This window comes from Mustela nivalis (genome assembly GCF_964662115.1).
Source record: "Mustela nivalis genome assembly, chromosome: 4".
Classification (NCBI taxonomy): Eukaryota; Metazoa; Chordata; class Mammalia; order Carnivora; family Mustelidae; genus Mustela; species Mustela nivalis.
Window position 1 is genome coordinate 103,224,837 of NC_139023.1, and position 72,089 is coordinate 103,296,925.

At 35.9% G+C, this 72,089-nt stretch overlaps 1 pseudogene across 1 annotated transcript; it reads left to right on the forward strand.

The window, feature by feature from the left end:
- Positions 1 to 40,558: 40,558 nt before the first annotated feature.
- LOC309862676 (nascent polypeptide-associated complex subunit alpha pseudogene) lies at positions 40,559 to 41,205 on the forward strand (annotated as a pseudogene). The gene has a single exon. The product of its transcript is annotated as a nascent polypeptide-associated complex subunit alpha pseudogene (transcript).
- Positions 41,206 to 72,089: the final 30,884 nt, after the last annotated feature.

Genomic DNA, 72,089 nt, shown 5'->3' on the forward strand with positions numbered 1-72,089 from the left:
TGAGCTCTATACACTGGAGAAGAGTATCTTGTGGAGAACAACATGTTTTCATCAGTTTTCCCCTCTTATAAGGTAGAGGAGCAATGATGTTAATTAAACATGATTTCCTATGGGTTCAGTATGGCTGAGTTTTTGACTCGAACCCAGTTGACCCAGATTCTGCACGACTAGAGTCAGATTCCCAGCATGATGCTGAATAAAAAATATTATATCCAAGATAATAACTGAACAATAGCCATTTCTGTTTTTACCAGAGTCTGCACTTCTATCTTTTGAAGAGTTCCATTTAGTGCAGATCATCACCTCTTCCATTACCAGAAGCATCCTTACCTATCTCTCCTATGCTCTTATTCCCTGCAACCCTGGAGACATGAGTCTCTGTGGCAATATGGTTCAGGTGGGAGATTGGTCATATCTGTAAGGTAATAGCATTTGATTTGTACAAGGAGAAACCTAATTGCTTATCTAGGCTCTAGGGAGACCTCCTTACTCCAGTTTCCTGGAATCTGAGTTGTAAAGTATTTCAGCTTAAGTATTTGAATTATATTTACCGTTATTTTTACTTTTCAAATTTCACCTTAAGTTCCCAATTCCAACCCTTCTATATCTTGCTGTCCATCTTAATTCCTAAAAAATAATGTTAGCTCATCCTCTTATTCTCACAAGTTTATATATTAACAGGAAGAATTTGGTAAAATATTCAATTTCTGTCAGCAGATTAAGTTTCTTCAGCTGAATTTCAATGTTAAGATCCAAGTAATCACTAAATCCAGGATAATTTCATTAATAATATCTTTCCATATTCTTCTTTGCAAAAAGCATCAAAAAAAGAACAAGTTCTTTTCTACCTTCTCATGTGTCAGAATTTTTATACGCTTCTCATCTTATCTTCACACTATAAAATACCCTTTCAAAAACTAGCAAGCCTAGCCCATAGACACTGAAGCATTTGTGGCTTTTGAAAATAGGTATAACTCCTTTTACTCATATAATTTCTAAAACCCTCACTTGTTTTTCTTTCTTGGAGTCTTATTCCTATAAACTTCATGGACATATTCCCATTTGTAACTCATAAATTCCCGCTCCTGTCTTAGGCACTGGACATTCTGATATATTCAGAGAATACTTAAAGTAGGGTATATTCTACTTAGAGACCCTAATCCTATCTCTAACAGTGTTTGTCACAAATGAAATAAGGCAGGACCTATGGACTATTATAAACATAGACCATTCATTGCCATCTCCCCCACCCCCCATAAAGTATTCCAACTCTTTCATACCCACAATTTCCAGGGTTGCCCCTTTCCTAATACTTCAATAGGGAACTCTAGTAAGTTTACAATAGTACACGCATCTGAATTACCAGTTGTTAATGCTCTGTCTCAAATGCTGAGGCTTTCAAAGGTCATAGAACCAGCTTGAGTTGTTTCTAAAATTTCTTTCTCAATCTAAGGAAGAGTTCCCAGAGCCATTATAGATGGGTCCTAGGTCAATTGACACTGTCAGTTTTCCTGCTATATGAGTCAATTCTTAGGCAGTCAGACTGAGAAGGGTTCCTGGCTAATGTGTAGCACCTTGATTTAAACCAAGCTACAGTTGGATATTGCTACAGAATTCAGATGATCCTGGACAATGCTTGAAATAACTGAGTCTCTCTATTCCTGGAAATATAAAGGCTCAGATTTCAACTAATTGCACCTGAATTCTAGCTTCTTCTAAGTTCTTCTGGATTCCACTGAGTTACTTCATTTGGCATATATAATAATCACTGACCTATAAATCTGGCACTGATTAAATTATACTCACAGTTTTCAGCAACTTTCCTTGATTATATAGAACACAAATGAATACCTTTAAGCAATAAGTTCACTAAAATATTGAGTTAATGGATCTTTCCACAGTATAATCTGTAAATCAATTAAAATCCAAGATATTTTAATGTAAAAAGAAAGAAAAAGAAAAAGAGAACAGGAAAAAGGCCCTAGGTTTTCTCTGCGATTTGGAGTTAGTCTTCTACTAAGTCCACTCTTCCCATTTCATTGATTCACACGGAACATTTCAGTTTTGTCTACTCGCTTTCATATAGTCTTTTGTAGGTCTTGTCCTTACATTGACATTTAATTAGTTGACTCCACTAATCTATGGGCCACCTATTCCAATTTCTAGAAATCCTACCCTCAAATGTTCCTCAGATAATTGCAGAGGAAAGAATGAGGCATTTTATAGACATAAAGTGCATAAGTTTATAGGCAGTTTTGATCTTAAAAGATAATTGCTTTCGTTCTGCCTCCTGATAATTTCCAACAATATAACATTATATTTATATGTTGGATTGGGAATTACTTTGTCTGCTTGTCTTTTGCCTTCATTGGCTCATTCTTCTTTCTTTTTTATTTGGCTTAAGGGGAGGTTCTTCGTGTCTTTTCTTCTTTCTCCCATTCCGTTCTCTCCTCCATGTTTACTATCTCTGACTTTATCACCTTCTTCTCTCTTTTTCTCTTCCTTTTTCTTTCTGCTTTCTTTCCTACCTCTTTCTTCCCCCTCTTCATTAAGTTTACCCAAAAAAAGAGAAAAAATTTATTTATTTCTGGCAGATTAATTACCAATACCTTTCTGAAGAGAAAATATTCGTCACCTAAATCCCTAAGTTGACATTTTGGTTAGTAGTCATACAAATTTATACTATTATCTTCATGTTTCTCACAGATTATAAATTAGATTGGTTCTTTCCTTGGATGCAATTTGACTGTAAAACCTCATACATTCCAGCAGGGGTTTGGAGATGAGAGTGGGAATAGCTTTTTGCCAAAGTGTCATCCCCTTGTGAATTCCAGGATAAAGCTGCCACATGAAGGTTCTTCCATTCCTTGAGTGATCTGCTAGGTCAGATTCCCTCATCAAATTTGTCAGAGTGAGTAGGTCTTTACTACTTTTATCAGCTTAAATTCCAGCCCTCTCATCACCATTTAACATTTCTCTGGCATGATTTAGATGAATTTTGACGGTATTCCAATATCAGAGAGCATATTCTGCCAGTATAAAACATGTTCAGTAGCTACAATCACAAAACATCTAAATTTATCCAATTTCATTTCTTGGAAGCTTTTTTCCCCTCACCCCACCTGCCAAACTAAGTCATTTTTCCTGCATAGTGGTACAAACAGGCCCCAAAGTATCCAATCTAAAAAAGGTTGAGATTTATTTAATGCTTTCAACTAGTTTTTCATTATCCTTGTAATTCTGCATCCTCAAATATTTGAGGAAATATTTCACTAGAATTTGTATGCTGGTTATACTATAAAAGATTTTTTAAATATTAGGACTTATGTATATAAGTCAGTCATGTCAACAATGAAGAGATGCGATCTAGAGAAAACAAGAAATATCCCCCAAATCATACTTCTCAAGAGTGGTCAAACTGGTTATAGTCATAGGTTTCAGGATCCATGAGTCAACATTACATTTTGGGGAATTTCAGACGTTGTTCTAATACATATTGACTATGTATTAGACAATATTCATGCTTGTTGTTTACTTACTAGCTCAAAAAGGAATCTTTTATAAATACATATTCTTGATACTGTAAAATCTCTTTGACTGCTATTAACTGTAGAAAATTATTGTCCATATTACATTCAGTTATTAGATATACTCCATTTGTTGGAATATTCTAATATTAAGTTGAACTTTACGAAATAGTGAATGATTTTCTTACCTAAAAATTGTGTTAATATTGTTTAATACTTTGATTACATAGTAAACAGCCGTTGGAAAAACAACAACAACAACAAAAAGTCAAAATCTGTGTCTTTATTTCCTGTTAATGTGGAAATGGCTGGGAGTTGGTGGAAGGAAATATGAATTTTGATCAACTGGAAAGGGGAAAATAATCCAAAGGAAAATATTTCCTTTGTACATCTTTCAAAAGGGCATTGCAACCAATGAAGAATAGACAAGAATTAAAAGCGGACTATGGTAAAGACTTGACCACGTCCCTTTAACAACTTCAGATCAGTTTGTTAGCCTGGGTATCCTGGTGTATTCACTCCTACATCAAGTATCTGTAGCTTGACTGACTCCCAATTCTTGATGCCACGTGTGGGAACTGGCTCTATTATCTTTAGTTTCCAGGACTATAAAGTATCTAATAAACTTAGCAACTGGAATGCCAAGTACATGCAATGTAACCAGCTGGTGAAGTTTTCTTGCGTATTAAAGTGAAACTTTGCTTTCATTTTGAAAGAAGGCTTTGGAATCCTTTCTTTCATATGTAATGTCTCAGTGTTTTGGAGCCATTAATATAAAACTCCTCATCTTAACTATGGCTTTCTGTCAGCAAGAGGAAACAGAAGTCAATGTAAAGACAAGTCTTTCACTATTAACTACAAAAAACCCCACGAAATTTATCATGAGATATGACCATTTCAAGTTCATAAATACTGAAGAATTAACTACACATTTAGGACACAAGTATCAGAGGATGTAAAGGATGTTAGAGATGCAGAACCAAAGGGAGACTAGGTTCTCAGATCCATCCCAGTACCTCCAGTGCTCCATGGTTGGTACTGGTTCATACACGTTCAAAGTCATCATTTGTGAATGTGTAGTTTACATTGCTGATGATTAACACATTATTTTTTTTATTTACCAAATGGTATCCTGATCAATTTCAGAAATGTTTTGAGATGATTCTACTTAAGTAGGTGCTTGGGTAGGAAGCTAAAATAGAAATAAAACAATTTAACAGGGCTCTGACAATCGTAAGACTGAGACATATGAGGAGATATTTAAAATCTGTGACCCTGTGAATTAAATATAGAATATTCAGAATCATATCTTTGTGAGAAAGAAAATGAGGAATAGATTCACAGGCAATAAAGGTGCATAGTCTGACTTCTCCCTTCAATTTTTGGAAATAATAGTGGGTGAAGGACTTTTTTCAAATCCTTAAGTTAGTTTGTGACTGTCAAGGTTGAAATATATGTTCCCTGATTTCCGGTCCAGTATTCTTCTGCAATAGGGATGTAAACTGATAAAAGTAAAATTCCTTCTGAATCACTGAAAGCGCAGGAGAAATAAGGGCTCTGCTTCTTCATTGAAAAAGATTAAGGTTGGGGAAAACTGATTTTTGCAAATGGCAAATTAGAACACTTTCTTGGTGTCCCAGTATTCCCCCCATTGAAGGTACCCAAGGGAATGCAACTATAAAAATTGCAGTAAGTGACAGTATGTAAATAATAGTCCTGATGCTGGGACATATGGTCTAAAGAAATGAGGGCAATATACCTTTCTGTAGTGTGTTTGACAGATTGGGGAAAGAAATAGCAAAAAATTATAATAGTTCTCTGCGGCAGCTGGAGGTTACAGGGACACCAAAACACCTTGCCCACTGGTATCACAAAATAAATCTTTTTTCTAAAGATTTTATTTATTTATTTGAGAAAGGATGAAAGAGAGAGCATGAGGGCATGTGCAAGGGAAAAGGAGAAGCAGACTCCCCGCTGAGAAGGGAGTCAGACATAAGCTTGATTCCAGGACCCTGGGGTGAGCAAAGGCAGACTTTTAAGGAACGGAGCCACTCAGGTGTCCCAAAATGATACAATTTTTAAGAAAGTAAATATTTAGGATATCTGTGTTTATATCATGACTGTGGGACATCACAGGCATAATTTTTACTGGGTGAAATGACTCAAAGAATTTTTTTTAATTAAAAAAATTAAAACAGATCATTGCAGTTCTAGAAACAATGTTTGATTTAGTTTGGAAAGAAAGAGACTGATGGCAAGAAGTAATCCAGATGTGCAACTCTCAAGAAAGAAAAAATATGATGAGGTGAAACACGATTATTTTTGAAAAGGAAGAAAAGATCAGCTTGAAATTTAGAAAATTAGACATATGTACTATGTAGAAGTGACACTGAGAAATCAGTTGAGTTAAAACCATCCAAATGAAAACCCTGAAGTAAGAAAATACAGATTTGAAAAAAGGTGGGAAATGGTTATTTTAAGACTAAGTTATTATTTATTCACAGTCACATGATGACTAAAGGGATTTGAAATGCAACAAATGACATAGATCTGAGAACTGATTTCCAAAAGATATTTAAATAATTTTAAGGTCCATTGAGTGTATGATCTAGGTCTAGTAACCATGAAACCTAATTAGAACCCCTCTAAAGGACCTGCCCAATTGCCTTTTTATATAATTATGCCACAGAGAACTGATAGTATCTGGCAGTTTCAGTAAGTACACATGCACACAGTCCCAGTGGGTATTTGTCTCGAAGGATAAAGGTATTTGGGGCTTACTCCTTTCCCAAAAGGCAAATTAATGAATTTTCCTAAAATACATCTTAAAATATGCAACAGAATTGATAAAACAAAAGTGGTAAAATCAACTTCTCCAAAATTCACTTTTTTTTCACATATGTTAATTTTGGCTTACTTATTTCTTGACCTTTATTAAATACAAAAGAATGATTTTATATTAAGAAATATTTTTAAAAATAGATTTTAGCAGTTAGTATTAGATGTTTGCCAATAGGAACGTTGTTTTTCCCCTCAATCCTAAAGCCTCCAGGAAAGAATTTTTTTTTTTTTCATTTTAAGGTTATATATAAATCAGTGGAAATAGGTAGGAAAGACATGTACTATTTAGAGTTCCAAGAAGGGACCTACTTTCCAATTCTTTTTATATCTTGCTTTTACATCTTTAAACAGACCTCCCAGGTCCTAAAGAAACACTAGCCACACACTAGTCCTGCTGTCAATGATCTTTGGGTGAAGCACTCCATCCAAGAAATACAATCATTTCCTCCCAAGCAATTACAAACTATAATTTCTATGTTTCACATACAATCTTAACATCTCCACAGATGTGAAGTTCACATCTCCAGCCCTATCCTCAACCTTGGCATGTTATGATTTGTACTTTTCCCCACCTGTGTTTCTCAAAGAATGGATTAAGCAATGCTCTAGTCTCTCTAGTTCTGAAATCACATGATTCTGAAATTAACTTCACATTTCCCCTATCTAACAACTTTACAATATGGTCAGAATACTCGCTGAAATTCTTACTGTCACATATGAGGTAGAGGGAAAACACAAAGATTTTGACCATTAAGGGAAGAATGAAGCAGGTGGTATTTATAGCAAGACAAGGAGGTATGTGTAACATTAACAGAATAAGTTATGGAATCTGTTTAGTTGGATATGGTTCTTCCAATTTGTGCCCTTGTGTAAATTTTTTTCTTGTTTTGTTGGGATTATTTTAGATTTTTTTTTAGGTATTATAACTTAGAGCCCTTTCCAACAGAAACCTTATAATCATGAACTAGATGTCTTTTTGCAATTATTCTAGATGATTTTTTTCTATCTCCTTACCGTTGCTATGCACCACAATTGTTGGTTTGCTTTTTCCCATTTCTTTGACAATTCACTGACAGAATTGCTATACAATTTTGTATGGCCTTATGATTCTAGCCACATATTTTGGAAAAGAAAGCTCTTCATTATAGGTGGTAGCATTTCTAGAAATTTTATTTTTGTTTATCTTTCATTTTAATAATGTTTTTGGCCATTCTTGAGAGAAAAGCCTCCTTTTAAACATATATTTCATTGACAGGCATTATAGGAGTATTTTCAAGGATTTTAGGATGAATATGTTCAGAGTAATTTTCACCTAGTAGCATATGGATAATTTTTACATCTAATGCAGCTCATTAATTCCAAATTAATTCTTTGATACTGGCCACATTGTGTTTGACAGCCAAGTTCAGTCTTGCTACCTAAATATTAATATCTAGAGTTTATCTTTAAATAATTAAACCACAAGGCTTGCTTTGTTAGTTTTTTTTTTATTATTATATAGAAACTAGATTATAGAAGAGCTCTGATGGATAATCATGCTCATATTCTCAGACTAGCATTACCCCAAGTGTGCTCCTTATTCTGGATAAGTTACCTTAGTGGGAAAAAAAAAAAAGCTGGAAGTGGCAGCAGAAGAGGCCGTCAGTGGATCAAGAAGGCTGAGCAACACAACGCAGAGTCCTGAAAATGGTAAAATTCATCTGATAATCTCAAAGGGTTTATATATGACATGTATTCCCAAATAAAAATACAGTATCATGCCCTTTAATTTAACAGAAAATGTCGTTATATTCATACTCATTGGAATATATTTTGAAAAACACAGTTTTAGGCAATTTCCTTAAGTTAGGATAGAAATCCACTCTTAGAGCACCTGGGTGAAGCAGTCAGTTAAGTGTCCAACTCTTGGTTTCAGCTCAGGTCAGGTTCTCAAGGTCTTGAGATCGAGCCCTCTGTCAGGCTCCCTGCTCAGTGAGGAGTCTGCTTAAGACTCTTTCTCCCTCTCCTACAACCCACCACCCAACAATAGCCTAATGCACTCTCTCTCTCTCAAATAAATAAATAAATAAATAAAATCCACTCTGGCCCAGGGGGTTTGCTTGTAATATTTTTTGATAAGGGGTACTTCTACAGCTACAGCTATATATAAGCAAAACTGTGAATATACCAATTCTTTCCTTAGATTCTTTTAATTTCTGCCCATTTTATATTTGCCTCTCCAGGCCCCTTCACAAGGAGGCTAAGCCTGTAATATCACGTTGTCCTCTGAGCCGATTCTTGCCACTGTCTTTTGCCTCTGTCTAAATCTGCAAAACTACATCAGGATTCTTTGCCTCAGAGCACGATGCCATGCTAAATACTCTCATAGATTCTGAAGAAGTTGTGGAGACTTACAGAGCTCGTTCTCTTCTATATCACTGATGGCCATCAGAAGATAAGAGATCTCAGCGTTGTGGGATTGAACCCCACGGGGATCCACACTGATCACAAAGTCTGCTAGAGATTCTTTCTCCCACCTCCTCCTCCCCTCTGCTCCTTCCTCCATCTCACACTTGTTCTCTCAAATTAATAAATAAACAAAATCTAAAAAAAAAAATGATTTTTGGGGGGAAGAAGTTAAGCTAGATCTTCTGGGAAATTGCTTACAATATAGGATTATAGTTTACCTAATAAACTACAGAAAAATCAAGGAAAATTACTAAAGAAATGACACTGAAAAAAGTATTTGGAAGATATTTGAAGCCTCTGAAGAAGTATTTTAATATTCCTGATGAGAAAATCACAATTTCATTGAATTTTCACTACTTATTTTATTGTTCATTACTTTTTTTCATTTAAAAATGCATAACTGTATTTGTTTATGCTGCAGCTATAACAAAATATCACAAATTAGCTGGCTTAAAACTACAGAAATTTATTCTCTCACAGCTCTGGGGTCTGGAAATCTGAGATCACGGGCTTGGCAGGACTGTACCACCTCTGAGGTTATAGGGAAGAATCCATTCCATGCCTTTCTCTCCCAGCTTCTGGTGACTTCTGACAATATTTAGTGTCCCTTGGCTTTAGCTTCATCACCCCAATTTCCGCCTTCACCTTTATATGACCTCCTGTCTCTGCACTATTCAACCCACTTTAAGTGTGGCATGTTTAAATAAAAGGTAAAAAATAAAAAAGTGCCAGTGAATAGGGTTAGTAGAAAGTTGGTAGGAATATTTTGGGTCAATATAATGTTTCTTAAAATCATTTCATCTATTCATAGTTCTGCTTCTGATCCTAATATGAGAATATTCTTTTTTAATGAAGTTATACATATAGCATTTATATTTAACCCTCCACTCTGATTCTAGAATTAAAGCTCCAAGACACTAAGGTTTATTTTTTTTTCAAAACCAAAAAATCCAGCAAGTATTTACTCATTATGTTTGAATAAGCATTACTTAAATTAATTACCAAAAATAACAAATGATGCTGTATTATTTCTGTTCTTATTTTATTCTTTTTACTCTCATATTTCTTTAATGTGACCTTTGTTTTATATTCTGTCACATGAGATATACTTTATTTGCTTTATCTTCTGTTGTATTTTGGAAAGTAACTTTAAGCCTTCTTTAAAAAGCTAAACTAGGGGGGCGCCTGGGTGGCTCAGTGGGTTAAAGCCTCTGCCTTTGGCTCAGGTCATGATCCCAGGGTTCTGGGATTGAGCCCTGCATCGGGCTCTCTGCTCTGTGGAGAGCCTGTTTCCTCCTCTCTCTCTGCCTACCTCTCTGCCTACTTGTGATCTCTGTCTGTCAAATAAATAAATAAAATCTCAAAAAAAAAAAAAAAAAAGCTAAACTAGGGATGCCTAGATGGCTCAGTTGTTAAGTGTCTGCCTTTGGCTCAGGTCATGATCCCAAGGTACTGGGATCAAGTCCTGTATCAGACATTGGGCTCCCTGCTTGGTGGAAAGTCTGCTTCTCACTCTCCCTGCTTGTGTTCCCTCTCTTATTGTGTCTCTCTCTGTCAAATACATAAATAAAATCTTTAAAATAAAATAAAAAGCTGAACTAAATCTTTCCAAATAATCAAAGTCCAGAATTAAATAATAAAATTTTACTTTCCACTATGAAAGTAGAAGAATTAATGTTCCTATTCCCTTCAAATTCTCAGGTTTTCTTAATTTACTCTAGGAAAATAATCTAAATTATTGCTATAATTATATTACTATAATTGTATTTAAATAATTACTATAGTCTTCTGCATTTAATTTTATAGCTAGAGTTGCAGCAATTATTTGGATTTACATCTGAATAGTTAACTAGTATTAGCACTCACCAACATTTCCTGTTCTACAGAATTCCTACTCTCCTAAGTCCTTAATTTTTATTGATCATTTGATAGGTTAGAGTGTATTCTCTAATAATTTATTTAGAAAGAATAACATAGGAATTTACCATATTCGTAAACAACTTTCTATAAATTTTACATAACTATGCATGACAGCTTGGGTAGGTATGGAATTTTATTTTCAAAGTCTGTCCTTGAGCCTTCTCAAATGATTTTATATGAAATTTACTCTTATATGTGAAGTTTAATAGAAGGGTTTTTTTTTTTGTTTTTTTTTTTTAAGTAGCTCTTTTTTTTGCTTTAGATATTTTGGCATTTTCTTTCTTTCTTTATCAAACTGAAAAGTTATGGCTAGCATATGTGTAATTTTACATTTTTTATTAGTCTTTTTCTCTTTCTTCAGGAATGTGATAGCATTTTTATAACATCCTTTTCCAGGAGATATTTCAGTCTAATTTTTAAATTACCTTTTTTATATAATCATTCTTATATAATTTCCTATCAGTTCTAATGTAATTATTTATTGTTAATATTTATATCTATGGCATCCTTTTAAAATGTTTGGCTTTGATTTTTTTTTTTTTTTTTACATTCTAAAATGGCTTCTCTCTTTATTTAAAACTCAGTTTTCATTTCTAGAAATATCCTTCCCTGATTGTCCTTGGAAACAACAATAAAATAACATCACCACCATAATGGTAAAGCAATATTGTTTGGGTTTTTTTTCCTCACTATTAAATTTATATGGAGAGAACCAAGTATTTTAATCACTGTATCCAGTGGTTCTCTATTCACATTGGTAGGCAATCTCTGCCTAGCAACATTTCATCTTATTCCCTCTCCTTTTGTTATACAGATTATATTTGTTAAGGTCAAATTTTATCCTACCATGTTAAGCTCCTAAAGCAGATTTATTTTTTCTTTTCACTAAAATCAGTTTTTAAAGTATACATTTCTTATGTATCATCATGTAAAAGTAACTTCTCTGGAATTGTATTTGGTTTTATAATATTATCTGTGTGTGTGTGTGTGTGTGTGTGTGTGTTTCCGAGAATTAATACAAGAACAAGATGAGACTGTGCTAGATCCCGACTGATAGAGTGTTAGAAATACCATTAGTAAACAGAAAGAAAGAAATGTCCTTTCAACCAAGAACAAGATGGAAAAGAAAGGAAGGAAGAGGAGAGAGAGGGAGGGAAGGAAGAAGGAAAGGATGAAATTCATTATAGGAAGGAAATACTGAATTCATTATACTGATTTCTATGGCCATGTCATTCTCAATATGCCATGCAGTCTGATATGATGTCTTTAAAAACTAAAACTGTATTTTTTTTTTTTTTTTGCACTGGAAGAAATTCCAGATGGCAGTAGACTCAGTATGAATATTTTCACAATATAGATTCTTACACCTCTCCTTATCATTAGCTTCATCTCTTCTTTCTAAATTAGAATCAGAGAAAACTAAACCTGGGATGAAGTAGTGTTCTCTTGCTCCTCATCTTTGTTACCTATAACCCTGAATATTTAGAGAAACTGTATAACCTGCCTTTTGTTCTCTCTACTGTTTGCAGCTTGAAATTTCAAAGTGATGACTTTTCCTGGGGTACAGTACTTACCCTCTGTCTGCTTCTCTTGGGTTGAGTGATTGTATTAGATCAGCAGCAAAGAAATGCATAGTCAACCTACTACTCTCTAGAGAGCATTATCCAGACCAAGCAACCTTACCTTTCCATGCAGATGAGAACACAATTTAAGAAAAAAAAAGTCTTCGAACGGAGGGTGGACTCTTAAAGAAAAAGCATCTCACTATGTATTAATCTTCAAGTAACTAGGAAGTTTAGCTTTTAGAGGTTCTGACATCAGTGTATTCTCCATATATTTTTAGCTACTGGAAGAAAAAATTAACAGGGAATCTATGTTAAAAAATAATGAATAAGGACATTTCTTTCAGATCAGTGCATATAAAAGTCTAAAATAACAGTTATTTTTAAGGAATCCAAACTCTTTTATAATGACATTCCAACTGTAAGAAGATAGATTTGTATGAAAAACTGCTATGTTTCTGGGGAAATTGCACAAATAATCTAAATTTAGATATTTAAAATGAAAATGCCTGAAGAATACAGGATTGATTAGAAAAGTACTTTTGTTTAACTGCATGCCTCTTTTTTTTTTTTTTCTGTCTCTAGGGAGGGTTTTCTTTAACATTGGAGGAAATATATTCTGATTTAAAAATACTGCAATAAGAATATAAACTCAAAACATATTGCATATATTTATTCACATACTTTCCAGAGCTGAAACTGTTGAGCAATAAGAGAAAAGCCAAATATTTCTCTCTTCTCTTCAGTGCTAGAACTCTACTTCACTGGCACTTAGCCACGTTCAAAGGAAGAAAAAGAAGGGGATTAATAACTATAATAACTTTGCTGCTGTAGAACTCCATTTCCCCCTTCACACCATGAGAATCACACATTAGGTCTATATATTTGATAACACAATGTATTATTATAATTGCTTATACAATCTGATGTCTTTTTAAAAACCTCTAAGAACAGGGGCACCTGGGTGGCTCAGATGGTTAAGCTTCTGCTACGGGCTGTGGTCAGGGACAGAGACTGCATAGGGCTTCCCGCTCAGCAGGGAGCCTGCTTCTTCCTCTCTCTGCCTACTTGTGATCTCTGTCTGTCAAATAAATAAATAAAATCTTTTAAAAAATAAATTAAATAAAAAAAAAATAAAAACGTCTAGGAAGAAATGATAAGAATTCATTTTTTAAATCTTTTATGTTAGCCCATAGTTACCATTTGTGATATTCTTCATTTTTTTCAAAGGATCCCAGTGATCCTCAGGTGTCACTTCCTTTCTGCCTAGAGGACTTTCTCCAGGATTTACATGGGGCAAGCCTATTTAACAACAAATATCCCCAGTCTTTGCTTTCTTGGAATGCCTTTCTTTTGCCTTATATTGAAAAGAATAGATTTGCTGGATATAAGATCCTTGGCTAACAGTTTTTTTTTTTTTTAATTTTTTTAAATTTTATTTTGTTTTCTCTTTTTGTACTTTTACTCTGGATTCCACTGCCTTCTAGACTCCATTTAATTCTGATGGTAAATAAACTATTTGACTGATTTCATTGATGCTCTCCTATATAAAATGAGGGTTTTTTTGTCTTGCTGTTTTCAAGATTTTCTTGCTGCATTTAGATTTTTAAAATAATAGATTATAGTGCACCTTAATATGACTGTTGTATTTGTCCTATTGATATCTGATGATTAATATTTTTCATCAAATTTGGGATGACTTTGTCCATTATTTTTTCACTAATTTTTTTCCCCTGCCATCTGGATTATGCTGTTGAACCTCTTTGTTCTGTTTTTCAGTTCAGTTTTGGGTTTTTTTTGTAAAGATTTTATTTATTTATTTGACAGAGAGAGATCACAAGTAGGCAGAGAGGCAGGCAGAGAGAGAGAGAGAGGGAAGTAGGCTCCCTGCTGAGCAGAGACCCTGATGCGGGACTTGATCCCAGGACCCTGAGATCATGACCCAAGCTGAAGGCAGCGGCTTAACCCACTGAGCCACGCAGGCACCTTCAGTTCAGTTTTTGAATTCTTTAACTCCAGAATTGTTATTTGGTCATTTTTCCATAACTTTTGTATCCTTGTTGAAATTTTTATTTGTTGATTTATTGTTGTCATATTTTTTCTTTATTTTTTAACATGGATTCCTTAATTTCCTTGAATGGATTTAAATTAGCACATTTGAAGTCTTTTGGACAGTTTCTATCACTGTTTTTTTAATTCTTTGTCAACATGTCACAGTTTCCTGTTTCTTTGCTTCTCTCATAATAAAACTAGTAATATCATTTTTTACAAATAATATCTATATAAAATAACAGTAATATTTATTACTATCTAATTGTCAGTTTATCCAGCTATTTGTCATCTATGTATTAGATTATATATTGTAGCAACTCCAGATTTTTATATTTTGCCTCAAGCAGTAGTGGTTAGTTTTTTACTGTATATTTCTTTATTCTTGTTTTTGGAACTTGCCTTGACACAATCTGTGGTATCTGTCTTTATTATAGTGTGTGGCTATTCATCTTTCATTGATTTGTTTTGTGTGTTAGTTAATTAGTTAGTTTGTTTGTTTGTTTTAAAATGGCTTCCTAAAAGATGCTCCTATGTCTCTTAGTGGTTTTCCAATGATTGTCTAGAAATTGAAAGTAAGGTTTCTGACCTCTGCAGATGGATCTGTGTGTAGGTAGGAAAACACATTCAATGGTCAGGCCATTTTCAAGTGGCGTGTATTTTACTTTCCCTATGATCATTTTTAAGTCTCCTAGATACATGCATGTTGTCACAAGGTTAACCAAGAGTGTTTCAGTAGTGTTGAATAGCCTACTCTGGTGTCAGCTGAACACATGCATAGCTTCAGCTGAAACATGTTTGGCTCAATCTCATCCATGCTCTAAGTCTGGTAGAGCCAAGCAACTGGCTCTCACCTGTTTGCGTGCCTTCAATAAATCAGATCTGCTAATAATGTTGATGGAAATGGGTATCACCCAACATTCCAGATAGAAAATTATCGATCAATCCTCACAGCTTTGCAGTCCTAATATAAACACCACACTAAGGAGAGGAAATAGCCCGGACTATCTCTTCTCTTTTCCAAAGTTCAGCAGTTTTCCAAGCATAAATACTTCTCCATTTCTATGCCTTTGGCTAATTTCCAGAGCAATGAAATAATGTCAATTTTGTGACAACATACAAGTTGCTCTTCAGAGAGAGAACTTGTTTAATTTCTTGGTCATAGCAAATAAGCTATGTTTTGCAGCAAAATGAAGAAAAAAAGTACTCCAAATATCTCTTATGAGGGAAGGTGAGTAGTTATAAAGAGACAGAATATTTTTATAAAGTAATACATTTTTGTTGTTGGCCCAACCTGTCAACTATGAAAATAAATTTTAAATTCTAGATGCCCACCTTACAAAAATAGTGTGAATATAAACTTTGTTGAAAACTCATGACAAAATGGAAAAGGAAAAATTGTTATATGTAAGTAATACTGTAAAAATATGGAGAATTTGAAGTTCAACATTAAATTAAAATATTGAATCTAGGTAACTTAGGTGCAAGAAAATGTTGACAATTGTCAATACTCATAAAAATAGAAATTTATGCATTGAAACACGAAGGTATTATAAAGCTCACTGAGAGAAAACAGGAAATAGGAGTTAAAGGGCAAGAAAAGATGAAATGTGGAAATTATACTCAAGAAGCCACAACTAATAGTAAGTGTGCACATTCTGAAAAGCGGTGACAGCATCTTTCTCAGAAAAAATACTGTTAAAAGTGTAAGGCCATATTTGATTCTGATTGTGCCATAGTGAATGACTTTTAGAGAGAGTTGGCAATGACTGGAAAAAGATATAAAGAAAGGATTTAGGAATCACTGTTAAATCTAATGTTATCTAGGAAGAATAAATGGCATTGCCCGCTGAAGACTAAGATACCAGTGATATTGAAACAAATCAACATATAAAGTGTTCAGAAGAGGAATGGAATTAATGAAATAAAGGAGAAACTGGCTGAGGTAAACTTAATGCATGACTTTTTCTTGTTTAATTTCTCAATGAGAATATATGTAAATATGCATAAAAACTAAAGAAATGTTACAACAAAGTATTTGAAATCTTACCCAGAAGTCTTACAAATGACACATACTAAAGTGAGGAGAAAGTTCATGCTTAGTTATACAAAATATGCATGCAGAGAAGTAAAATAGTATGGTTTTGGGGGGTTCTCCCATGATTATGGTTCTATAATATACATGCAGTTGATTAGGAAACTGAAGTGTTACATTGCCAGGTAAATCATCATCACAAACAGGTTTAGCATACACTTCTATTCTTTTGAAACTTACTAATTATTCACTGAAGAAAGCAGATGTGAGGGATTGGGAGCCTTGCAAAGGATTATTGAGAAATCTGAAAACAAAACCAGAAATGGTTAAGCCTATAATTATATTAGGATTGATGTGTAGGTAATATCAACTGAAGAATAATTTTCTAATGTAACGTGGGTAGAACATAAATATCTTTGAAAGTCTTATATTAGCCAAACAAATAGCAAAGGTGGAAAGTGGGCTTCCTAAACTCTGCATATAGTCATTATGGCCTCTTATTACCTCTTGAAAATGGCCATAGGCCATTATGAAATTCTTTCTCTCCAGGCCCAACTAAAACACTATTCACTGGATATGGAATTCCAGAAGAGCCGCTAAGTGATAATGGAGTCCAATTTATGTCACTGAAGCTCCAAACCTTTCTTAGCTCAAATGGAGTGAACTATATTCATTTTGCACTATACAAGCTAGCCACTAATGGCCTCATCCAGCACTTTGGACAGTTGTTCTGTAAGCACTTTTTGCTGGAAAGTGAGGAGGCTGAACGGTGCGACAGCCAGCTGCCAGAGGCTCTGTTGTCCTTCTGCTGTGTGGAGGGCGCTCACTTATCATTAGGTGAACTTCCCATGCTGTTACTTGTGGTCAAAGACACGACTGCCTTTTTTGATCTCAGAGAACCAGAAAGCCCAACAAGATCTTTCAGAGCAAGGTGATTTGGAGGAAAAAGCTTTAGGAAATGGGCCATGAGAACACGTTTTCAAGCTGCTCCTTTAGTGTTTGTTGTTCTTTCTGCCTCAAGAAAAATATGACTGTTTCATGACGATAAAAAAGTGAAGGGATAAATGAAGAGATGCAAAAGAGAAGCAAACAAAGGGGAGAACATATTTTCATAATAATGGATACCCATTTTCTTATCTGGTACTTGCAGATATCAGTAAACTGTATGCGTAGTTTAGACTTGAAATGCCTTAACTCAGCATGAGATGGTGGCTAGGACTCCAAATGAGGTTAATAGAATTTACCTAGAGGGAGTAGTTTATGATGCATTAGGATATGTAAAAATTTTTGAAAGTTTTATTTTCTTCCATTTTTATCCATTCTTTTGCATTTCTCTTGTTTTTAAATAAAATGTATAAACTGAATTAATGTTTATTATGCACCTGCATATATCTTGTAAATAAATAAATATGCATATATTAGGGGTAAACACTGAATTAGATTTTTACTTATAAAGACATGGAGGAAAAAATGGAGATTATCAATCCCGCGGAATGATCTACAAGATCATAATCAGAAGACCTAAGTCCTAATACAAGCAATGCCTTGATTCATTCAGTAATCTTAATCTCATTATTAAATTTGTTGTACTTCAACAAATGCTTTCTCTCCAAAGCAAGGGAAATAAGTATTTCCTTACATTTTCTTATGTTGCTATTGTTTTTGTAAAAGCATAATGATATAAGTCACAAAGAGTGTTTTAAAAATCTACAAGAAATGTAAAACACTTATACATTAATTTTTTTTGTTACTTTTTTTATAAATTTTTATTTTTTATAAACATATATTTTTATCCCCAGGGGTACAGGTCTGTGAATCACCAGGTTTACACACTTCACAGCACTCACCAAAGCACATACCCTCCCCAATGTCCATAATCCCACCCTCTTCTCCCAAACCCCCTCCCCACAGCAACCCTCAGTTTGTTTTGTGAGATTAAGAGTCACTTATGGTTTGTCTCCCTCCCAATCCCATCTTGTTTCATTTATTCTTCTCCTACCCACTTAAGCCTCCATGTTGCATCACCACTTCCTCATATCAGGGAGATCATATGATAGTTGTCTTTCTCTGCTTGACTTATTTCGCTAAGCATGATTCGCTCTAGTTCCATCCATATTGCTCTAAGTTGGTTTGTATGTGAGTTCATTACTTATTCCTTTTATTTATTTAAAAGGAATTATAAGTCTTCCAATTAACTGTAAAAGATATAACATTAGCTGAGGTATACTGACGCACTATACTTGACCTCAAAAAGTCAAAGGAAGGCAAATGAGAGATTTGTTCCAACTTATCAGGGAAGATTAGTTACTTAAGATTAGCAGACAGAAGACTCGGGTTCCAAAATGAAGCTTACAGAAGATAAGGGCAATAATTTTTTAAAGGATTTGTTTCAGAAGAATGACCTATCCAGATGGTTTTTGGTAAAGTGGATAAAATGTTCTGGTAATCAGGATAAGATAAAACAGTCCTCTCCGAACCTGTGGCTCTTAGCAGAGTAGTGAGTAGTGGAGTAGTTAGTAGTAATGAGGTTTGAATATGAATGTCTCATCAGGACTTTGAAGGCCTAAGAAAATAAACAGTACAAATCTAACAAAATGGGACAGTCTACTTCTCCTTTATGTTTTGTTTCATGCTTTGTTTTAATATAAGTTAGTCATTCATAAGTTTATGACCAATAATGATAAACACCTTTATCCTTTTAGAAATAATATTGTGATTTTATAGCATTTGGGTGGTAATTTTTGAACTGTAAGTAGTAGTCCAATTCTAAATCACTAAGTTGGAGGAGTTCCTCAGTGAAGAGGAGAAAGTCATAACCTAAAAAGAACAACTTACAAGCTCTACCAGAATGTGTACTCATTCAGCAGAGCTGAAAAATTCACTATTATCATAATTCTTAATAAACAGAAGCTATCATCTTTAGATTTTGTTTTACTTATTTGTTTATTAAGATTTTATTTATTTATATGACAGAGAACACGAGGAGGGGAATTGAGAGAGGGAACAGCAGGAGGGAGGGAGCCTGATGTAGAGCTTGACTCCAGGACCCTAGGATCATGACCTGAGCGGAAGGCAGATCCTTAACTGACTGAGCCATCTGGTGCCCCACCCTTTCAATTTTGAAAATACTTTTAAAACAATGAACAAATTATTCACATGATCAGTGACTTCCAGAGTTTTATTGTGTGTCCAGCATGTTTAAGGCAATGTCTTAAGCATGTACAAAAAGAAACAGGACATGTGTGAGGAACTTCTGTTCTAAAATGAACCTGGCATTTGAGTTGTCCTTTTTCTCCGGTTTATAATAGTTTACATAGCACTAGCATTGTTTGTTCCTAAAAAATTTCAAATAACTCATTTAAAAAACTGGCCTTGGAAGTGTTTTTGTTGATGTATATCTATGTCTGTATTATTATCTTTGGGCATATAATTAGTTATAATTAATTTTCCAATATTTGGTCATTAAGGTGAATTTACATTCTCAGTATTATAAAAAGAATGGAGTTACTATAACTGATTGAAAACAAATTAGAAATGGAAAGTCGTAAACCTGCAAAATGAAATTAGAAATATTGAAAGATATAAAAAGAAATCCTTATAGACGCATGAAGGGTAGTGGCAAACTATCCAGTGAAGATGTTTCATTCGCGTTTAAATTACAGAAAATTTCTTGAGTCATTTCTCTAGCAAAGGCAGTTATGTAAAGCCTGAGTCTACATAAAATCTTATAAGAAATTTTGAATTGCTTAAATAAACTCTCCCATGTCTACCTGATTACTATTTCTGTACCTTCAGTCCATGAATGCTTGTGGCAGAAATTGCCAATTGCCTTGGCCAAAATTCATTTTCCTTCCTAGCTATAAAAATAGTTATTGTGATGGAGTACTTGGCTATCCAGCTAACCATAACCTTTCAAATCTCCATTCTTGCCAGGTAAGGTTACATGTCCAATTCTGGCCAACGGTATAGGAGCAGGACTCAAGAGTGCAACCTCTGAATCATACCTTTAAAAGTAAAGGAGGATATGAATTATTTCTTTTTTCTTTCATCCTTCCAGTGGACTGTAAGGTGGGCATTGTGACCAATTTCAACCAAACTGATGATGTTATAGCCAAGGAATGTCAGAGCCAAAGAAATGGAAGAATTTTACATCTCTGACTCCTCTGGGTCCTTTGCCAACCCTGAATCACCTGTCTGGAGAGTTTCATCATAAAGAAATTAATTCATGTTTATCTTGTGTAAGCACACTACCTCAGGATGCCTTGATACCATGGCCTACCCTGTATCCTAAAATAACTTTTGATGAAGATAGTCTGGGAGACATATAAGGACCCTTTTGTTTTAATAATATGAGGAATGGGATTTGCTACAGAGTTGCTAGGACATTGGAGCCTGGTTATTTTCATGTTTTTCAACAGTAGCTAACTAAGGGTCAACATTTCAGAATGAGGAATACCAACAGTTTGTTTCAGGCTATATTTCTATTAACTTAGATACATGCTAACTAGAATTATTATTTAGTAAAATAGAATAGAAAATATATGCTGGTAATAATGTTTTCTAGGCGTGTCCAGAAATGTTTGTCATCCAGTAACTACCTTAGACAGTGTTGTTAAAAATTGTGTTAATTTGAAGAGTCTCAGTCATTTCTCCACCCCATCCCCTTCTAGATCCCTCTCAACACCTTGCTGAGAGTTTTTGCCACATTTTTGTACATTTTAAAAATAAGAGCTTTTGACAACACAGGTGTTGCAGCCTTGACTAATAGTGAATTTTCAGGGTCTTCTCAGGGGATCGAGCCCCACATCGGCTCTCTGCTCAGCGGGGAACCTGCTTCCCTGCCTCTCTCTGCCTGCCTCTCTGCCTACTGGTGATCTCTCTATCTCTCTCTGCCAAATAAATAAATAAAATCTAAAAAGAAACAAAAAACAAAAGCAAAAGCAAGTTTTACTCAGTGCCATACAACATCAAATGTGGCAATATTGTTAAGATGCAACATTGTAAAATGGTTTATTATCATAAAGTACATAAGCCAAAGCTTATTAAGCCAAAGCTTATACCTCCCAAAGTATGGGAGGTATTCTTAATGCATTTGATATAGAACAATTTGCTTTGCTTCTGCTTTGACTTTCTGATTTCCTATGATGTTCTGGTATTCAAATCTTTTCACTATCCTTTCACTTTTAGTGTATGATCCCAGTAAAATTTGTTAAATGTTAGCCACTGCTGAATGCGATTTAGTGACATTGAAAGAGCCACTGCTCTCTTTATGATAATTGTTATTTAAAAAGTGTCCTTTTTCATGTTTTCTTTATTTGGATTTAAACTTCTTTTTCCCTTTGAAGCTCTTCATTTGCAGGATAATGTCAGTTCCTTCCAGGAAATAATAATAATAATAAAAACATTATCCAGTGAAAGAGGTTCTATGCTTTTATTTAATAGCCTCACATTTATGTGGCTTTTAAGAACAGTCTTTCAGCTTCTTGATACTAAAATTCCTCTAATAGCCACGTTTACTTTCCTATAAGAACCTTCACTACATACGCGATGCTACATAAAACAAGAATGCAGGGCAGGATTTCTGATGGTTAGATGGACCTGTGACAAGGACAAGTTAGTCATAGTCTGTGGAAATGCTTCTAGAAGGCAGCAGCCTCACAGGCAAATGCTGAGAGCCTATCACCAGGGATCTGCCCCCTGGTGGATTCCATCGGAGAACTCTGATTTTATCTATATTTCAAGAAGAGATCTCCCCCACTCCCTTCCCATCCTCAAATTTGAATTCTTGTGTGTCCTGGAGCTGATAATGTTAATGGTAGTCCACAGCATCGAGTCTGGTCCAAACAACTAGGAATTAAATCGGGTTCGCTGCCAAAAGGTGAAAGGATTTGGCTAGAAAAAAAAATTTCCTCAGTCAGACAGAAAAAATACAGGGAAAACTAACGTAATGTGGCCAAAGCTATCCCTGCCTAGACATAGGTGTGTCTCAGACGAGCGCGCATGTGGACTCATAAAAGGTTTCCTGGTTTCCGAATGGAAGTGCTGTGAATCGCCTCATACATAAGCGAGCCAGCTAATTCCCCATGGCTCAAGACATCCTCTCATTGATTTATGATGATTCTGCGGCAGAGCCCACTAAATTGCAGAGGATGTGCGGTGAACTCTGAGAGCTTAAAGAAACCTGTCTCGTGGACAAACCATATTTTTTTAATAAATATATTTTTCACGCTCAAGATTCTACCTTTTTTTTTCCTACCCGATATTAAAATATGTGCCTGAGAGTTTCAGGTGTCTTTTGAATCATTTATTATGCACTTTCATTTTCAAGAGCATCAATATTTAGAGAAATTACTAATCCCGAGGATGATTTCTTTGGAAAGAGTTATTTCCACCTTAATTCTTCACTTTTTCTCTTCTACGAGTTCCCAATATTTTTTCTTTCCCCTCGCTTCAGTGTTTTTCTCCCTAGAGAGAGCCCTCTGATTTTATGCTAAAGCCCCTTGCACTTGCTTGGCCTGGCTAGGTTTTCTGCATGCCCATGAAAATGAAGAAACCTGCTGTACCAAGCCTGTGGTTGAATGTAATTCTCCTACCCCATGCCTGATCCTCAAATCCATGTATGCAGTTTAAAACAAACCTCCCAAATTAGTCTTACCATTGTCATGTTTTTATTCATTTAGGTCCTAGAAAACCTTGCTTTTAACTTAAAGAAATAGTAGGAACCACTAAAACCATGCCAAAATTTCAGAAGAGCATTTCAAAAATCTGGTTAAATGAAATGAAAGCATGAACTGAAGAAGAGAATTTAATGATTAAAAAAATGGTTTTTATTCACTAAATTGCTATGAATTAATAATATTATAACTTTATATTAGTGGTTTTCTTCTATCTCAGCTATTATTTAGTAAGTATAAAAATCATATCTATCTTTTTTATTCTTCTATGTAGTCTATTTTATTAGTTTGGGTGACTATTAAGTAAGTAATGAAAATGCAAATTTCAGTTGATATAGCATCTTTCAGCCTAAAATCTAAAAGTCATGAGCTGCTTAATTTTTTTTTTTTCCACTTAGCTTTGCGCTTTGAATGACATCAGTGTGGATTTGAAAGCATTATTTTTGCCTTTACAAAACCCTGGAATCCTCTCTTGCAATCACAGGATGGATGCACTCTCTAAATAATTCCCTGTTTTCTAAAGGAGATATTGCTTCAGGCTGTAGGATCTTCACATTGAACAAGGCACAAAGAGAAATGGCCATTCTATTCAATCATTCATTTTCAAGAAGGACAGGGAAGACAGTGTTGGGGGTGGTGTAGAGAAAACAAAAGCCAGTAGAGTACGTTTGCTTTATTTTCTATTTAGGGTATCCATATAAGATTACTCTCTTAACACACACCTTTGTCTGTGAAGTGACATTTAAAAACCATGACAATAAAAGAATAAGAGAGATTGTGTAGCTTTTATTTTGTCAATATATCACAATTAACCTAACATCCAGAAATAAAAGGCAAAAAGATCATTTCTTCATTTTCAGTATCATGTGTGTGAATAGATTTGTGTTGGGTAATTCCAAGTATTGTTTATACACTGAAATAAGACAGTTTTGTATTTAAAAGGCATATATTCAATAAAAGAGTACCTCAAAGACTTCCAAAATATTCTCTTGAGTAGAACACACTAAAATCAAAAGCGGAAGGAAATTGAAGCATTATTGCAAAGTTGTGTAAAGTTAAGGCATTTTCATTTTAATCATTCAAATGTTGATATATGTCAGATCTAGCCTATGTATTAATATAATCAACACCAAATATAGAAAGTAAATATCTAATATTTTATTTCTATCAAAATCTATCAACTATGTATTATTAACTATATACATTAGAATTCAATTAATCCTCCCTTTTGTGTATAATGAGTAGGGAAATAAAAATCTCTGTAAAATGAAATAAAATGTTTTCTCCAGATTTCAGATATTTAAGCTATCAACTTGACACTTTTCTGTGTTTACATGATTCATATGTGAAGTGTTATCAGAAATTATAATTATGTGATTGAGCAAGATGTAGTTCTCGTTCAATTTAACTTCATTCAAGTGAAAAATAAAATAAGGTTCAGTCTTCAATGTTAATTATATTTCAAATAATCCTTTCCATTAGAGGATTTCTAAATTACAACAAATAGGAGGTAGGTATGTAGTTTACGTAGCTGTATCTAATCTTTATTATGAAAATTACTAATAAGAATATAGTAGACATAGTGATTTGAGGGCAAGGTTATATGGAGACCAGAAATACTATATTAACAAAATGTTATATTTCCTTAGTAATAACTCAGATTTAATCATTATATAACATTAAAGTTATATTTTAAAAACCAAGTTCCACTAATATATTTTAAATATATTTAGTATTTTTAAAATACAATTCAATTTTTAAAACACAATTTACACATCATTCTTTGGGACTGTGTCCATGATGCCCATTCTTCTCGGATGTTAAAGAAATGCCCACCAAGTATATAGGGTGTCTTTCTTAATGAGGATCATATTCACAATTGGGCTTCTAGTGGATACTGAAGAGATATTAAAATTCATTTTAGCACATTAGCAACAGGAAGGTGAGGATATAAAAGCATCATTAAATAGCAACTAAGATATCAGATGCCCTGTTCTCTTAGAGTGGTGTTTTCACTACAAGGAAGAGAGAGAACATAAGGACGCCATAGCTATCAGACCAACCCTGGCTCAGATAGGGAAGGAAAGGAATAAAAAGGAAAAGAAAGAAGGATTTGTCTTTGGAAGACTAGTTCTAGAGTAGAGTGGGATTCCCAGTGTCCTAGAAGTCTTGCTGTTCAGCAGCAACAGTTAATGAGACATTATTTTGTTCCCCTCCTGCTCCTGGGGGAAAAGACCATGTAAGTCTATCTGCCTTACTTGTTCCACTCTTAGTCACACTAATATGGTTAACGCCATATTTATCTTGGTGATTTTTAATTTTATAAGTATTTTTAACTTTAGGACTTTGCTACCCACCTTACTCTCTACCCTCCATCCTAAAATTTATGTGGAATACAATGTTTTAAAATATAAAACTCCTGGGTTGACATTTGCGTCAGACCAAGATTAAATGAAAGGGATCCAATCTACTTTCCATCTGAAATGGAAAATCCACATAAAGCAAACACACAAAACAAACACACAATACAAACACATAATACAAACACACATAAAACAAACACACAACACACATTCTCAAGAATGTGTGATTCTTGAGAAATGAGACTCAAATGAGGTGAGACCTACAAATGTCTTAGTTTAAGGCCTTGGAGAGTTTCCAGGCGATGGCATGAGGAAGAGGAGCTGAGGTGGAACCCTAAGCATACCTGAGTTGAGACAGACCTGAGAATCTAAGTAGATTAAGGTGTTTAGAGAATGCAGGACAGAGTGCTAGAGCAGAGAGATCTGTACAGAGACAGGAATCCAGAGATCTGCAGAGGGCCCCTTGAGTAGTCAGTATGTACATCTGAGGAAACTACCTGGGGCATGGGAAAGAGCCACTAGTAGGGACTAGAGGTAATGGTACCCAGGGAGAATAGTGTCTGTTGCCGTCAGCCAGACTGGAAAATCTCTCAAGATATGGGGTAGAGCACAGAGAAGGTCTTGCCTCAGAAATGGGGAACATTAGGACTGGCCTGACTCTGGCTCCATTCTCACCAATAGATCTTAAAAACAAGATCCCCAAAAGGATTAAGCTATTTCTAAATAGTTTATAATCCCAGAAAAAAAAAATCAAGAATATTTATAACAATACATCCAGAACCCAATGTCTGGTATCCCATCAAAGATGACCAGGCATTCAAAGCAGCAGCAAAATTGGAACAATGATAAGGAGAAAAATCAATCACTTAAAACTGACCCAGAACCGATACAGAGATGAAAATTATCAGACAAGGACATAAAAAAGTGTTTATAACTGTATCCCATATGTTCAAGATTGAAGCAGAGCCTTTGGTGATACATAAAGAAAGTTACATTGAAATTTTAGAGATGAAAACTATAGTGTCTGAGATTAAGATACACTGGATGTGATGCCAGATTATGAAGACTTAAATCAGATCCTCTGCTCTAATATTCATAAACTATAATAACTTTTTTAAGCTTAGTTTACTATTCTGTAAAACAAGACTAATAAAACCTGGTTAAAGGTATTATTGCAAAGATTAAAATGAGATGATGATAAAATGAGATCATTAGGTAAAACATTTAGCATAGTGTCTGGCACACTGTAAGCAGGCAATAGTTTTGTATTTATTATGCTACTCCTCTGCTCAAATTCATTTCTGGCTCCCTACTGCTGGAGGAACAAAGTCCAAACTCTCTAGCTGGAAATTCAAGCTCTGTGCCATCTGGTTTCAGTCGTTTGTCCAGCCCGATTTCCATGTTAGCTTATGTAGCAGTATTTCAGTCAAACCAAAATTCACTGTTCTCTTTATATATCTCACAACTCTTCGCCTCAATCCTGTTGAATTATGTCTCCCCAAAATTTCATATGTTGAAATCCTTACCCCATTACCTCAAAATGTGATAGCATTTGGAGATGGGGGTCTTTACTGAGACAGTTAAGATGAGGTCATTAGGGTGGGTCCTAACCCCATATAACTAGTGATCTTATAAATCGAGGAAATTTGAACACAGACATGCAGAGATGGAAGACAGTACGAAAACATAGGGAGAAGGCAACCATCCACACGCCAAGAAGAGAGCCCTGGGACAAATCCCTCCATCCCTGATCTCCAGAGAGCCAACCTTGCCAACACCTCAGTCTCAGACTTCTAGCCTCCAGAACTGTGGGAAGGTCTGTGGTTTAACTCTCTTCCCCCCAACCATCCGCATGAAACTTTGTTACAGCAGCGGTGGCAAGCTAAGACACTGCCTTCTTCACTCTTCCCCTCCATATCTGAATGTCCTTGTGCACACATCCCAACTATGAACTTTCATTTGAGATTTAGATATCTTGCCAATTTCTCCATCAGAATGTCTTTATTTCTCTTACTAGCATGTACTCTCTCTCTCCCCTCAGGAATCCTACAGTGTAATCTATATTCTTACGGCACTGACCCTTTATACATTTTGAGTTGTTAGTTTTATGCCCTATTGCTCCACTTGGACTGACATTTCCTGCAGAGTTGAATCTCTTTCCAATTCATTCTTCTATTCCCCACAGAACCTAGCAGTTCCAGTATGTGGTAGATTCTCCATTAAGATGATCTTGATGAATTAAGGCATAAGTCATATGTCAAAAGACAACTCATATAGGTATGTATCTGTGTGTGTGTGTTTGTACAACTTTTAATTGGGTTTTCCTTACTAGATAGTAGACTCCATGAACGCTAGGGACTTTATCTGTCTAATGAAAATGCTAATTTGGCTTTCAAAAAGCCCATACTACACTCAAACAATAATGTATTGTTTTCCTACATGCATTATGGCTAAATAATACATTCTTAACAAATTCAAAAGGTAAATAATTAACCATTTTGTGATTCTTTGCCCTAATTGTACTTATGTTGTCAGGAATAATAACGTGTGTCATAACTCATCTGCTTTCCTGTGGTAATCCTGCCACTTCATCGGAATGCTCCGATGCCTTCTCTGATGTAAGATCTCTTTCCTCAAAGCCTCTGTGTGGGTTGTGGTTCATCACTTCAAACATCACCACCCCCTCCATATTTACCCCGTGTCATACATTGCCTTTTGTTTTCTTTACATCTAGAGCTCAAGAGCTTATTTTACATTTCTGCTTCCACAAATCAATGGAGAATAGTAATAACAGCAATCCTTCATTGTTTTACAAATCAAAAGCTAGGAGGACAGCAAGAAAGAGGTTTTTTAAGATTCACCTCAAACTGCCTCCTCCACAAAAACTTTCTTCACTTTGACACACATAGAATTCTTGTCTTTCTGCTTCTTCTCCCTCTGTGTGTGTGTGTGGGGGGGCATATAACAAATGTAACATTTTATAATGGCTAATTTTTCACGTTTCCCTTCCCTTTCCTAAACTCTAAGTCCAAGAATTATTATAGGAAAAATGTCTTATGAATTTTTTGCCTGTGTTTCCTCAGAATTTAGCACATGCCTGACATGGGATAGGCTCTCCCTGAGTGGAAGTGCACTAGCAACTCATAGCCTCCAAAAGTACAACAGAGAAGTCAGGGCTGAGAGATTTATGGTTTATAATTATTTTCTTCTTCCCCTTCCTCTTCATTAATATTATCACTACTACTGCTATTCATTTTTGGTTTTGCCCAGTTCTTTGTTTTTTATTTTTTGGAAAATTATTCCAAGATAAGAGTCACATCTGGTAGCAGTGGCAGTGGTGGCTGCTTTTGTTATTATTATTATTCATTATTTTTGTTGCTGTTGTTATTGTTACTATTCTTTATCAGGAAATCCAAATGCAGGTTTACATATGTGAACCATTAAAAAACTAGTTTTAAATGTAAATAACACCAATATCCTCAGTGTAGGATGCTAGAAAATAAAAGATTCATTTTTATTAAATCTATGGTCCCCTAGCACTCAATGATTTAGAATAATGTCACCAGAGTTCTTTGCCCTTTTACCATGATTATTTGGCCTCCAGGTAAAGGCATTTCCCTGTGGTTCACCCAAACCTCAGCTGTCTCAAGAAGTGGTTTCTCACTTTCTAATTTGCAGATTGTGGTTTTATTGACATTTATGGGAGTTACAATGGGCAAATAAAGAGTCCTCAAGGGGTTTAAAATTCTAGCATTAACCTTCTCTGTATAATTAAATGCTCTGCATTTCAAAATATTTTATAGATATTTGCAATTATAAATTAGTGCCCTCTCCACAAGAAGGCCATTGTGATTGGGCTTCTGGGGAAAAGAAAAAAAAATTTTTTAAAAGATGCCCTCGTCCCGGGAGGTCACTGGCTGCAAGATATGGGGAGCTTGGCTTAGAGTCAGGCAGAGCCAAAGAATTGAATAATGTTTCGGAGACTAAACATGTTATGTAATTGTGCACAGGGAAAGAGGAATTCCTAACAGAGGAATCAGTTCAAAGAAGATGGAAGTATAAGTAGGTGAGTCCTAGGCAGAATCCCAAAAGGCAGGGTAAACATTCATTGAACATCCAACAGCAGCCCCAAGCGTACTTGCATAGAGCAAAACAGATTGGAGGCACAACCAGTACGGAACATAGTATAATTCTGCTGTCAGTTATCTGAAAATAATAGTGGAAAGGCATAAATAAGCCCAGTGACTGGTGACCATGACATCAAGGTCAAGTAGGACCAACCATAAAATATCCATGTTGATAAAGTGGCTGCTGGTACAATGTGTCCTTAATTTCCCCCTTGTTTCCTTTATTAGATTCACTATCGCTTGAAATGAAGAGCAGATACATAGGTTGATCTTGGGCTGATACAGGCTCAGGAAATGTGGATGTAAGCTGCTGAAGTAAAATGAACGTGTGGGAGACAGCAGAACAATTAAGATTTCCCCTGGAGAGAGGCTGCTGGTGCTTTGCCCAGATTATCCTTACTGGACCGATGCATTTATCATCTGTTGCTGTTAGTGCCGACTACTCATAGGTACAATTGCACCTTTCTCCAGAGAATTGTCCTTGACTGGCAGAAACTGTCTTGCTAGAAGTGCCTGAGAACTTCAGCACCCTCTAAAGAGGAGGACAAAAATTAGGCATGGGTTAGCTGATGCGGGGATGCAAAATTGTAACCCTAACACACTTACCTCTAAGGCATGACAACTCTGTGATGCCTTTCACCCTCCAGACCTCCCCATGAGGTTAGACTTAGTCCAGACTTTGGTAAAAACCATCTATTTGCTTAGCTTTTTGCCCCACCTTATCCTGCTTCTGTTTATTCCCTTACAGGTATCTTCTGAGGGCACTCCAGAAATGCTAGCTCCTATTAACTTGTCCCAGGCTCTCTCAGGAAGCTGATCCAAGAATCCTTTTACTGATGGTTCTTACAAAATTTAAAACCTTTGATATGGGATGGGCTCTGAACCTCAGAGGGGGTGAAATGAGCCCTTATTCCACCAGTTTGTGCTGCGTGAGCTCTCTGAGCCTTAGTTTCCTTATGACCAAGAGGGGAATAATAACATTAACCTCCTTACAAGGTTCTGGAAGGATTGTTAGTAGTCCTGTGCTAATTATGATAGTCTGCATTCATGTTTTAAAAATCACATTAATCATATTTCATTGTTTCATTCATTCATAACCCTCTTATTAAGTTCTTTCTACATACTAAGAGTACTAGACTCCATACTACAGTGATAAGCAGACAAAAATAACAATGCTTACAAATTAGTAAAATGAGAATATACAATGATTTGGGGGCGCCTAGGGAGCTCAGTCAGTTAAGTGTCTGCCTTTGGCTCAGGTCATGATCTCGTGCCCCTGGGAATGAGCCCCATTGAGTTCTGCACTCAGAGGGCAATCTGTTTCTCCCTCTCCCTCTTCCTCTGTGATCTCTCTCACTCTTGCTGTCTCTTAAATAAATAAATAAAATCTTTAAAAGAAAAGAACATATGGTAATTTAGACAAATACATTGGAAAAATAATGCAAGAAATGGGTGTAGTAAATTAGTTTCAATACTCAGAATTCTATATGCTGTATAGATGAAAAAACTGACTATTTAAAAGTTAACTAAGTTACCCAGTATTGCAAAATCAGGACTAAAGGAGAATGCAAATCCAGACCTCAAATCCTGACTTAATAGCAAGGCTATAACACCTCAAACATATGATAAGTATCATCTATAGTAATAATAATAATATCGAATTCCTGAAGAACCAACCACCCCACCCACTGAGTCAACACACCATCTAATGTTTGTTTTTAAGAAAGGGCAGCTTATCCTCAGAATTTCTCATTCAGGACTGCATGAAAGATCCAGCCATTGTGTGAACGTGTCCGCTTCCGAAAGAGGAAATAGAAGAGACATTAGATCTGAGAATTAGTGAGCATACCTTCAGCCTAGGATTAAAAGGATAAAAAGGAGGATTTCGGAAGGAGGTAGAAATGAAGGAAAGAAGAAAATATGAGCAGCGTTCATAGGAAGAAACGGCAATATTGACAACTCAGGCTACCTAAGCAATCATCCCAGTTGTGCTTCATTAAGAAAATGGTAACAAATAAATAAACAAAATAAAGAAATGAACCTGCCTATGTATGAATGATGAAAGTGTGGATGGCACACCTGTCTGCACCACAAGGATGGGGTTGGAGGAAAGAGGAACAATTATACCACCAGGCTGTTTATCTATTTCTAAATCTTGAGCTCAGCTAATCCACGTGGAGCATGTACTCCCCAGTAGGGGAACTGGGTTCAATAAAACAAATATGAAATAATGAATGTAGGGAATTCTGGATTATTTTCTTCTGAAAGTTTAGAACATTTCAGTACATTTTATTCATAATGATACTTAAGTTTTGACATGGATGGAAGCCTGGGATTCCGCGACTGGCCATCCCCGACAGGTTTTTTGTTTGTTTGTTTGTTCGTTCATTTTGGTTTTCTCCCAAAGATTTCAGAGAGAAATTATGCACCTTAGTTTACAGATGGACAAACTAAATCTCAAAAAGATTAAATGTCTTGCTCATGTCTTATTTTAGCTGGTAGAATCAGTGCTTGGAGTCGCTTTTTTTAATGCTCTGTTATTAATTTGAATCACTTGCTTTTTGTTAAGAAAATTTAATTTTCAAAGAGATTATATGTGTACAAGTATATAGCAAAATATCTGGCATATTTTGTAGTCATGCAGTATGTTTTTATCTTTTACTTAAAAAACTATTGTGGTAAAAACACCTTACATGAGACCTACCCTCTTAAATTTTAAGTGTGTAATACATTGTCATTTCTATAGGTTCGGTGTTATACAATATGTCTCAGGAACTTAATGTACATCCAGTTATATTTTAGATATTTTCTTACTACATATATAACAGATATTTTATATACATATGCTTATCATGAAGCTAATCTTCTTTATCTTGCTTAACTGAAACCTGATGCATATTGATTAGTAACTAAATATTTCTCCCTCCCCATAACTCCTAGCAACCACCATTCCACTCTAATTCCATGAGTTTGACTATAGTTACCTTATGTAAGTGACATCATGTCATGTGGTATTTATATTTCTGTGACTGACTTATTTCACTTTACATAATGTCTCCAAGATTCTTCAATGTTGTTATATATTATAGAATTTAACTCTTTTCAAGTCCGAATCATATTCCAATATATATGTATGATATTTCATTCTCTATTCATCTGTTAAGGATATTTAGATCGTTTTCACATTTTCACTATTGTGGGTAGTGCTATCATGAACATGGGATTGCTAACATCTCCAAGAGATCCTGATTTCAATTCTCTGGGATAACCCAGAAATGAGCTTTTGTTGGATCATACAGGAGTTTTTTTTTTTTTTTTTAATTTTTCAAAAACTTTATACTGTTTTCCATAGCAGCTGCATCATTTTGTATCCCACCAATAATGTATAGGAGCTCTAATTTCTAAGAGCACATGAGTGGCTCAGTTAAGTAAGCATCAGACTTTTGATTTTGGCTCAGGTCACAATATTAAGGTTGTAATATGGAGCTCTGCTTTGGGCTGCACTGGGCGTGGAGCCTGCTTAGGATTCTCTCTCCCGCTGCCCCTCCCGCTTCTGCTCATACATGCACATGCACATGCTCTCTCTCTTAAAAATGAATGAATGGATGAATGAATGAATAAATAAATAACAAATAAAAATATTTTTAGAAAATGCTCAGTCAGTTAAGCATCCCACTCATGATTTCGGCTCACATCATGCCTGGTTCTTGCTTCCTAGTGAGTGTGGAGTCTGCTTAACAATTTCTATTCTTTTCCTTCTGCCCCTCCAGCTCACTCTCTCTCTCTCTCTCTCTCTCTAAAATTAAAAAATATATATATTTTTTAAAAAATTAAGATAAATCGGGACGCATGTGTGGCTCAGTTGGTTAAGAGGCTGCCTTCGGCTCAGGTCATGATCCCAGCGTCCTAGGATCGAGTCCCAAATCGGGCTCCTTGCTGGGCGGGGAGCCTGCTTCTCCCTCTGCCTCTGCCTACCACTCTGTCTGCCTGTGCTCGCTCACTCTCTCTCTCTCTAACAAATACATAAAATCATAAATAAATAAATAAATAAAATAGATAAATCTTCAAAAAATTATCTTTCCCTTTGCCTCTACCCCTCCCCTCTTCCTCTCTAAAAAATAATAAATAAATAAATAGATAGATAGATATATAAACAATTTTTAAAAACGTCTAATTTCTCCATATCCTCACTAACCACTGTTTTGTTTTGTTTTTCCATAATAGCCACCTTAACAAGTGCGAGGTAATATCTTATTGTAATTTCATTAGCATTTCTCTGATGATTAGTGATATTGAGAATTGTTTTAGAAGTCTGTGGTTCGTTTCTGTATCTTCTTTGGAGAAATATCTATTTGAGCTGTTAGTCCATTTTTTTAAGTAAGCTATTTGTTATTTTATTATTGTATTGTATGAGTTCCTTATATACTTTCTAAATTAACCCTTTGGTTTGCAAATATTTTCTCTCTTTTCAAGGTTGCCTTTTCACTTTGTTGATTCTCCTATGCAGAAGGTTTTTAGTTTGATATAGTCCCACTTGCTTATTTTGGTTTTGTTGCCATGCTTATGGTGTTGTACCCTTGAAATTGTTACCAAGGTTAATGTCATGAAGGTTTTCACTTAGATTTCTTTCTTGGAGTTTTACAGTTCTGAGTCTGTGTTTAAGTCTTCGATTGATTTTCAGTTGATTTTGTGTGTGGTGTAATATAAGGGTCCAATTTCATTATTTGCATGTGGATATTCAGTTTTCCCAACACCATTAAAGATCCCCATTGTATATTTTGGGACCCTTGTCCTTTTTTTTTTTTTTTTTTTTTAGAGAGAGAGAAGGTAAGGGGGAGAGGGAGAGACAGAGAGAATCTTCAACATGGGACTCAATCTCAGAACCCTGACATCATGACCTGTACTGAAATCAAGTCAGACACTTAACAGATTGAGCCACCCAGATGTCCCTCTATTTTTGTTAAAAAAATAAAACTCTTTGTGATGGAGATAGCATTGAGTCTGTAGATTGCCCTGGGCAGTATGGACATTTTAACAATATTAAGTCTGTCAATCCATGAACATGACATGACTCTCTATATATTTGTTCTGTTTCTTTCATTAGTGTTTTGTAATGTTTAGTATACAAGTCCTTCACCAACTTAGTTAGGTTATTCTTAAGTATTTTATTCTTTTTAATGTTGTTATAAATGGAACTTTTTTTTCTAATTTCCTCACCAGATAATTTGCTGTTACTGTATAGAACACAACTGAATTTTGTATGTTGATGATGGGACAATTTTAATGCTTTCTTTCCAATTTGGATGATTTTGAAAAATTTTTATTATTTTTATTTATTTTATTTTTTCCAAAATCAAGACATATCAGTTTATTTCAATATAAAGATCTTTTAAACATATACAATTATGTCATTGTTTAGAGAAAGTTATTTCCTGGGGTGTCTGTGTGGCTCAGTAGGTTAAGCACCTGCCTTCAACTCAATTCATGATCCCAGGGTCCTGCAATGGAGCCCAGAGCCCCATGTCAGTCTCCCTGGCCATGATTTTTATTTATTTTTCTTATTTTAATTGCTCTCGCTAGGACTTCTAGTACTATGTTGAGTACAAGTGGTAAGAGTGGGCATCCTTACCTTATTCTTTATCTTAGAGAAAAGGTTCTCACTTTTTCACTATTGAGAATGATGTTTGCTCTGGGCCTGTCACTAATGGCCTTTTTTATGTTGAGGCACTTTCCTTATATTTCTCATTGTTAAGAAATTTTGTCATAAGGGAATGAGGAATTGTATCAAAATTTTCTGCATCTTTTGAGATGACCAGGTAATTGTTATCGTCTACTCTGCTAATGTGATGCATAACATTAATTTTTGTATGTTGAACCATCCTTGCATCTGAGGGACAAATCCCACTTAGTATTGGTGTATGATCCTTGTAATATTCCGTTGAATTAGGTTGTTACTATTTTGTTGTGAATTTTTACATCTATATTCATCAGAGATACTGTCATATATATAGATAGATAGATAGATAGATAGATAGATCTATCTATCTATCTATCTATATATATATATTTTTTCCTCCTGTGATGTCTCTGTTTGTCTTTTCTATCAGGGTAATATTGAGATCAAAAATTAGTTTGAAAGTGTTCCCTCCCCTTCATTGTTTTGGAGAGTTTGAGAGAGACTGGTGTTAATTCTTATTTAAATATTTGATAGAATACACAAATGAAGCCATGTGGTCCTGGACTCTTCTTTGTTAAGAAGTTTTTGATTATGAATTCAGTCATCTTACTTGTAATTAGTCTGTTCATATTTTCTATTCTTTCATGATTCAGTATTTGCAAGTTGTGTCTTTCTAGGAATTTTTCCATTTCTTCTAGATTATCCAGTTTGTTGGTACATAATTGTTTACAGTAGTCTCATATGATCCTTTTATTTCTGTGGCATTGATTGTAATGTCTCTTCTTTCATTTCTGATTTTATTTATTTGTGTTTTCTCTTTTTTTTCTTCTTTAGGCTAGCTAAAGTTTGTCAATTTGAAGTAATAAGGAAGAGACATCCAGCTATTATATAGATAGATCCAAATTCTGATGTAGTGGTACTCTCCCCTCTCCTCCATAGTGCCCTATGCTCAGAGAATTATGCTGTGACCTACTTTACTAATAAAATATTTTCTGTTCTTAATAAAAAACTATTTTGCCACCATAATGAGAAATTATTCTCCTCAACTGTAAAGATTTTACAACTTCATAGCTGGGAAGAAATTAGAAATTTTTCCTTGTTTCTTATCACTCTACAAAAGAGTTTTAGTTACCAGATGATTTAACTTCAGTATCTAAGAAATGTCTCTTTCTAAGATAAGTAAAAATATCCTAAAGAATAAAAAATAATACAGATAGGGAAAGAATAAAGAACTACTTTTATTGAGGGTAATTCTATCTTTATTTGAGATCATTGTATCTCATTTCATATTATTTTTTCTTAGTTTAATGGAAAAAATATTTTTATCATAAATTTCCAGTGCTAATAAAGAAAGAGATGGATAGATTTTTTAAAAACCAATATTGGTAGTACATAGCTGAATTCCATGATGTCTCTCTCTGGACTAGATGGTTACAAAGGGAAGAAAATGGAACCCGGAATTCAGAAACAAATTATTATTTTCATAGAGCTCTTAAGCAGGTATTTAAAAAAAAAAAAAAAAAACCAGTACTCAAGAAATGAGTAAGCTACTCTTTAGGGAAGGCAATAGTTCAATATCTTTATGTTATTATAATATAATTATTTTAAGTAATTGGGTTAATGGAGGTAGATCCTATATTTTATCAAATAAAGGTAGGTTAGACAACTAAGTGGAGAATGCATAATGATGCTTCCCTTGTTGGGGCACATGGGTGGCTCTGTCCATTAAGCATCTACCTTCTGCTCAGGTCTTTATCCAGGGTCCTGGGACCCAGCCCTGAACTGGGATCCCTACTCAGCAGAAAGTTTATTTCTCCCTCTGCCCTTCCCACTGCTCATGCTCTCTTTCACTCTTGGTCACTCTATCTCTTGAATAAATAAAAGCTTAAAAAAAAAAAGATACTTTACTTGTTATCTATGCTGTATAACAAATTGCCCCCAAATTTAACAGCTTTAAATAACATTTATCATCTCTGTGAGTCAAGATCTTGCTGTGCTTTAGTTGGGTGTTTATGGCCTACTCTCTCAGAAGTCTGCATCACGGTGTTATCTAAGGTTGTAGACATATAAGTATTCAGCTGGAGGAGAGTTCACTTTGAAGTACACTCAGGTAGCTGTTCACAGGTCTCTGGGTCCTTGCTAGCAGAAGACTAGAAGTATCAGCTCCTGGCCTGTGGCTTTATCCTCAGGGCTTCTTACATGGCTGCTGGTTACCCCAGGGTACAGATTCTGAAAGAGAAATCCCAAGATAGAAGCCATCCCAAGACAGATCCCAGGACAGAAGCCATCTGCTTTTTGAATTGGCATCTAAATGCTTTGGCTGTATTCAAGTCATTAGAAGTGAATCACCAAATCTAGCCATACTCAAGGCAAAGGATTACATAAGAGTATGAATATGACGAGTCAGGGATCATGAGGTGTCATCTTAGAGTCTGCCTACCACAGATAATATCTACTTATGACTTTCATTGGTAATAGACACATTCCCTTTCCTCTTAAACTCCTGAAAGCAGCTCATTGTCTTCACTAATGTTTGGATATCATCAGTGAATGAAAACCAGTGGAACCCAAGGTAAGGGATATAGGTAACTCTGGTACTGTGTGGTTGGATTTCAAACCTCAGGGCAGACTGACTGGAACATATCCATGTCATCTCAGTGGTATTAATTTTCTAATGCATAAATAGCAAGATTTGTGTTTTTATCTAATTTTCCCAGGAATCTACAAGGCTTTGTGTTCTCTCTCTCTCCTCTTTTGTTTTCCTTCAATTATATCATAATGTTAATTCTTTACTCTTTGACCTTCATTGAAGGTTATTTACTATGTATCATTGCTATCCAGACAAATTGGGCAGATGAAAAGCCTGACAAAAGGTCTTGGTCTCTGTAGATATGACTTCTAATGAAAGAAATGAAGTGGGAAAGATTATTCCTTTATCTGGTTATTTCTTAAGCTAGCAAATATAACTATTTTTATCTGAAGTCACTAAAGCCTTCTGTAGATTGAATTTCTCTAGGTACAGTCTGGGTATACATACTTCAGAAATAAATCTAGTCAACAATAGAACTTAATGTTATTAAAAGTCTAAAATATGTATTTCGTATTTTATTCAAGAGGCTTGGCTGTTCTCCTGAGCTAACAGTAAATTAACAGTGGGGCCTGGTTCTTGTCTTTTCTGCTACATTTAAATCCCAATCCTAGTGACTAAAGCAAATAAACATATAAACATAAGCTCTTAATGGTTTGAATAAGGTCGAAGACAAAAAGTTCCCTAATTAAGTTCTGAAGTTAAATACAACTATTTTACCGAGCTCAGTCTGCTTAATGTATCTTGTTTGTCACATGCGGTTCATAATTATACTGAGAAAAAAAGGAATTAAGAGTACAGAATTTTAGAAGCATATTTTTTTAATTTTCTATTTTTAATGCTAAAACATCAAGTCCTATTTTGCTGCCATATTTTCTTCTTCTAATGACCTTAGCTAAATTCTAAAATTCTCACCCGCATTTGTAAAAATGTAATGATAAAATAAACCAGTAGCAAAGTTGAATGCAATCCAGTACTAAAATCCCTTTCCTCACTCAGCTGCTTCTCAGACACCTGAAATGTGCTGCTTAATTTAGAAAGAAAAATTACAGTGAGGCTGCAATCCTGCCTTTCAGAGACAAGGGAGCAGGAAATGATTTGCAGGTGATTGAAAGGTGGTGTTTGCACTTAGGATTTCCTGAGCTTTCCAAATTTAACCTTGGAGCTTACCTATCTTTGATTTTAAGAATTAGATCCTACCCATATTCTGGATATCTCCCCGCTGTAGTTGTGCATCTTGGCTGGGGATGAGAAAAATGAAGGCTACATGCTCAGTCCTAAAAGAAAAAAGAGCAAAATAGGATGTGAAGGAAATAAATGAAGGCTACAGTTAGCTTTCCTCTGAGCCAAGGACAAGAAGCTGACTTCTCCTTTAATTTAACCCTTGGATTGTCACAGAGAAATAGGGCTTTGAGGAAAATTCTGTTGCATTTGCCATTTCCAAGCAGAAAAATAAAATTATAAAATAGATACATGAGAAACTTTTTAAATTTTTTTCATTGCAAGATGCTGTGAATAAATATGATAGAATCGAATGTAAAATATTTATGCATATATACCTATTATTTGTATGAGTAAGTGCATATAAAGTGTGAAGCAAGGTAAAAATCTCATTCTTTTCCTAAGACGTAGAATAATGTGTTTGTTTTCCAGGTGAACCAATGCCTTATATTCTAAAGATAAATTCTGATTCTTTGTTTAAAGGAATAGTCTGAAGAAAAAATAATTAACCCTTTTCCACAAGACTATTATTAACAATTCTTATTGAAAGCCTCCTCTGTCTGAGTTCTGAATTAACTAACACAGTGCATCCACCAAACTCCTGATATATATTGGTTAAATAACTGAATAAAGCAATGAAAGAAAGGAGGAGGAAAAAAGTGGAGAGAGAAAAGGAAAGAGATGGAGGAGGGGAAAGGAAGAAGGATATAGTAAACACAGACAACATTTTATCCACTAGACATGACATCTTGAAAAGCTTTCTTCGCTTGGCTTCTAGAAATAACATTTTTTTCTTTTTCCTTCTGCTTTACTAGTTGTGTCTTTTCAGTCTCCTAGGATGGTTTCTTTTCTCCCTCCAATTTCTAAACATTGGAGTGCAGTAGGGCATTGTCCTTGGTTATGGATTTTTCTCTATGCCTAGCCAGTTCCTAAGTAATCTTTTCAAATTGTGTGACTTTATTATACCAATAATCCTACCCACCCAGCCAGCAGTTCTCTTAACTGAAGTGCTTTCCTAAACTCTGGGCTCACATATTTAACTTTCTACTTGATCCTCTTAGATCCCAGATAGCTAGGTCAATGCTAATGTTTACCAAATAGAACTCCTGATTTATACACCCTCCCCTCCTGATCTTTTCCTTCCTCAATTTTCTCCATACCTACCAACAATACCGCCTTTACCTAGTTTTTCAAACTAAACACTGAAGACATTATATTTCTTTTCTTTTATTGTATCACTAAACTATGTGAGTTTTACCATCAAAAGAGATACCAAATTCCATCATTTTTCACCTTATCCATGCTGTGACAATAACTTGTACAACTTGTTCTTCTCTTGCCTAGATTCCTGGACTAGTCTCACGACAATATTCCTGCTTCAGCTTCACTTTTTGTTTCAGTCAGGTCAGGGCCCAACTAGACAAACAAATCCCTCACCCATATCATAGGTTGAGTTTCAAAAAAGAAGAGGCATGACTCACTCTCTTTCTTCCACCGTTTGGTTCTGCACTCACTGTACAAAATGCAATGCCTGGTGAAGCCACAGAAACCATGCCTGCTACAGAGCAGGAGTTGCCAGGGCCTCAGGCTGAGACAGAGTCTGGAAGAGAATCTGACAGTGATGAATCAGTACCAGAGCTTGAGGAACAGGATTCCACACAGGCGACCACACAATAAGCCCAGCTGGCAGCCACAGCTGAAATCAATGAAGAACCAGTCAGTAAAGCAAAACAGAGCTGAAGTGAAAAGAAGGCACAGAAGGCTATATCCAAACTGGATTTTTGACAGGTTACAGGGGTTAGGAGAGTCACTATCTGGAAATCTAAGAATATCTTCTTTGTCATCACAATACCAGATGTCTACAAGAACCCAGCTTCAGATGCCTGCATAGTTTTTGGGGAAGTCAAGATCAAAGAGTTATCTCGGCAGGCACAACTAGCAAGTACTGAGAAATTCAATTTCAAGGTGAAGCTGTCTCAGACATTCAAGAAAACATATAGACTCCAATGGTACAAGAGGAGAGTGAAGAGGAAAAGGTTGATGAAACAGGTGTGGAGGTTAAGGACATAGAATGTGTCATGTCACAAACTAATATGTCAAAATCAAAGGCAATCCAATTCCTGAAGAACTACAGTAATGATACTGTAAGTGTTATTACAGAGTTAACAATGTAACTGTCTAAAAATGAGGACTTTTTTTTTTCTGTTTCAAAAGACTAACAGCAGCTTGGTTTGAAATTTGTATAATATTTCTATTATTAATAAAATTATAGTTTCTTAGTGGATGGGAAAAAAATAAGAGGCATAACCATTGCACAAAAGTGTACTCACTACTGATGCCAGGAAAAGTAGAACCACCATAATTCACTCAGCTCATTGTCAGTGATGAGGCAGAAAGAAAGAAGATTGAAAAAATGTCCTGGCTTCTCTCTTCCATCTACTTGTCAGTGTCTCACCCAGCTGTCTCATAAAAAAGCCTAGAAAATATAGTACAAAGGCAGAACTTGAGAAAGGAAAGAATGGATATTAAAGCAGTTGGGTCAAGGACCAATTAACCCTGCCCCTAACTCTACCCCACCATAGCTTTATGTTCTCCCAAAAGCAAGAGTGAACCACATGAAATAGAACACATATCCTGCCAAGTGCCTAATATCAAACTTCCAATGGTTTTATATCATAATCTAAATAAAATACCAAGTTCTAATCATGACCTATGATGCTTCACATAAACTAGCCACTTCTACTACTCTAATTTCTTCTCCTCTGCCTCACCTCATTTCAGTATGTAGCCTTTCTTGCATTTCATTGTCCACATCTAGCAAAACTTCTTCCCCATCTTTCCATCTGTTTGATAAATCATTCCCCTTGTTTACTAGGTTTGTTTCCAGCTTCAGTCAGGCCTGTGCTCTCATAACACCTCCCCACAGAGGACTTCTGTGGTCATTTTTCCAAAATATTGACTCATCCCCTAATTTATATCTCCTTGCCATGCTTATTTTTTCTTCTTAGCACTGTCACTACTTCACAATGTTGGGGAACATCATCAAAAAGACCTGACTGCCAAACGACCCTTGAGCTTAGTAGGCCCTGACATCTTCATTCCCTTGCCTATCCTTGGAATATGGATTCCATTAGCTTTTCCTGCCCCTAGGTGTTACTCCAAAGATAGAGCCTTTAGACAGGCATGTGGTGTCAAGAACCCCTGTACGATATATGTGACTGAACCCATTAAGGCCCCTATTCAAATTTTTAAGATTTGGTAGGTGGGTGTCGGAGCCCATTTGTCTTGCTGCCGCCCACAAAAAGCCCTGTATGTAAGTTCCCTTTGCTTAGTAAAACTGCCACTTCCCAATTAGAATGGCCTGTCCCTTTCTTTGGTCTCTCCCTGCCCTCTGAGTATGAGGGCCAGTTTCAAGTATACCTGCTAAGCTCCTGATAGGGTTGTGAACCAACGCACAATAAATGGAATTCTTATTTGTCTACTGTTTTCCTTCCTTACCAGAAGATAAGCTTCCTAAAGGTAATGCCTTCACTTGTTTATTAACATACCCCAGTGCTTGAATCAGTGTCTAGCAAATAACAGGAAATCAATAGATATTTGTTGAGCAAAGAAACAGAAATAAATTTCTTATATTACTTCTGTGTGAATTTTTGTCTTCACTTTCAAAATTGGTTGTAACCCAACAGTCTCTTTGAAATGAATTATTTGGAACTGAGAACACATTTTAACAGCTCTATCAATGGTAAGGTGTTGGATAGATTTTCAGATAATTCTACTGGGAGTATAGTTATGATATTATCAATTCAAATAAAAATGAATAGAAAATCAAACAGTTTTATTAGTAGTATTTAAACAATATAAATTTCTGAATATTGAAAATTATGAAAAGCATACTTAATGAAAAGAAACATAAATTCTCACCACACCTACAAATTTAGACTTAAAGTAATGTTATATGTTACCTGGTCAAAACTTCAAGCCAAAGAGGAAATTTGCCTTCCAAAACAAACCTGTGAAAAGGTCATCCATTCTCTATGAACATTTCTAATGACAAAAACTAACTGTACTGTGAGGCACCATCCCCACCAGATAAATTTGAGGAAGTTCTACAATCTATCTAGCTCTGTTACAACATCTTTCATCATCTTAATATCTGCCAATGTTTACTGTTAGCCTTCTAAATTTATGATGGGTAAACATAATCCCCTCTTACATAACAGTTCACCAATTATTTTGGGGAAGCCACTATGTCCCTCCTAATATTTTTGCTTTCTATGCTAAATATCCTAATCCTTTCAATCCATTCTCATACAGCTTGATTTTCAGATCTCTTGACAGGTTAATCACTGTATATACTTCTGCTTAATAATGTCCTGTGCTGGATTTCTCTCTCAGCCATTGCAATGTAACAAATCACCTCAATGCAAAGGAGCTTGAAAGAAAAACCAGTTTTTATCCCTCATGAGTCTATATGTCATACAGTTCTTCTGGTCTCAGCTGGACTTATTCTTAAATACCTGGGCAGTTGTGGGTCTGGTAAACAGCTCTGGCAATGTTGGCGGGGCTTGCTCACATGTTTTAGTATTTACCAGTAGTAGACAGGATTAGGAAGCATCAGCTGGGGCAAATGGCTTCTCTTCCACATGGTCTTCAACTCCTAGCAGGCTAGCTCAGACTCGCAGGTCACTGAGAGAAAGAAGCGGCACAAGACAATTGAGACCCAAGTTTAGGACTGGCATCCACACCATTGTACTATATTCTGTTGACCAAAACTTGGTAAGAGTCAGCCCAGGCTCAAGAGATGGGAAAGATTCCACCTCTTCATGGAAGGAGCTGCAATGTCACCTTACAAAGGTGGTAGATATATAGAGAGGAAAATTAGAACTATTTTTGCAGTCTACTACAATTTCCTAGAGTTAGACTAAACATGTGTGCTTAGTGTACTAGAAAAAAACAGGAACATCAAAAGGGTGCGAGATAAAGGAAATGTGAAAGTATTTGGCATTTAAGATGTGTATTTTTTTATTTATTGAAATAATTATCTTAGAAATAATTAGAATATAGTTGGACATATTATGCTTATTTTGTAGATAATTATTGATATTTCTTTTGAGGGACATATGGGAAAGAGGGATTCCATAAACCTTTTAGTCCTTCTGCCTCTAAAATTTCTTGATTTAAGCTTTGAAACATCTTTCCTGAAATACGGCACTCAAAATTTTACTCAATCTTCATAAATTACAGACATACTAAAAGAAGTGCTGGAGTACTTTTACAGATTTTAAAGATCTACATTACAGATTATTTATGTAGAATATGTGTTTGTCAAGGTTTTGTACTCTTTTAGGTTATTCAGAGAAATAGGCAAAATATTATGTGTGTGTGTATATATATATATATAATTGGTATATTATGTATACTATATTTACATATATTTATTTTCAGAGAGAGGGAGAAAGATAAAGAGGCAATTATTACATAGAATTGAATTGTGTGTTTATGGAGAATGAGAAGTCCCAAGATTTGCAAGTTAGCAAGCAGCAAGCACAGGACAGTTGAGTGGTATAATTCTATTTTGAGTCTGTAAGCCAGAGAATCAGGAGCATCACTGGTATAAATTCCAGTCCTAGCATGAGACCCAAGGCAGTAGAACACTGATATTCCACCTCAAAGACAATCAAACAAGGAGAGAAAATCTCTCTTCTTCAGCCTTTTTTTTTTCCTACTCAGGCCTTCAACGACTTGGATCATGTCCTCCTACATTGTGAAATTCAGTCCTACATTGCTTTATTCAGTCTACTGATTCAATTGTTAATCTCACCCAGAAACACCCTTACCCATACTCACCCATATACAGAACAACATTTAATTAAATATCTGGACACCTATGGACTATTAAGTTGACACATAAATAACCATCATAGGTTTATTTAGGGAAATAGGACTACTGGGAATTATGTAAATTCATAGGACACCAGGAGTGATGAAACCTAATGAAATTATTGAGACTGGTAAAATGTCCATGAAAGGCAGTTGCCTCTGACTCAGGTAGTGGATGACACTCTAGAACAGCAGAGCCAACCTTCAGGAAAAACAACCAGATGCGAAGGGAGGGAGTTCAGAGAAATTGGAACACCTGAGGAAAAACAGAAATTGAAATCACTTCTCTCACCATTTCCATCTTCAGTGACCTATATAATCTGCAGAAGTTGACGTCCTCTGCCGCCAAATGGCACAATCACCTCAACCAAAAAAGGGGCTGAGGAGATCTTTGGTAGCTCCAAAGACTGCTGGCCTACTTCAACAAGACATCACTAACCATATTCAAAAGCTGCCATGCTGAGGGTCTACTTCTGGGCTCTCTATTCTGTTCCATTGATCTATGTGTCTGTTTTTGTGCCAGTACCACGCTGTCTTGATGATGACAGCTTTGTAATAGAGCTAGATGTCCATCAACAGATGAATGGATAAAGAAGATGTGGTATATATACACAATGGAATACTATGCAGCCATCAAAAGAAATGAAATCTTGCCATTTGGGACAACATGGATGGAACTAGAGCGTATCATGCTTAGCGAAATAAGTCAAGCAGAGAAAGATAACTATCATATGATCTCCCTGATATGAGGAAGTGGTGATGCAACATGGGGGCTTAAGTGGGTAGGAGAAGAATCAATGAAGCAAGATGGGATTGGGAAGGAGACAAACCATAAGTAACTCTTAATCTCATAAAACAAACTGAGGGTTGCTGGGGGGAGGGGGTTGGGAGAAGGGGGGTGGGGTTATGGACATTGGGGAGGGTATGTGCTTTGGTGAGTGCTGTGAAGTGTGTAAACCTGGTGATTCACAGACCTGTACCCCTGGGGATAAAAATATATGTTTATAAAAAATAAAAAATTTTAAAAAATAATAAAATTAAAAAAAAATAAATAAACACAGTGAACACTTAGGGGGAAAAAAAAAAGCTGCCGTGCTGCCTGAGGCCAAATTCTGACCTTCAGGTGGAATGACTGCTCTTTACTCCTCTCAAAATCTCACTGAAATTTCCTTTGTAGGAACCCACTGTGACTCTGTTAAAATTTGTTAAACAGAGCCCAGGGTGTTAGTGAGCCAGGTTTCAACAAAAGACTACAAGGGAATCAAAATAGAGAAGTTTACTACTCATAGGTCCTGGAGGAAGTACACAGCATTCTTTAAGGGGCCACATAGGGACACTGAGGCAGAGTTTCAACAGAAAGAGTCCAGCAGAACCTGCGGCACATGCTTTTATTAGGGCCTAATGGGGGAGTGCTTTTGGGCTTCCCAAGCTGAGATAAAATCAAACCTAAAAAAGAAGTGGGGTTTTGATAAGGTTCCTGGGGACCTTATCTAAGGGGAGTATAAGGAGAAGGTTTTGGGAGGCAGGAGAGAGTGCCTACAACAAAGGAGAATGTTGGAGCCATTTTAGGATATCAGAATATCAGGAATCCCATGACGTTTACTTGTGGCTCTTGAGGGTGTTATCTACAGCATGTGTCCACAGGAGGCGTCAGTTCAAGACCCCTGCAGGCTACTTGGCTACACAAAATGGATGCTGAGGTAGCAATATTATGAAGTAGTTTGGTTAAACTTTCAACACAACCCTAACCTGAAACTATATTGGGAAAGAATTCTAGTAAGTGTTGTTTGATATAGCTAAATTGAAAAAGTGGGAAAATAACCCCATTCTCTTTTTGTCAACTGGAGATACATGTACACATCTTTTAACTATACTTAATCCCTAAAGAAAGATACAAGCAAAGTCACACTCCAAGAAGGAACTGAACTTCATACAAACAAAAACACACTAACTCTTTTTCCAAAAGAGGATAAAAGTCAGTCACTTTATCCCTTTTTTAGATGGATGATGTTCTTTTCTTTTCTATACAAGGCACATTTTTTTTTTTTGTAATTACTTTTAAAAATATTATTTATTTATTTATTTGACGGAGATCACAAGTAGGCAGAGAGGCAGGCAGGGAGAGGAGAGAGGTGGAAGCAGGCTCCCCGCTGAGCAGAGAGCCTGATGTGGGGCTTGATCCCAGGACCCTGAGATCATGACCTGACCCGAAGACAGAGGCTTTAACCCACTGTACCACCCGGCACACCTCAAGGCACATTTTAAATGTTGAATAGGGTTAAGTATTATTAAAATACTTTATATTAAATTATAAGGATTATGGGATTTAAAAGGAAGAATGAGTTTATGCATGCATATTCATATAAATATAAGGAAGAAAAGTCCAAGTATGTTTGTGTAGCTGATGTTTATGTTGACACTTCCATCCTTCTTCTGCACTAGTGAGCTCTTCAGCAATTCATGGATCCTTGCTTCAGAAGACATCACAACCCTCATTTCTGAAAGGTCTGGGCGTTAGCAGTCCTGCCCCTATTGAGTACTTGCAGTTTTCCACTAACTTTATCACAGAACATGGGGCACTAAGAGGGTAGCTGTGGTATCTACTTCATTCCAGCCTATGTCCCCTTACCCCATAGTAGCAAATTGATTTCCACTGAAGGGTCAGGATCAGTTATCCCAGAGAGCATAGTAATACCCTTTTTGTCAACAGATTCACTGTCATGAGAATTCTAAAGTGGCCAGGTGGTAATCTCAACCTCTAGTTAAATAAAACAATTGTGTCCCCTTGTGAGAATATTTATTCTTGGAGAACTAAGACATTTCAAGTAGCAGAACTCAAAGATATGAGGACAGAAAGCAAAACTTCCACTAATGGTTTATTTACTAGGGGTAATAGTAGGAGAATTACCCCCAAATTTTATGCCTGGTTTCCTGAGTTATGAATGTTTGCTCTGGGAGAAACAGCACTAAATATTGGTCACTGATTTTTAACATACATCACATCCTAGGGGATACTATTTCTACCCCAGAATTTGATGTGCCCATCTGGCACAGTAACTGAATCTCCTAAAGGCTTTTTCAGTATTCTATCTTGCTAGCTTCCTCAGTGTGATGATAATCATGGGAATCAATAAATTCCATAAACATGAGCCAATTTGCAGCTACATCAATATTTCCTTCACCCTGAAAATCATATCTTGACATATTCCAGATGCTTTGACTCTAGAAATTTCACTTAAGTGGTAGACTACTGAATTTCTGTGGCATTTACCTCCTTCCATCTGGCACACATGTGTATTATCAATGTGTCTGGAAAAGTTGTGTCTTCCTTCTCACCATGCCCTGTGAGAATCAGATCATTAATTGAACAGCCTAGTGTTGCTCTAGTTTTGAGAGACCATCAAAGTATCTATGTACAAGATTATGATATTGGGCTAGGAATTTGATATTGTCCTAGGGTAGGAGATTAAACATATATTTCTATTCCTGTCAGGTAAAAGCAAACAGTTCCCAGTAAAAACATAGCATATACAAGTCAAAGTAGGATTTATTACATCAGTTGAAACATGCCACATGATGATGAGCACGTCTATTGCTCCAATATCAAAATCAGATCCGAAATGGTGGATGCCTCTGAAGTCACCACCTGATTAAATTTATAACAATCCACTATCATTCTACAAAATCCAACTGTCTTCAGTGCAGGCCAAGCAGGTGAGTTGAATGAGTCTTTGGTAATATTCACCATGCCATTAATCTTTCAGGTCTTTGATAATGGCACAAATTTCTGCAAACCTTCTCAATGTAACACCTATCTGATAGATAGAGGCAGTTCTAGTAATTTCCACATGGCCTTTCTTAACATAATGGCCTCAAAACTTCTTTAAGAGGAAATAAAATCACTCCTTAGTAAGATCTGCAGTGAAAAAAGAAATGATCATTCTTTGGATTCTGTCTGTTGGTGAGCATGTATATTCCAATATGATTTCCTGACTGAAGAAATAACCACAAGGTTAATCCAGGAGCCCACTGAGCCCTTTGTGAGATGGGCCTTAACTAGAACTTACTAACCCCTTGGCCTCCACCTTATTCAGATTGGTTTGGGTCTCTGAAGAGTAGTGGCTGTTCAGAGCTGTTGTACAATAATACCCATAAATGCTTTTTATATACTTTTCTCTAGTGCACAGTTACCATCTAAATGTTTGTAGATCCCTTTTGGGAAGGCCATAAGGAAGATTTATAGCATACACTTTTAAATGTGTAGAAAGTTCCTCCCTTAAGGGATCCAGTCTCCTCTTTATGCAAGGTACTCTGAATTTATGAAAGGGCTCAGGTATGAGAATTTGTTGAGAGGTTGCAACTGTTGTGATTTAGGTCACGATTCTGTTCACCATACTAAAGCTTTTCCATTTATCTTAACAAGTAAGACTTTAGTAGACTGCTTTCAGTTTTAAGAATACCATAAACAATTGACCAAGACCACTGATATCTGAACTTCAAGTCATTCTTACAACCTTTTTGGTTTTATTTAGTAAGCATTTGTAGAAATCTTTATAATAACTGTACCTAATTTGCCTCTGGAAATTAAATACCACAGGCTGGTCCCTAACCACTAGGATGCATCATCCCTTCATCAGGGACTCCAATTCAATTGTAGTAGTTCCCACTGTCATTACTGGCCTACAGAGAATAGCCAATCCCAAGATCATCAAGGATACTAGAATGTCTTCCTGGATATATTTCTCACAGCTTTGGTGAAGCAAATAATCTTTAGTCATTCTGAAAAATATAAAGAATTAAGAGAGAGTCTTTCATGATAAATTCACTCTAAATTCTTTCCTTTGCTTAAAGCAAACATAACAACAAATTCAGTTTGATCCAACATTATATTCTTCCACTTTGCCAAGCATATTTGGGACTTATTCCCATATCTGGAATAGTCAATCTCATGTTTATTTTTATCTGCATATTGCCTTTGGTTCCTCTGGTACTTGAATCTGGTTATATCTGGTTATAGGTCCAAAAGCAATGAGATTGGTGAAGGTACATCATCAGAAGAATAAATGTTTCCTTGTTACTCCAGGGATGGCCATTGTAGGTTCTTAAAGCAAAGAGAGACAACCATCCAAAGAGAGACAACCTACCCTAACCCTCAGTTAGGGTAGGAAGAGGTACTGCTACCCAGGAAATTTAGGCTTAGGCTCAGGTTCAGGAAAATTTAGTTTTAAGGTATCTAATTTTATTGAATCTCTTCATATGTGCTCTCCCCTTTTTCAAAGTCAAATCCTCCTCCAGTGAATTTCCTACATTTAATATATGCAACCATGTGATTTTATGAGTCCATCTTGTTCTATAAAGCAGACACTTTCATGATTACACTTGAGGTTTGGTTTTCAGAAATCTCTGCCCTGTATCCACAAGAATTAAAGGTCTTTATTTAAAGCAAAGTCTTGAAACTTTGCTTTCTTATCCATAATTTAAGGTAGGAAATTAAAGCCCTGAATTATTTATTTTCTTTCTTTAAGTTCTCTAGTGCATTCTCAAGTAAGCAACAAACTCCATCTTGGTCTTTATTTCCATAAAAATGATGTTCCAAATAAGCACTACTTGGTATAAAGTTTTGCCTTCTATAGACATTTGATTTTAGGTGTCTTCATAATCATTTAAGCCACTGTTTTGTCATTGTGTGTCATGGACTACCAATATTCACTTTGTCACTTGCAACAGTGATATTAATGAAGTTTTAATTTTAATTCTATTAGAGGATGAATTCCAGACATCCGTGAAAATATGTATATAACTCTTCCTTAAGGTTTTATTTTCCTGGAGCTAAAACTATATTAGTATCAATTTCAGCATCATTTAAGGTTTTAGCAGGGAGGAAACCACAAAGCAATTTGTTTTAAAATTTAGATCTTCCATATTTGTAGTTCTTGGTGAAGAAGTTTATAGAAAATTGTTGCTTCTGCTTCTGATGGTAGATTAGAAGTTATTGTATGTTATCAAGGACATCAGTAGGGAAGGAAAGCTGCACATGAAGCAGGGAGAGATCGGGCCAGCTAGAATCATTGAACACAAACTAGAATCTGACCCTCACCACCTGCAGCCTTGACCATGTGGGAGCTCTGAAGAAGCTGACATCCTCTCCACCAATCCGCATGTACCTGGTCCACAGGTACAATAAGCTGAAGGAGAAGGTCCTGTGGAATCTGGGTGAGTTTTAGTGTTGACTGGTGCCCAAAGTCAGCATGTTGAACCATGAGTTAGTTCAGCCCCAGATGCCTGAGCTTTGGGAGTATCTGGTAGACTGCACCAACTGGATGCAAGTGTTGCTTTCCTTCCACCTTCCAAATATCATCCAATTTTTTTTTTCTTGTTGCCAACAAACATATAGAGAAAACAACTTTGGAATTCTAATTCCAGAATAGTTAACCACAATGATAAGCATAGCCATAAAATGTAAGAAAAAATTTTGTCTACCTCTTCATTTTTAAATGAACCTAACTTCAAAGTTAAAGTTGAATACTCTTAGAGCTTATAGCCATTACACTTTCAGTCATGCCTAGGAAATCACTGTCTACATTTTGAAGAAAAACCCCTATCCCAGCAATCATCAGGCAATGCTGGTCACTACTGGCAGTTTTAATGTTTTTTTTTCTTACATATTAATTTCTTCCATGGATGATACAAAAGAGTCTTAGACAAGTGCTGGAACCCTGATGGTAAGTTTCCAGGCTCTATAGGTGCTTCTGTAGTGATTCCACTCTGACACCTCTAATGTTTATGTGTGTGGCCGTGAGTGTTTTACATACCTTTATCTCTACATACTTCATTCTGGGTATTTTTTTTCTGTCCCCTTTTTAGTTTAGCAATTTTTTCTTCACTTATACTTACTTCTATAAACTTTTCTACTAATTTTTCCATTTTAATTTCTAAAGTTATACTTGTATATAGATTGTCACTTTTCCATTGGTTAGTTTTTATGGTTTCAGTTCTCTTCAAGATTTCTCAATATTGTCTAATATGTCACTTAATATATATATTTAAACCTTTGTCTTTATCTGTATTTATTATCTTAATACCATATGGATCTGCTCCTACAGTCTTTTATTTATTTGTTTTATATTGTAGTTATCATAAGTTTTTGTATGCTTGGTTATTCTTGATTAGGTATCTTCATTGAATATTTTAAAATGTAAAAAATGTCCAAGTTTTAGCTATTATTTTCTTCTGTATGGTTTTTTTTAAATTTATTTATTTTTTATAAACATATATTTTTATCCCCAGGGGTATAGGTCTGTGAATCGCCAGGTTTACACACTTCACAGCATTCTGTATGGTTTTTGAGTTTCCTTTTGGTAAATGGCCAAGGGAAGTAGCAATTACATATCAGTTAATTCATTTATCAGAATTGATATAAATTATTATAGGACCTCAGTTCCTATACGGACTCTTTCAAGTGTGCTCATTCTTACTCTAAAGAGAGTGGAGTTTCTCAATCTCACGTCAATGTGTGGAAGGTTTAACAGAGTTTCTTTTCCTTATTGAGCCCTTATGTTGTAAAGAATTTAGAAGTGTTTAAAAAAGAGTTTAGATCTTTACATCAGCTTCTAGGAGATAACTTGTACCATTCCTTATAGAGTGCCTTGATTAGGGCAGTTTCTGGCCACATAAGATATTACAGTGGAACAAGTTGCACCCAATAGTCTTATGATAGAGTTGCCAGGCCAAAGAGACCAGTCATGAGATTAAAGGTAGGGGCTTTGGACACTAAGTTCAACCATGTTCATAATCAGTCCATCAATCATACCTATGGAACCATGTAATAGAGCCCCAATAAAACCTCTGAACACTGAGGCTCAGGTGAGCTTCCCTTCTTGGCAATACTCCATGTCTTCTATCTCACATCACTGTTAAAGAAAGAACACACCCTGACTCCACAGGAAAGGAGAATAGATGCTTCATATTTGGAACCCTCCCAAACTCTGCCCTATGCATCTTTTCCTTTGGCTGATTTTAAAGTGTACTCTTTTCCTGTAATAAACCATAACTGTGAGTAAAATAGCTTTCTGGGAGTTCTTTGAGTCCAAGAGAATTATCAAAACTGGGGGGGGGGGGTGATTTCAGGACCCTCTGAACTTCCAGTTGGTATCTGACCTGAGAGTGGTCTTGTGGAGGATTGTTTCCTCAACCTTCACAGTTTGGCTAACTCCAGGCAAGCCCTGAATTGCAATGTTATTCTTTTGCCTCCAATGAGACCAAAAAAAAAAAAAAAGAGAGAGAGAGAGGCAAAAAAAAAAAAAAAAAGATAACTCTGCTTGTTCCTGAAGGGTGGTGAACAGGCAGAAAGTTTACCTTTCTGCCTGTTCACCACCCTTCAGGAATAAGCAGAGTTATCTTGCAGAAAAACTGCTTCTAGCACTGGAATCACTGCTTCTGGCTACCTTTTTTTAAATCCTGGCTTCCAAATTATTCATAATCTGTGAATCCTTTGAAGCATATCTTTGATATACTTTTTAAAGTTTTACTAACTGTTTGCAGGTAGACATTTCAGTTCATATTACAGTCCACTATTATCAAAATTAAAAAAAAAGAAAAGAAAAGAAAAGAAAACATATATTGCAAAAAGGAAAAAAAAAGATTAATCACAAATTGCTTACTTCCTTAACATATAAGGAGCTTTTAAAATTGGGTAGCATCAACAATCTACTGGAAAGTAGGCAAATGATATAAACATATCATTACTTTTTAAAATATGCAACTAATCTTGAGATTATATGAGGGGGAAAAAACCCTTCAGGGTTTATCAAAATGGGAGAGGTCCAAATTAGACACACTGAGATACCGTTTCTCACCTACAAGATTAAAAAAAAAAAGTGAAATATCATTGTGAACATATTAATATTTTCTCCTGAAAAATGTGTATTTCCAACTTTGCTTATTCTAACACCCAAGTAGTGATGGGCAACTCTAATATTTATAATTTAATATCTAAAGATATTGCTCATTAAATAACCAAGGAACTAGGAACAATTCTTGGTTCTAGGTCTTCAGGTACTAACAGTACAAGATCAACCTGAAGCATTTTATTATTCCAAAAGTAGGGGGACTCTAAAAGATTAATGTGATCATCTCAAAAGTGTCAACTAGAATCAGCCTCCACTGGCATCAGATGGAACAATTCAAGGATCATAAAGAAAACAACTTCAAAAACTGAATCATGTCAACTGTAAAAGTGTAAGCGCTCTTAATAACAACAAAAATACTCTCACTGGTCAACATTAAAGATCCGTGGGGCACCAAAATATTTTAAAACTGATTAATGAGAAAAATAACATATATTTACCATTGTTTTCTATATATACTGTATTAAAAACCAAATAATTGAAAACATGCCTTTACCAGGAGAATCATAGTCAACAAGTAGGGGGGAAAATTAGAATTTAAAATTACCATTTGTAAACTCAAATGAAACTTTTTTTTAAATTTATAGTTCTAAAGTTAGTAGGGTGAAATGCTATTGAGGAAATTAACCATGGATGAAAAAATAAAACTGAATCTCTAAGTTTGATAACCAGGGATATGTGCCTCATGAACTTACCTACTAGGAAGTCCACATAACTATCTCTAGAGATGTATCGCTCTCCTAAACTGATCCTAAATCTAATTACATCTCTAAATGTAACTATAGTTTAGAGAACCTGCAGACTAATTTAGTTATCATATAAACAACAAATAAGGAATATTATACAGAACAAAAAAGATCAGTGTGGAAAAAACAAAGTAGGAGATAGCATAGAAAAAAATATGAAAGACATAGCAACAGAAAAAGAATGTTAATTTTGTTTCAGTAACCTGTTAATATCTGATAAATGGTTTTTATACAGAAGTTGTAGGAGTGAGTTATTTATTTGTATAAGTCAGTTAGAGATACATTTTTATAAGAGGCAGCAAATAATGGCAACAAATAACTGATGTGACTTAGTTCCCAATATTAACATTAACTTATTTTCTGCACAAAATTCTATAAATATATGATTGATTTTTAAATTCCAGTTACTCCTAAACTTTTAGTCTGAAATTTCTTTGTCTCTTCTTTACTGATCCTAATATCTTTATTAAAACATAAGTAATTTGTAAACAATACTTACATGTAGCAAGTACTGATATTAAAATTTGAATGACTTCTATTTTTTAAATCAGCAGTTCTCTGTAAGTTAATATAAATAAGTATTCTATTTCTTCTTTGTGAGTTTATATTAGAATGTAAACTCCAAAGCAAGGCACACTGAAATTTTTAAAGTTCTTTTTATCCTCAATGGAAATACACTGATGTTACATACTTCAAAAGCAGAAAAGTTCAATGGAGAGAATTTTATATTGATATATAGAGAATAAAGAGCCCCCAAAAAATCTCCTACAGCATCTCTAAAATCACCTGAGATTTCCTTAAAATTTTATTTCACTGAGAGAAGATTCAGACAAACATTGAGGTGGTACTATGTGAAGTTTGCACATGCATTTATTTCATTTCTGCCAGTAACCCTTTAAAACCCTTAGCTATTTCTGTAGATTAGCATCCATTATAAGGAACAGGTATTTTTAGATGCCCATTCCAAGCTGAGAGAATACACTATTCATGACAGAAAATACTAGTTTTTGTGGCCTGAGGCCTAAAAGAAATTAGTGTATCCTAAATTTAGAAAATCAGGAGATGAGGCCAAAATAAATATTACACATTATTTGTCTATTAATGTATTCACTTTAAAATGAAAGTTTTCTTGGTGAAGTATTTGTGAAGTATCTGTGTTAGCTGGGTAGAGGATTTTTATTTATGTATTCATTTAATTGTTTGCCTAAAGACAATAGAAATGAGAGAAATAAGGGTGATTGAAAACGAGGAGGGGTGAGTTGCGGCCTTTAAAATTGCACTAGTTTAAGCCACATCTCACCATTTCTTATTTTTAAAGTAATCAGAGGAAAAAACAATGGTACTTATTCCTTAGGAAAAAAAGTAAAAGCATCATAAATTGAAAAGAGAACTTGAGGGGTGGAGTCAATTTTGCTGAAATAATTTTCAATAGCCTAAACATGAGAAAAATCTTTGCAGAGCTCCTACATGGCGACCTTCTGCATTCACGCGAACTCCAAACATGGAGGAGGTACTGAACGATTACAGCATCCCCATCATCATGGGTCAGAGTGCGTGGGGGTTACCTTCGGCCTTCACACCTACACGGGACTGATGGCTACAGGAGACAGAGCTTCAGTCCTTTGATCCTGGGCACTGGAAGCCACAACACAAAGGCGTCTCTGAATATTGTTTGCTGTTGCTTGGAACCTGCTGATTTACGTCTCAGTTCAGATTTGTCACTGGCACTGCCCCATGATTACAGAGGTTAGATAAGAAAAATGACTTTTAACACGCCAAGATTTGGCACTTAAGTAGAGGGAGCTAGGGAAAAAAAAAAAAAAAAAAAAAAAAAAAAAAAAAAACTTCTGTTATTCTCATTCATGAGTCTTTATTTTGAGGTTCCAGGGAAATAATGCATGGTCTTTCTGGAAAATGAATACAACATTCTGTTCCTTTCTTTCAAAATAGACTTAATCAGCTGAGAAGTATTTATGAAATTGATATTCATAATACATGACCATTGTATATCATTTCAAAGCTTATACTCTGTGTTCACATTTCTTTATCATTCTCTGTTCTGCTGAGGAGATATGGGTTACATAATTATTATTCCTATCTTCCTATGAAGGAATCTTCATATGTTTTCATTCTGAGAAATGTTATTGGCTTAACCAGCCAAACAGCTGGCCTGGTCCTAGTTGTAGCCCTCATCAAAAAATAGTTTATAATCTAGAGCAATCAGGTGGGGAATAGTGAGGCAAAATGACTTTCTGCCTTTTAACAGATTTTTGTTTATACCAATTTTAGGCCACTTCTCAGATACCACCTTGAAAGGAATATAATAAAAATAATAATAGCATGATTAGTAACAAATTTTATTGAGTGTTTATTATGTACCAGGTACTATGCTAACCACGTTGCACATCTCATTTCACTCAAGATTTGCAACAACCCCGAGAGAAAAATTATTACTACTATTTTAGAGATGAGAAAAGTGAGTTCCAATTCCAAAATTTTGTGTGACACAATACAGACAGTGATAGTTCAAAAAATGATTTCCAAAAAAGTTAATCCTTTAAGGGAAGAAATTAGAAATATCTTAACCAAATTATTTTGTTTACATTCTCTTTTTATGTATTTCTAAGACTATTCCTTGTATACAAAGTTTAATCCTGGAACAACTCTTTCAATAAATATAAAATACAACTTCTAAGTCATAAAAAAGAACCATGTTAAAGATTTCCATGACAATGTCTTTTCCTTTTAAGATTATTATTAAAAATGCTGGTGCATCTTATAATCTCTGAGTTTTATATCAGACTAAATGTGATATTTGTGATCTACTGAACTCTTGGTATTTTAACATCTGTAAAGAGAAAAATTGATTTAGAAGAAAAAATACACTGTTATCTGTTATTCCATTGTTTATTTTCTCTATATTAATCATAACCGGAAGGTTGGATAGTTAAATTTTATAATTCTCTAAGTTCTAACATTGTAACCCCCAAAGAAGAGATACATGTTTTGTTGTCAAAGGCAATCACCCGACTGTTGCCCCCAACAAGAGGATATAAAACATTGGGAAGGCAAGGGGTAAATCCGGCAGGCCTGCGGCACTGCAGTTCCCTGGTCAGTGTACAGGTTTCAACCAAATCAACATGGAATTCCAGTGAGTCACCAGAGCTTCATACCATTCTACTTCAAAATTCTTCCTCCGTGGCCTGGAAATATTTTTATTTTCATGTATAAAATATTGTCTAATTTATGTGTTTGGGATGTCTGATGCTTCTGTCAAATAATAAATCCATCCAGAAACAGAACATTTTTATCTCTACATTCTCAAATCCTAGAATAATGCTGAGCATATGGTAACAACTCAAATATTTGTGGGGGTGCCTGGGTGGCTCAGTCATTTAAGCGTCTGTATTTGGCTAGATCCTAATCCCAGAGTTCTGGGATTGAGCGCTGCATCCGACTCCCTGCTCAGTGGGGCATCTGTTTCTCCCTCTCCCTCAGCCCTTCTCCATCACTCAGGCTAACTCTCTCTCTCTCCCTCAAATAAATAAATAAAATCTTTTTTAAAAAATAAAATAGGGGCACCTGGGTGGCTCAGTGGGTTAAGCCTCTGCCTTCAGCTCAGGTCATGATCTCAGGGTCCTGGGATCGAGCCCGGCATCGGGCTCTCTGCTCAGCGGGGAGCCTACTTCTCCTGCCTCCTCTCTGCCTGCCTCTCTGCCTACTTGTGATCTCTGTCTGTCAAATAAATAAATAAAACCTTTTAAAAAAATAAAATTGATAAAGATATGTGGAATTGAACTAAATACTACCACTTTCCTTATTTATCTAGTTACAGACCACCATTTAAAGATTTATATTTGCTGTTCTTACACTTCAGGCACAATCTCCCATGTCCCGTCTAACAGGCAGCATCTGAGAGTAGATTAAGAAGGGCAAGGGCTCCAGAGTCACACAGACTAGGTTTAGAGTCTTGATGCTGCCTGACTAGCTGGGGAGATCTTGCACAATGATGCCCTTTCTAAACCTCAATTTAATCCCTATTAAGAGAGACAATACATATCCCATAAGAATTTCTTAAAGATTCAATTAAATAACACATATGAAACACTTAGTATAATATCCAACATGTGGTATTCCATAACTCCTAGACTATTAAGATTACTATTATTGTTTTTATCATCAGCGAAGTCCCCAACAGAAAACAAAATCAAATCAAATGCTCAAGTAGAGAGAGGTTAATGAAGGAAAGTTCATTGAGGTTTGGGCAGGATTTAGGAAGCCAACAGGAGCTGGAGCAAGCAGAGATAGCAACATCACCTCCAGTCCTGAAGGTGCAAGGGGAGAAAGTGAGCTCCTGGAATGCAATGATAGCTTGAGTCTAGGAGAAAAAAGAATGTGGATACTATCAGAGTCGAATCTCCAAAGTCAGAAAGGAACAAGTAAGAAATCCCCAACCCTCTTTCTCCTTCCCCAATCCAATCTCTGCCCTGTGCTTCTATAATTCAAAAAGTAGCCCTCTAAAAAATTAAGTATGGAGTGGGGGAGACAAATTGGAAAGGGCAGTGGTGAAAAATAATATACCTTCCATACCTCTATAAAAATAGAAGAAGTCATCCATTAATGTGCAAACTTTTTTCTCCCATAGCTCAACATTCATTCACACTTAATGAATTCATCGGGTTATGAAGAGCTGAGTAGGTCATGCTTACCATAAGAAAAAAAAAGAAAGAAGGAACAAAAGAAATAAAAAAAGAGGAGGGAGGGATGAAGGGAGGGAAGGAGGAGGAAGGAAAGAAGGAAAGAAAGAAAGAAAAGAAAGAAAGGAAGGAAGGAAAGAAAAGGAAGAAAAAGAAAAGAAAGAGTAAATTTTCCCATGTAAATTTGCATGGTTTCTATGAAAATAAATTAATAATTTTTCTCACTACTACAAAGAAGAAGCAATTTGATTGAATCTGAAATACTTGAGTACATTATGAGGATTGTTTTGAAAATGGAATTGGAAAATAAAACTATTGACGAGTCTCCGATATAACCTCCCTTATGTTCTAACAGCAAAGGTCTTGATGGTCTTCTAAAGAAAAATTAAATGAAAAATTCATTGAAGCCAGACTCCAGAGTAAAGACAGCTCAGTTTATGCTCGGAAATCATATAACACTTCAAACCATGGCAGAGCAGCCCATGCTGAGCCGATAATGAAAGGTATTTAAGATATTCTGACCTTGGTTAATACCAGATATAAGAGAAAAGACATTAAGAAGAGGATTTTGGGAAGTCTAAAGATAATTTTGTCTTTATCTGTATTCTTTGTAGTTTGGGTCATTTCTTTCTCTACCTTCCCTTCTTCACTCCAAGCATCCTCTCCTACTCTTTCCTGTTACAAGAATTCTTCGAATATTGCCTTCCAGAGAGGGGACAATTCCTGATTTGGGGAACATTATCTAAAGATGAGTACTTAAAAAGACTTCTTGTACACATTTCAGCTCATAGAATTATTGGACTTCCTCTAAAAATTGGTCCTTATTCGAAGAGAAATAAAACATCAGCCAAATAAGTGACCAAGTGTCTGGATATGAAGAAAACCATTCAGGGATCCTGCTCATTTTCTCTCTGGAACCCTTTGCGTTAGGAAGCAATCAGAGGTTCCAAACATAGCAGTAAAGTCCCCATACAAGAACAATTAGCACTTTTAGTTTGTGAGAAACTGCCTTGTAGAAATCAGGCAAAGCAATCTCCTTTAGGGCCTGAGACTGGACAGGTACCTAGAAATCTCATTAAAATATTGAAATTCATAGAACTTTTTAAAAAAGGGAAATGTGATTAGGATGTATAGATATTTTGTAGTTGGAAATATTGGGGCACCTTCATGGCTCACTGGGTTAAGCCTCTGCCTTCAGCTTGAGTCATGATCTTGGTGTCCTGGGATCGAGTCCCACATCAGGCTCTCTGCTCAGTGGGGAACCTGTTTCCCCCTCTCTCTCTGCCTGCTTCTCTGCCTACTTGTGGTCTCTCTCTCTCACTCTCTCTCTCTGTGTCAAATAAATAAACAAAATCTTTAAAAAAAATAAAAATGGAATTATTATTATCATTACATATGTCCTCAAAATGCATATCATTTTGGATTTTGCCTGAAAGAGGTAGATAGAAAAAAGGTGCTCTATTTTTCCTCTCTACCCATGTATTATTCTTATACCACAAATGTACTTTTTCTAATAGCTGTCAATATGAACTCCTTCTAGGCCATGATATACTTCTCCCTTGGAATTCCATTAATGAGAACAAAGGAGACAATAAAAAATAGTTGACGACATTCTACAAGACAAAAAACATGATGATCAATCATCTGGACATATTCATAACATCTTTAAAAAGCAAACTGGCATTTAATTGAATTCTGTTTTCTATCATGCCTCTTTTGTGATTTTTCCCCACGTATGCTGGTTCTCCTTTAACATTTGGAAATTAAAAATTAATCACAGATGAATGGATAAAGAAAATATGGTATGTACATACAATGGAATATTGTTCAGCCCTAAAAAGGAAGAAAATCCTGCCATTTGCAACAATCTGAATGAATCTGGAGAGCATTGTGCTAATAGAAATTGAACCCAGTCACAGAAGGATAGAAACTGCATGATCCCACTTAATATGAAGCAATTAAAACAGTCAAATTTGGGGAATCAGAGAATAGAATGGTCATTGCCAGAGCCTAGAGGAAGTTTAAGGGGAGAATGAGTCTTTGGTGGGTACAAAATTTCAGTTATGCAAGATGAAAAAATTCTAGATACCTGCTGTGTAACCTGATGCCTCTAGTTAACAACATTGTTTTATACACTTGAAATTTTGAAAAAAGACCCAAGAAAACTATTGGAGGAGATGGCATTTGTCTACTTTGATTGTGGCCATGATTTCACAGGTGTCTGCATATGTCCAACCTTATCAAACTCAGCTTTTGTAGAACAATAATGCTGTTTTTAAAAGGCATACATAGTTTTAAAATGGTCAAAATGCTAATGGTCAAATAACTAGCATTGCTTTTTCTATCCCCATAGCTATGAGTATCATATAACACATCATATAGTGGTAGACAAGATTTTGTCCAAACATAAATATAATTGATGAGCTATTATTTGGGGATTCTTTTTTTTAATTTTTTTATATTTTTTATAAACATATATTTTTATCCCCAGGGGTACAGGTCTGTGAATCACCAGGATTACACACTTCACAGCACTCACCCAAGCACATACCCTCCCCAATGTCCATAATCCCACCCCCTTCTCCCAAACCCCCTCCCCCCAGCAACCCTCAGTTTGTTTTGTGAGATTAAGAGTCACTTATGGTTGTCTCCCTCCCAATCCCATCTTGTTTCATTTATTCTTCTCCTACCCACTTAAGCCCCCATGTTGCATCACCACTTCCTCATATCAGGGAGATCATATGATAATTGTCTTTCTCTGCTTGACTTATTTCACTAAGCATGATACGCTCTAGTTCCATCCATATTGTCGCAAATGGCAAGATTTCATTTCTTTTGATGGCTGCATAGTATTCCATTGTGTATATATACCACATCTTCTTGATCCATTCATCTGTTGATGGACATCTAGATTCTTTCCATAGTTTGGCTATTGTGGACATTGCTGCTATAAACATTCAGGTGCACATGCCCCTTTGGATCACTACGTTTGTATCTTTAGGGTAAATACCCAATAGTGCAATTGCTGGGTCATAAGGCAGTTCTATTTTCAACATTTTGAGGAACCTCCATGCTGTTTTCCAGAGTGGCTGTACCAGCTTGCATTCCCACCAACAGTGTAGGAGGGTTCCCCTTTCTCCGCATCCTGGCCAGCATCTGTCATTTCCTGACTTGTTTATTTTAGCCATTCTGATTGGTGTGAAGTGATATCTCATTGTGGTTTTGATTTGTATTTCCCTGATGCCGAGTGATATGGAGCACTTTTTCATGTGTCTGTTGGCCATCTGGATGTCTTCTTTGCAGAAATGTCTGTTCATGTCCTCTGCCCATTTCTTGATTGGATTATTTGTTCTTTGGGTGTTGAGTTTGCTAAGTTCTTTATAGATTCTGGACACTAGTCCTTTATCTGATATGTCGTTTGCAAATATCTTCTCCCATTCTGTCAGTTGTCTTTTGATTTTGTTAACTGTTTCCTTTGCTGTGCAAAAGCTTTTGATCTTGATAAAATCCCAATAGTTCATTTTTTCCCTTGCTTCCCTTGCCTTTGGCGTTGTTCCTAGGAAGATGTTGCTGCGGCTGAGGTCGAAGAGGTTGCTGCCTGTGTTCTCCTCAAGGATTTTGATGGATTCCTTTCGCACATTGAGGTCCTTCATCCATTTTGAGTCTATTTTTGTGTGTGGTGTAATGAAATGGTCCAATTTCATTTTTCTGCATGTGGTTGTCCAGTTTTCCCAGCACCATTTATTGAAGAGGCTGTCTTTTTTCCATTGGACATTCTTTCCTGCTTTGTCGAAGATGAGTTGACTGTAGAGTTGAGGGTCTATTTCTGGGCTCTCTATTCTGTTCCATTGATCTATGTGTCTGTTTTTGTGCCAGTACCATGCTGTCTTGATGATGACAGTTTTGTAATAGAGCTTGAAGTCTGGAAATGTGATGCCACCAACATTGGCTTTCTTTTTCAATATTCCTTTGGCCATTTAAGGTCTTTTCTGGTTCCATATAAATTTTAGGATTATTTCTTCCATTTCTTTGAAAAAGATGGATGGTACTTTGATAGGAATTGCATTAAATGTGTAGATTGCTTTAGGTAGCATAGACATTTTCACAATATTTATTCTTCCAATCCAGGAGCATGGAATATTTTTCCATTTCTTTGTGTCTTCCTCAATTTCTTTCATGAGTACTTTATAGTTTTCTGAGTTTAGATTCTGTGCCTCTTTGGTTAGGTTTATTCCTAGGTATCTTATGGTTTTGGGTGCAATTGTAAATGGGATTGACTCCTTAAGTTCTCTTTCTTCTGTCTTGCTGTTGGTGTAGAGAAATGCAACTGATTTAGTGCATTGATTTTATATCCTGACACTTTACTGAATTCCTGTACAAGTTCTAGCAGTTTTGGAGTGGAGTCTTTTGGGTTTTCCACATATAGTATCATATCATCTGCGAAGAGTGACAATTTGACTTCTTCTTTGCCAATTTGGATGCCTTTAATTTCCTTTTGTTGTCTGATTGCTGACGCTAGGACCTCTAGTACAATGTTGAATAGCAGTGGTGATAATGGACATCCCTGCCATGTTCCTGACCTTAGCGGAAAAGCTTTCAGTTTTTCTCCATTGAGAATGATATTTGCGGTGGGTTTTTCATAGATGGCTTTGATGATATTGAGGTATGTGCCCTCTATCCCTACACTTTGAAGAGTTTTGATCAGGAAGGTATGCTGTACTTTGTCAAATCCTTTTTCAGCATCTATTGAGAGTATCATATGGTTCTTGTTCTTTCTTTTATTGATGTGTTGTATCACATTGACTGATTTGCAGATGTTGAACCAACCTTGCAGCCCTGGAATAAATCCCACTTGGTCGTGGTGAATAATCCTTTTAATGTACTGTTGAATCCTATTGGCTAGTATTTTGCTGAGTATTTTCGCATCTGTGTTCATCAAGGATATTGGACTATAGCTCTCTTTTTTGATGGGATCCTTGTCTGGTTTTGGGATCAATGTGATGCTGGCCTCATAAAATGAGTTTGGAAGTTTTCCTTCCATTTCTATTTTTTGGAACAGTTTCAGGAGAATAGGAATTAGTTCTTCTTTAAATGTTTGGTAGAATTCCCCTGGGAAGCCGTCTGGCCCTGGGCTTTTGTTTGTTTGGAGATTTTTAATGACTGTTTCAATCTCCTTACTGGTTATGGGTCTGTTCAGGCTTTCTATTTCTTCCTGGTTCAGTTGTGGTAGTTTATATGTTTCAGGGATGCATCCATTTCTTCCAGATTGTCAAATTTGTTGGCGTAGAGTTGCTCATAGTATATTCTTATAATTGTTTGTATTTCTTTGGTGTTAGTTGTGATCTCTCCTCTTTCATTCATGATTTTATTTATTTGGGTCCTTTCTCTTTTCTTTTTGATAAGTCGGGCCAGGGGTTTATCAATTTTATTAATTCTTTCAAAGAACCAGCTCCTAGTTTCGTTGATTTGTTCTATTGTTTTTTTGGTTCCTATTTATTGATTTCTGCTCTGATCTTTATGATTTCTCTTCTCCTGCTGGGCTTAGGGTTTCTTTCTTGTTCTTTCTCCAGCTCCTTTAGGTGTAGGGTTAGGTTGTGTACCTGAGACCTTTCTTGTTTCTTGAGAAAGGCTTGTACCACTATATATTTTCCTCTCAGGACTGCCTTTGTTGTGTCCCACAGATTTTGAACCGTTGTATTTTCATTATCATTTGTTTCCATGATTTTTTTCAATTCGTCTTTAATTTCCCGGTTGACCCATTCATTCTTTAGAAGAATGCTGTTTAGTCTCCATGTATTTGCGTTCTTTTCAAACTTCCTTTTGTGGTTGAGTTCTAGCTTTAGAGCATTGTGGTCTGAAAATATGCAGGGAATGATCCCAATCTTTTGATATCGGTTGAGTCCTGATTTAGGACCGAGGATGTGATCTATTCTGGAGAATGTTCCATGTGCACTAGAGAAGAATGTGTATTCTGTTGCTTTGGGATGAAATTTTCTGAATATACCTGTGATATCCATCTGGTCCAGTGTGTCGTTTAAGGCCTTTACTTCCTTGCTGATCTTTTGCTTGGATGATCTGTCCATTTCAGTGAGGGGAGTGTTAAAGTCCCCTACTATTATTGTATTATTGTTGATGTGTTTCTTTGATTTTGTTATTAATTGGTTATATAGTTGGCTGCTCCCACGTTGGGGGCATAGATATTTAAAATTGTTAAATCTTCTTGTTGGACAGACCCTTTGAGTATGATATAGTGTCCTTCCTCATCTCTTATTATAGTCTTTGGCTTAAAATCTAATTGATCTGATATAAGGATTGCCACTCCTGCTTTCTTCTGATGTCCATTAGCATGGTAAATTCTTTTCCACCCCCTCACTTTAAATCTGGAGGTGTCTTCGGGCTTAAAATGAGTTTCTTGGAGGCAACATATAGATGGGTTTTGTTTTTTTATCCATTCTGATACCCTCTGTCTTTTGACAGGGGCATTTAGCCCATTAACATTCAGGGTAACTATTGAGAGATATGAATTTAGTGCCATTGTATTGCCTGTAAGGTGACTGTTACTGTATATGGCCTCTGTTCCTTTCTGATATACCACTTGTAGGCTCTCTCTTTGCTTAGAGGACCCCTTTCAAGATTTCCTCTAGAGCTGGTTTGGTGTTTGCAAATTCTTTCAGTTTTTGTTTGTCCTGGAAGCTTTTAATCTCTCCTATTTTCAATGATAGCCTAGCTGGATATAGTATTCTTGGCTGCATGTTTTTCTCGTTTAGTGCTCTGAAAATATCATACCAGCTCTTTCTGGCCTGCCAGGTCTCTGTGGATAAGTCAGCTGCCAATCTAATATTTTTACCATTGTATGTTACAGACTTCTTTTCCCGGGCTGCTTTCAGGATTTTCTCTTTGTCACTGAGACGTGTAAATTTTACTATTAGGTGACGGGGTGTGGGCCTATTCTTATTGATTTTGAGGGGCGTTCTCTGAACCTCCTGAATTTTGATGCTCGTTCCCTTTGCCATATTGGGGAAATTCTCCCCAATAATTCTCTCCAGTATACCTTCTGCTCCCCTCTCTCTTTCTTCTTCTTCTGGAATCCCAATTATTCTAATGTTGTTTCGTCTTATGGTGTCACTTATCTCTCAAATTCTCCCCTCGTGGTCCACAGCTGTTTGTCCCTCTTTTGCTCAGCTTCTTTATTCTCTGTCATTTGGTCTTCTATATCACTAATTCTTTCTTCTGCCTCATTTATCCTAGCAGTGAGAGCCTCCAGTTTTGATTGCACCTCATGAATAGCTTTTTTTATTTCAACTTGGTTAGATTTTAGTTCTTTTATTTCTCCAGAAAGGGCTTTTATATCTCTCGAGAGGGTTTCTCTAATATCTTCCATGCCTTTTTCGAGCCCAGCTAGAACCTTGAGAATTGTCATTCTGAACTCTAGATCTGACATATTACCAATGTCTGTATTGATTAGGTCCCTAGCCTTCGGTACTGCCTCTTGTTCTTTTTTTTGTGTTGAATTTTTCCATCTTGTCATTTTGTCCAGAGAAGAGTATATGAAGGAGCAAGTAAAATACTAAAAGGGTGGCAACAACCCCAGGAAAATATGCTTTAACCAATTTAGAAGAGATCCCAAATCGTGAGGGGGGAGAAAGGGGATAAAAAGAGGTTCAAAAAGGAAGAAAGAAAAAAAAAGAAGAAAGAAAAAAAAAGAAAACAAATAAAGAAAAATATAAAAAAGAAAAATATATATATTAGATAAACTAGTTAAATAACGTTAAAAAAGAAAAAGGTAAAAGTTAAAAAAAAATTTACCAGAAGGCGAGAAAAAAAAACAAAAAATGAAAAAGCAAAAAAATTAAATTAACTGCAAGATTAAAAAAAAATCATAGGGAAAAAGCCATGAGTTCCATGCTTTGCTTTCTCCTCCTCTGGAATTCTGCTGCTCTCCTTGGTATTGAAACTGCACTCCTTGGTAGGTGAACTTGGTCCTGGCTGGATTTATTGTTGATCTTCTGGGGGAGGGTCCTGGTGTAGTGATTCTCAAGTGTCTTTGCCCCAGGCGGAATTGCACCGCCCTTACCAGGGGCCAGGGTGAGTAATCCGCTCGGGTTTGCTTTCAGGAGCTTTTGTTCCCTGAGCACTTTCCGTAGAGTTCCGGAGGACGGGAATACAAATAGCGGCCTCCTGTTCTCCGGCCCGGAGGAGTCGAGAGCCCAGGGCCCCACTCCTCAGTGCGCCCTCAGAGAACAGTGCCCAGTTACTCCCGTCTGCCTGACCTCCGGCCGTGCTCTGAGCTCACCGAGGCTGCGACCGGTTCAAGGTAACACCGAGCTGTGAGCTTACTGTCGGCTCTGTCTCTGTAGCCGGCTTTCCTGTTCCAATACTTGCAAGCTCTGCGACACTCAGACACCCCCGATCCTTCAGTGACCCTGTGGGACCTGAGGCCACACTGACCCCGCGTGGGCTTCGCCCCGGTTTAGCCTCTGGAGCGATGTCCCTCAGTGGAACAGACTTTTAAAAGTCCTGATTTTGTGCGCGGTTGCTCCGCCGCTTGCCGGGAGCCAGCCCCTCCCCCCGGGGTCTATCTTCCCGTCGCTTTGGATTCACTTCTCCGCCGGTCCTACCTTTCAGAAAGTGGTTGTTTTTCTGTTTCCAGAATTGCTGTTCTTCTTCTCTTCGATCTGTTGATGGATTTTCAGGTGTTTGCAATCTTTAGATAAGCTATCTAGCTGATCTCCGGCTAGCTGAAGTAGTCTCAGCCTACTACTTCTCCGCCATCTTGACTCCTCTATTTTGGGATTCTGATCAATGTTCTATGTACAATATATTCATAAGCAGAAAAAGTAACTCTTGATTAATATTCCTTACAATGAGAGATTGCTTACTGAATGTTTCAAGTCCACATTCATGTAAGAGAGTTAAGAGAACTCTTAAAGCTTCATCCATCTAAATCACTAATAGTATCAGTAATTCACGTTAATATTAATAAATGATGTCAGATAGTCTTCCTTCAGTGATAATTATATTTCACACTCAGTAATTCTATTCTTTGTAATTCTCAAATACAATCCTAGAAGTAACAAAGAGAACAAAAATCTATCTCATGCTACTTATTATAGATGGAGATCTGGTGTATATATTTTTATCTGGCTTACTAAATTGACTTAAGCTCTACAAATACATTGTAAGTTGTGTGAGATTGGATTTTATACTACTCTATGAAGCCTACCCAATCAATAAGGAGATAACAACTAAATAAAGATATATAACATTTATATAGCACATTTATATATTTTATTTATAAAATTAAATATAAACATATTAATATGTAACACCATATATTAATTTTATACAATTTAATTCATTTATTTAAATGTATTTGAATTAGGTTTAATTTATTTCAATTAAGTTTCATTTATTTATTTAAATAAGTATATTATTTAATGTTTCCAAGGCCACACGTAAAGGACAGTTGATGAATGAAAGATTCATTTTAGCAAATACATCCTGAGCTCATGGATCTCTCTACCAATTGATGACACTTCCAACAGATGCATAAACATCTACTCAGCCCTATCTAATGCAAACTACCAATATGCTCTTCTATTAATTGTTTTTCTATAAAAAGTATCTTTCTGCCTTTATATCGCTAGTCAAAAGGTTTGTAATACTCCAGTGACATCTGTGTTAAAGAAGAGAAACTCAAAGAGCCAGAAGTATGTATGCACAAGCAAACACAGACAGAATGGGCATGGCAAGGCCACAAATTATTACTGATCACCTGATTAGTACAATGCCTCCCTACTACCATTCCACTCACTGAAGTGGATACAATCTACTTGCATTTATCAACTACTTTTGCAGGCAGCTGATTGAGAGATTACCTGAGTGAAACCTTAAACCCGGAAATAATATTTGCCAAAGAAGTTTCTTTTTTTTTTCTTTTTCTTTTGAAATAACCACAAAAGTAACATGTTGAGATTAACTTTATGCATGCTGCTCTGGTCGTAAAAGTCCTCATGTATTTAGTAAAAATGTATTAGTGATCCTTAAAATACTAATAAAATATTTCCAGAACTTACTGAAAAGAAGACATACTATGTATTCTTTTGGACGTGAGAGAGTCAATTTGTTTTTTTAACAATTGCTCTTAGAAAATGACCACAACGAGTAAACAGTAACTGCTATCCTGAGCCTCTTAGTGTTAATTTTGAAGTCTTTTGAATTCAAGTGTCTCTTTCTGACTGCCCTCCTGCTCACTACTACTGAAACCACACAGGAGATTTTCCTTTAATTAATTAGGGTATAATTAAACAGCAGGTACCCAAGCAGAAGCTAGAGAGTCAGTTCCATCTGTTCTGCAGGGTCTCATGGTGGTGACAAGAGAGTTCCCCCACGAATTTTACCTTGAGCGGTTTTTGTATTTTAATTTCCAGCTATCTCTTTTATAAATTGCTCTTATGATTTCACTTGATAATTTAACACTTCAAAATTGGAGCCCCTCTAGCATTTACCCTGAACACATGCACAAAAGGATTATGAAGGGTTGGAGAGAAAGTGTTCCATAAAATTCAGATTGGCAAACACAATTAAAAGAATAGATCATTCATTTATTAATGTTAAACAGTGGGCAGACTCCATTTCATGAAAGCAATCAATTTTAATTTAAAGATACCAGGATTTAAAGACACAGAGAAGACTGACAGTATTTTAGAATGTAGAGGGTGGGACAAGCCTTTGGGGAGGCATATATTAGTACCTCATTTTTAGTCCAAGAGAGTCCCCAGACTTTCAAACCCAGGAATGTAATTTTTGCTAAAAATCATTTCTGGAAATGTGAAGTAAAAATGGTAACATCTGTTTCTCAGATATTAGGACATCTATATCCCTTGCTACTATATATTGTAATTTTTATGAATCACTTTTTTCTTCTGCAAAATGGTAAACTTGGTGAGGACATCAATTTGATTCATTTCTTTACCCGGACAGAAGACACTGGAATGCTCAACCACTAGTTGCTGAATGGCAATAATTCAATCATTTATTTCTTTCTATTTATCTCTTGCCCATTGTATAAAACTTACTTCGCTTCTTGATCCCAGCATATTCGTATCCAAAGGAGGCTAGGGCTTCGAATGATTGTTACTGTCACAGCTTGATCCTAATCTAAAAGAAAACTGACATGTACTGTTGGTGGGAAGGCAAATTGATGCAGCCATTGTGGAAAACAGTATGGAGGTTACTCAAGTTAAAAACAAAATGACACTAGATCCAGGAATCACATTGTTGGGTATTTATCCAAAAAAATACAAAACCACTAATTCAAAGGAATACATGCATCCCTATGTTTATGCAGCATTATTTACAATAGCCAAACTGTAGAAGCAGCCCAAGTGTCTATCAATAGATGGATGGATAAAGAAGAGGTGGCATGTGTGTGTGAATGTGCGTGTGTGTGTGTGTGTGTGCGCGCGTGCGTGTATAAATAGATAGATACATATCCCTATATAGATCATGGAATGTTATTCAGCCATAAAAAAGAATGAAGTCTTGCCATTTGCAACATGGATAGAGCTAGAGAATATAGTGCTAAACAAAATAAGTCAGTCAGAGAAATATAAGTACCACATGATTTCACACGTATGTGGAATTTAAATAACAAAACGAACGAGCAAAGGAAAAAAAGAGAGGGAGAGAAAGAGAGAGATTGAGAGAGAGAGAGATAGGAGAGACAAACAAAGAAATAAACTATTATCTATACAGAACAAACTGAGGGATACCAGAGGGGAAGTGGGTGGAGGAATAGGGGATGGGGATCAAAGAGTGAGTACACTTACATGATGAACACATAATAATAAAATAAAAGTATTTTAAGAAACTGATGTTTTCAAGTTATGTTTTCAGTATGTTTACCTCTTAAATAGAAAGAAGGGTTTTTTGTTTTGTTGTTGTTGTTGTTGTTGTTTTGTTATTTAATCCATGAGAGACAGAGACAGAGACAGAGAAAAAGAGAGAGAGAGAGAGGCAGAAGGGAGTCCAATGCAGGACTCAGTCACAGGACTCTGGAATCACCACCGGAGCCAAAGGCAGACGCTTAACCGACTGAACCACCCAGGTGCCCAGAAAGAAATGTTTTAATGAACATAATGCAGTGCGGAATATTAAATGAGGGGAATCCATAAGATCCATTTGTAATTATTTTGTCTGAATATTAGAAAAACAAATTTATTTGTCTACAATAGTAAGTTAAAACAAAGCAGCACTTCAACTTTAGCATTAGAAGACACACACTAACAATTATAATTTATAAACAGAACTATTATTCATTGATTCAATAAGTATTATATTAACTTTATGTGCTGAATAAACACAAACTCACCCTTGTACCCATGGAGTTTAAAGACCTTTGATAAAACTGAAAAATAGTTTATGGACAAGTATATTGCAAAATAGGGAACACAGCTTGGGGTGGCTTTGTGGCTCAGTTGGTCTTGATTTTGGCTCAGGTCATGACCTCAGAGTTGTGAGATGGAGCTCCATGTCCCTCTCTGCTCTGGGCATGGAGTCTGCTTAAGATTGAGAGCGAGTATTACATGGAACACTGAGTGTGGTACCTAAGCAATGAATCTTGGAACGCTGAAAAAATTAAATTTAAATAAAGATTCTCTCTCCCTTTGTCCCTCCCTCCTTCTCCCTCTCTTAAAAAAAAATAAAAATAGGGACATAGCTCATGATCCTGTACTAAAGGCATTTCACCAAATCAAGGCGACAAGGAAATGACCCTTGAGCTGAGATGAGAAGAGCAAGTGGAATGTAACCAGGTGGAAAAGGAAAG